The sequence below is a fragment of the Lemur catta genome, chromosome 15 (assembly GCF_020740605.2).
Source record: "Lemur catta isolate mLemCat1 chromosome 15, mLemCat1.pri, whole genome shotgun sequence".
In the NCBI taxonomy this organism is placed as follows: Eukaryota; Metazoa; Chordata; class Mammalia; order Primates; family Lemuridae; genus Lemur; species Lemur catta.
This window is the reverse complement of record NC_059142.1, coordinates 24,021,827-24,077,244: the sequence shown is the minus strand read 5'-3', so window position 1 is coordinate 24,077,244 and position 55,418 is coordinate 24,021,827. Positions and strand designations below refer to the sequence as shown.

General features: G+C 47.4%; 4 protein-coding genes across 4 annotated transcripts; all 4 read left to right on the top strand.

The window, feature by feature from the left end:
- Window positions 1-3,154: 3,154 nt before the first annotated feature.
- Window positions 3,155-5,966, top strand: CCL14 (C-C motif chemokine ligand 14). Its single transcript, XM_045525514.1, has 3 exons — window positions 3,155-3,351; window positions 5,189-5,303; window positions 5,741-5,966. The coding sequence occupies exons 1-3, from the start codon at window positions 3,264-3,266 to the stop codon at window positions 5,826-5,828; spliced, it is 291 nt and encodes a 96-aa protein (XP_045381470.1). The 5' UTR covers window positions 3,155-3,263; the 3' UTR covers window positions 5,829-5,966.
- A 1,949-nt stretch (window positions 5,967-7,915) lies between these two features.
- Window positions 7,916-11,465, top strand: CCL16 (C-C motif chemokine ligand 16). The gene is made up of 4 exons (XM_045526996.1): window positions 7,916-8,010; window positions 10,416-10,536; window positions 10,957-11,079; window positions 11,426-11,465. The coding sequence occupies exons 1-4, from the start codon at window positions 7,935-7,937 to the stop codon at window positions 11,463-11,465; spliced, it is 360 nt and encodes a 119-aa protein (XP_045382952.1). The 5' UTR covers window positions 7,916-7,934.
- Window positions 11,466-45,159: 33,694 nt separating this feature from the next.
- Window positions 45,160-45,360, top strand: LOC123620351 (signal recognition particle 9 kDa protein-like). The gene has a single exon (XM_045525513.1). It carries the CDS (start codon window positions 45,160-45,162, stop codon window positions 45,358-45,360), a length of 201 nt encoding a protein of 66 aa, XP_045381469.1.
- A 2,414-nt stretch (window positions 45,361-47,774) lies between these two features.
- CCL5 (C-C motif chemokine ligand 5) lies at window positions 47,775-55,098 on the top strand. Its single transcript, XM_045525512.1, has 3 exons — window positions 47,775-47,933; window positions 48,859-48,970; window positions 54,612-55,098. The coding sequence occupies exons 1-3, from the start codon at window positions 47,858-47,860 to the stop codon at window positions 54,697-54,699; spliced, it is 276 nt and encodes a 91-aa protein (XP_045381468.1). The 5' UTR covers window positions 47,775-47,857; the 3' UTR covers window positions 54,700-55,098.
- The last annotated feature ends 320 nt before the right edge of the window (window positions 55,099-55,418 follow it).

The window sequence follows — 55,418 nt, the reverse complement described above, 5'->3', positions numbered from 1 at the left end:
CGATTTTAAAAGATCTTCACCAAAATCAGCAAAGCATACAATAGCAAAGGGAAACACCCATATTTTTAGTCTTTCGCTTTGAGAACCAGAGACACTATTTAAAAAGTAATATAGTTCAACAGGGCCCTACCAGGGCTAGGGCAGAGGGGACGACCCACATGGTTGAGGCCAGCAGAGCTGGAGTCAAGGTTACAGCCAGTGTGACCAGAACTGTGACATCCAGAGGACGGAGCAAATTCAAGTAGATACATTGAGGTTAATGGGAGCCAGTTTCTCACCACCAGAGTAGGGAGGGAAACCTACAGAAAGGGGGAAGACTGAAATAACTCTGTGGTGTTGACTTGGAATTGGAAGTTGTGGTATAAACTTTTGGGTTTTCATATAGATAAAAAGATGATATAGAAATTGCTGGTAATATATGAAACAGATAAATATAAATAGATGTAAATTTAAATACGTACCTATATGCTTACATATATTTCCTAGTCTGTCCACTGAAAGCTCAGACATAAAAGCAATGCCATCCCCCCAGCAATGAGCACACCAAGCATTCAGATCATAGTTTCTCAAAACCATTTTTCACAAAAGGGAATCAGGACTCATTGGAGAAATGGCTAATTCCAGAGGCTGGGCCAGGGAAAGTACAGGATTAGCCTGGAACATCTTTTTGTGCCAACAAGTAAGAAAACAAGATTGAATAATAAGTCCTAAAATCTTCTAGAGAGAGGAAACACCAGATCGCCACAGATGAAAGTTCCAAAAGAAACATATTCTCAATGTAGAATTTTATATCTGGCAAAATATCAATCAAGTGTGAGGGCTGAATAATGACCTCAGACAAGCATGAACTCAGAAAGTTTATGTCCTATACATCCTTTCTGTATTTTGCAACTTTTTTAACCAATGTATATGTGTTGCTTTGAAAAACATTTTACATAATTTTTTTTTACATTGCATAATCACCAGTGAACCGGAGAACATTTAAGTTCTCTAATTATGTTGCTACCAAATTCCATTCATCCCACTGTATTGCAATTTCCTTTACTTTTTTCAGTCCCTGTTTAACCTCTGAGTCCTCTGAGGTCAGGGTCACCTTGATTCCCTCCCTCCAAGCCTGGCCCAGTACCTGGCATATGATATTGTGGCAAAGAAGTGATGTGATCACTACACATATTCCTTTTTCCTCCTAGGTACACAGATGATGTATATTTTCCATCCCTTTTTTATTAGGTTAGAGCTAGGTGAGTTGATGTTGCCCATGGAATGTGAGTGAAAGTGATTTATTGATTTCCAGAACTGGTTCATGAAGATCTTCCAATCCTCCTCTGTTTCTCCCCTTGGATATCAGCCGTGCAGGCCTGTGCTGAAAATAATGGCCTCACAAGATAGAAGCAGCCCTGGTTCCCGAAGCAGTAGAACAGCCCTGCCCAACACACACCATCACACCCCACCTGACCCACACGGAACCAGGACACGGGCAAGAAACAAACCTTCATTTAACCGATGCTCTGGGTTGTTTATCATAGCAGCTAGCATATACAGACTAATATTTCAATAGGTAGGAACTCAATAATTGCTGGAAAAATAAAGGAATTTCCTGTAAGTCTCCCCCAAACAAAGAAGTGAACATTATTTCTTTCCAACTCATATTCTTCCCAGAAACGACTTATTTTCTGAGATTGTTCCTAATGATAATTGTTATCATTTCATTTGAAAAGTTTAAATAATGTTGTTATTGATGACAATGAATACAGAAAATGTATGATTAATGGCTTGTCTCCACACCTAACCATGAGAATTCAGCCATTTCCTGTAAGATATACACATTTAGACCTGGCTTGATTTATTTATTCATCCTTCTCTGAAAACATATTTATGAATCACCTGCTACATGCTAGTCTGTGTGTTACTGGGCAGAGGGAAGTAACAGACGTTCCCTGCCGTGATGACTCCAGGTGAGGAGAGGATTGAATAGCCAGCTAAGCACAGTGGCAAGCAGAATGCAGGAAGTGCCCCCAAGAACAGCACGGTGAAGCTGCTAGACTGAGAATCTGCAGAGGTGGGCTTTGTCCTGCATCCAAATTACTATGTGAACATGAGCAAACTGCTGGCCTTTCTGACCCCCAGCTTCCACTCGGTAAATGGCCGGTTTAGAGGAATCCAGGGATGCATACACAACACGCAAGCTGCACCGCCGCCGGACTTCTTCCCCATGTGCCTGGACACAGCCTTGGGATAGTTTTCAACACAGAGCTCCAGTCCACCACTAATCGACGAAACCTGCTAGCCATCCCTGAACTAGGCATTTTCTAAGGTTCCCACCAAGCTTCTCTGTAGTGAAAGTCAGAAACCAGGAGAGGGTTCTCAAAGGGATCCACTACCTGAGCTCAGAAAGAGCTAAGACTAAAGGCTTTACGGAGAGCCCAAGCAAACCAGGACATTTTTAGACAGCTCAGAAGGTCTCCCTGTCTTCACAGCGTAGTGGTTAGGAACACAGACTTAACACTGTGGGTTAAGAACACTGCCTGAGTTTGAACCCACTTCCTCTTATCAATTGCCAAAGCTTGGGCTTTGCTTCTGAGCCTCAGTTTCCTCAACTGCTGCTATAAAGATTAAATGGGCTAATATTCATAAAGCATTTGGGACAGTGGCTGGCGTGTATAGCAACCATTACATAAATGAATTCTCTACTGAGAATCAGAGCACTTCTTCGCCCCAGGGGATGGCGAGGGGTGGGGATGAGGCTGGGAACGGCAGGTTCTGCTAATGAGTTTAAGCGAAGATTTCCCAGCCCTGATGCATGGGGGACTGCAGACCTCATCCCACTACCTCGAATGCCCTCCAATCTCCAGACGAACAGATCCTAAACCTCCAGGCCCCACTTGGCCTTGTTCTGAGGCCTGGAACTGGAATTGGGCCCAGGACACATCGGCCATGAGATGCTTTGGTAAGTCGGAGGCAGGGCCCCAGCCCTGTGCCTAAGAAAGGGCTTATGTCACAGGAGTTAAACTTGCTCCCCTGGGGATGGGAGGCCACGTCCTCCCTTAAACCCTGGGTCTCCGTGCTTCCTTCACGCCACCCTCAACAAACTTGCAGGACATGAAATCGCTGAGGCATCGCGGCTTTTCTACTTCCCTGCAAAATCTTAGTTCCCTTATTTTCAAAAACATTTGGCCTCAGTGATCATTTCTCAACCCTTCCTCACCCCAGGAGCCTCAGAAGACCCCACAGGCCAGATCTCCTCTGCAGCGGCTCCCCACAGGATGAAGGTCTCGGTGGCTGCCATCTCCTTCCTCCTTCTCCTCCTCCTCTGCATCACCCCCCCAGGGGCCGGAGCCAAATCCTCCTCACGTGAGTGCAGCACCTTGTCTTCCCTCCCATCCAGGCCCTGTGGGGACAGAGCGGGAGCAAGGTGGCCGGGGAGACGAGGAGGCAGGCTCGAGCAGCATCTCGGGGGTCTTCTCCAACTGGCTTCACCCCTAGCCTCCCCCTGGACTGGAGCCCCTTCCCCTCCAGGTCACGGAGTGAGGCCAGCCTGCCTCTCCACTCCCTCAATTCCTCTCCCACTGCTGTTAAGCAGAAGAGTAGCCCGCCCCACTGGGGGGGTATCGTCCGGGGGAGCTCGAGGAGCAGTGCTCAGAGCCCCTCAAGGCCATCTTGGCTATCGGCCTCCTGAGATGTGGGCCCTACTGCTCCCCACATCACCCGTGCCCTTTGCGTGCAGCACTGCTCGGGGCTGGGTTCGGGGGACACTAGGCCACCTCCCAGGGTCCCTCCCAGGCCACCTTTCCTCAGCTTCTTTCTCAGGACGACCTGCCTTTACAGAGAGCCAGAACTACTTCTCACCCTGCCGTCTACCTCGTTTCCTTTTCAGAATCTGGAGGGAAACATAGAAAGTTGTTGAAATAAAGTTAGTCTAAAGTTAACAGGTATCTGGGCAATTCCATTGGCCTCTCTGAAGTCACCTGTCAGTACCGGGGAATAAGGTGGGAGAGTCAGAGCCCCAACTGGGTCTCAGGGTCCCGGGATCCCTATTCTATTCCTCGGATAGTGAGGACGCTGCCCAGAATGTGCTGGACAACAGGACCGGGCCTTTTCCTCTCCACACAAGCGTCTGGTCACCCCCAGTGACTGCCGAGGCCATCGCCATGTGCACCCTTGTTTCTGCCCAGCCTGGTCACACAGTGTGCACACGCTTGGTTTCTCTACTCCGTGATCACAGCATGTGCTCGTTTGCACAGGGCCCTCAGCCTGCAATGCCTTTCCTGCTACCTCTGTGATTGCAATCGCTCCTCCTGTGAGAGCCATGAAATTTCACAATCAGAAAAAAGCTGAAATATCACCTAATCCAGTGATTTTCAAGATGTTTTAGACCATGAAACCTTTTCTTCAAGCAAAATTTCCCACAGAGGCCCAATAGTTAAAACTGAAAACAGAGTGGACTGGGGTACAGTCCCCAAGACACCATTTTCAAATGCAACAGCACCTCCAAGAGAGTCCCTGAAGCTCCCCCAAGACCCAGGGAGCTCAGTGTAAAAACCAAAGTCCAAAGGCCTCATTTATGGAGGAGAAAACTCAAAGGAAAAGCACAATGGTCACAGCAGGAAGAAAGCAAAGGCAAGACTGGGTTAGGATTTGGGCGTCCCGACCCTGCGGCCATCGTCCTTGGGGCTTGGTGAGGGCATCCTTCCCTCTCTGCAGGCCAAGTGTTCAATGAGGACACGGGCAGGATGGGGTCTAGGAGGGGCTGGCTCTGCATTCCCAAATGGTATGTCTCCTAATCCCCGTTGGGATTTCTCTCAAATCGTCCTTGCATTTGGAGTATCGTTCCAGAATAAGGCACACAGGTTGCGTGACGTTGGCCAGGTTACCAGCCCTCTCGGCAAGTCAGCCCCCAGAGGTGGAGTGAGCCCACCGAGAAGACCTGGGTTTGCTGCTCTTCTCTGGGGTTGAAAGTCATCAGCCAGTTTCTCCAGGAGGGCTGAAGGAAAGGAGGGCGGGTGACTTCTAATGAAGGAGGGAAAGAGGAGCCTGAGAGGTTCTCCGAGGTGGGAAGAGAGGATGGAGCTTCTCCAGAGCCCTCCGTCTGAGCTCTGCGGGGCCGTCTCCTCCTCCTTCCTTCCTACACCCCCGTGGGCTGCAGAAGCAGCCGACAGTCTCTCAGCATCTGCCCATGCTGTCCCCTCAGGAGGACCCTACCACCCCGCCGAGTGCTGCTTCACCTACATTACCCACGAGCTCCCGCGTTACCGCATTACGGATTATTATGAGACCAGCAGCCAGTGCTCCAAGCCTGGAATCGTGTAGGTGGTACCCACACACCACATGGGGGAGAGGGAGCCAGCAGGGCCTGGTGGGGGGCAGGGAGGATGTGGGGTGGGGACCCCCAGGGCACCTCCCAGGGTGCCTAGGCAGAGAGAGGCAGCCGAGGGGCAATCTGGGGCTTTCCTGCTGGAGCCTGCATGAGCCACGGGGAAGCTGTCCCCACGTGTGGGGAGGTGTCCAGGGCAGGGAGAAGAAGGCAAGAGGGCACTTCCCTGGGGGTACACAGAGACTAGATGGGCCTGTGGGTCACAGGGGCTGAACAGCATGTCTGAGAAAGGAGGCTGGCCCTGGGCTGTCTCTGGCAAAGGAAGGAGACACAGTCTGGGTCAGGCAGGGAATCGGGAAGGGAGGGAGGACGGGCTCTCTCAGCTGCCGGCCCCCTCGGTTTATGAACCTTCTCCCTCTTGCTCCACAGCTTCATCACCAAAAAGGGCCATTACATCTGTAGCAACCCCAGTGACGACTGGGTCCAGGACTACATCAGGGACATGGAGGAGAACTGAGTGACCCGGAGGTAGTGGAGAAGGCGCAGCTGAGAGATCTAAAGCGAAGAGGCCGAGGCCCCTCTCCTGCCCCCGGCTCGCAGCCCCAGCCACCCCCTGCACTGCCCTGCCTTGAATTAAAAACCGTCACGTCCTCCACTGCCCTTGTCCATTTCTACTGAATTTACTCCCTGGCTGTGGCCTGGGGACGCCAGTGGGCCCTGCCTGGGTGTGGCATCCTCAGCATCCACCTTTGCTGTGCAGAAGTTTTGCCAGAGCCTGGTGCAAAAAATGGGTCAGGCCTGTGACGGGGGGTAGTGAGAAGCAGAAGGTGAGAAAGAAACTCGGTGTGAAGGCCACTTCCTCCAAAAAACAACAACAGCAGATGCCATTTTCTTAGCGCTTTCCACATTCCACCACTCTGCTACCCAGTCTATATGCATTCTCTTACTCAAGCTTCACAATAAGTGTAAACGCTGAGAGTCATCACCTGATTCTACAGACACAACTTCATAAAGGCCTCTCCACAGCAGCCAAACTCCACAGCCCTGTTTTGTGCTGTCTCCAAGGCCTGTCCTCACTGCTGTCAGGGATAGGAATGACTCAGGGACACATTTTATCCAATCCCTCCCCCTCCCCCCCACTTACATACACCAGGTTGTACTGCATTGTTTTACTCATGTGCTCGCCTGCGTAGCCCCCGCAAGGCCTAGCAGAAAGCCAGGCCCATACCAGGTGCTCAGGAAACGGATGGACGGATGGATGGTTGGAGAGAGGGAGAAACAAAAGGAATGAGACAGGAATAGAGGGGAGGCCTGTGCTACAAGAACAGGCTCTCAAACCCACCTTCAGGGCTCCAGGAGGACCTCGGTGTGCTTGGAGTAAGAGCGTGCTCCAGCGTAGGGACTAGGCCACCCTCCCCGGGGCTCCCGCCTTCCACAGACGAGTGGCTTCCCCAGCACTGACTGCCTTGACCCCACCAGGACGAACCGCACCTTGTGGCCTCCCTGCCCACGGGCAGCCACGCCAGGCGCCTTAAGGATCTGCACGCTCCCCCTCCTGGCTGCCTCCCGCTCCTCTCGACTCCCGAAACATGTCCCTGTGCCTCTGGAGTTCGCAGTCCCTCAACGGCAAGATCCCCTGTACCTTCCATCCCTCCTCCTGAGCCAGACTGAGGAGAGGTGATGCTGTGGGGCAGGCGCGGCCGGAGCCCAGGCCACCCGGGAGGGCGAAGCTGGGAACCCCCGGACGTCCCGGCGGGTGGTCAGGCGCGCGGGGTCGGAGCGCCCTCTGCTGGTCGCGGCCGGCCAGGGTGGCAGGGTGCCTGCAGGCACCCAGGAAGGACCAGCCAGCTACACCTAAAAATCGGTCCAAAGTCCGAGGTCCAAGGAGATAAATAAAAACATTCAAAAATAAGCCAGACACTTCAGTAACAAATGGAGACCCAAGGATCAGACGCATTGTTTTTCAGAATATTAGTAGCCTAATCTGTGACATGAAAGAGTGCGAGTTCAATCGTGTGTCCTTGGACCGGGGATAGGGACCATCCTTCTCAGAGGCCGGTAAACCCCACCCTTGCCTCAGTCTGTGCTCCCTCTAATCCTGCCTGATGCTCACCCTCCCCAAGACGGATCACTTGGGGAAACGGACAGCTCAACCCGCCCACTCTCTTCCCCAGCACAGAGATGGTGGCAGGTAACCAATAAAATCACACACATCTGGTTTCCAGCACTGCCTATTCACCCTCCACCCATGTGACCTTGGACAATTTATTCAACCTTTCTAAGCCTCAGTGGCCCCAGTGGAGTAAGAGCTGCTACCTCACTATCGGGAGGATTAAGTAAGACAGGGCGTGCAAGGTGGCTGAGCCTGCACACAGCCACCACTCCTTCTCCTGCTCGTTCCTTTGCATGAATTCGGTCTCACTGAATTCAGCTCTGCACCAGGCCGTGTCCTCCACTGCCCTGCCTTTCAGCAAACACCGAGGCCCATTGCTTCTCCTCCTCCACCGGCTCTGAGGCGATCAGAGTCCAGAGAGCTGAGCAGTCGGAGAGCGGACGACCAGCTGCGAGGAGGAGGACATCTCTGCTCGGCTGTCCCCTGAAGCTGTACCACCCCACTGAGAGGATGAAGGTCTCTGTAGCTGCCTTCTTTCTCCTCATCGTCATCCCCACCACTACTGCTGCTTTTAACAGCCAGCCAAGTGAGTCCACTTGTCCCTGTAGGGCAGGAGTGAGAAAGGGGAACCGGGCAGCTGGCAGGGAGGTGACACCAAGAGTACTGTCAGGTCTCCGGCCCCATCAGCCCTGGGGGCTCCCCCACCTTCATGCACAGCTGCTGACCTCCAGTTCTCCCCTTTGTAAGTAGAGCTGGGCTTGGTCCAGATCCCCAGGGACAAGTTTCCCCAGGAGTCCCAAGGATGGGGACCAGGGATGATCACTTAGGAAGAGGAGCCAAGGAAGTAGCAGAAACTACAATAAGAAATGTATATGATGACGTGAGCACACAAGAAAAGCAGCAGATGCTCTGGGAGAATGAGTTGGGAGAGGCAGGTTGAAGCCACCACTGGGACCAAGCTCAGAAACGGGGAGTGTGAACCTAGACACCCCTTCCTCACAGTGGCTGGCGTGGATTGCTGGGACTGTCAGACAACCAGAATGAGTCCCAGTGGGATGGCCAAGAGCTCCCCTCTTCCATCCCCCAGCCTAAGAATAAAGACTACAGGAAAGAGGGAAGGGGTTGAAAGGGTTTGGAGATATGGGGACAGGGGGAGTTGGGACCTCTGGAGCAGAGGGTTTGTTTTTCCCACTCTGTATCCTCTGCCTCCACCATCACTTATGAGGACCTGTTGACAGGGGAGGGACAAAGACACTCAGCCTGTCCACATACCCACCTGAGGCTGCCCAGCCCCTCTTTTTCTCCCTTAAGGCTACGCTGGGCATGCAGTCTGCCCTGGCTGCCTATAGAAACACGGGGAGCAAGGGTCAAGTGCACCTGGTAATCTGCCCACACACTGTCAGGATGGCCCTGATCTGGGTAAACTCTGCTTTGAGAACCCAGGACACGAATGTCTCTCACAGAGGGGACTGTGTGTAGGGCCACTTATGGAGGAACTGTGTGCGTCTGGTGGGTGGAGGGGGCAACGATGCTTCTCCAGAAGTTCAGTCAGGCCACTCCAGGGGGTTGAGACTTCAGGGACGAGAAAATGGCCCACACAGAGCATGGGCCAGCCAGACGGTGCTCTCGAGATGTCCCAAGCTTTGCCACCAGCTGGAGGCGAGGGGTCAGGCTACAAAGGGATTTGTACTCTGCAGGTTCGGGGACTCGGGCGGTCTCTGGTCTGGCCTCCTGTGTAGTATCCCCGACTGGTGGGTAGTCAGGGGAGCTCGAGGGAAACACAGCGACAGTAACCATCCAGTCCAGCATCCTGCAAGCATCACAGGGAGGAGGGGGAAAGAGCCACTGCCAAGGCAAGAATTGTCATTATTACCACTTGCTTTTAATTATAATAAATATTATAAGCACTAATTGAGTCTTTCTGTGTGTCAGGCTCTGAGTTAAGGGCTTTCCAAGCATTTTCTGAACTAATTCTCACCATGATCCTAGGATATAAGTATCTTTTTACCCCCATTTAATGGATGAGGAAACTTAAACTTATATGGATGAAGAAAATTGCCCATAATTCAAACCAAACTTCAAATCAAGTCAGGATTCTGACCCAAGCTGCCTGACCCAGAGGCCTAAATCATATGCTTTTTCCTCCTGCCTTAACTTCTCTCCCTCATGGTTCCACCCTCTCTCTTCCTCTCTGGTCTCAGCCACCCCCCCACCCCCCTGTGCCTCTAGGATGGTCCAAATTCCACCCCAGCTCAGTCGCTGTGTGTCCAGGCCCTCCTCTCTCTCCAGTTCATTTCTCCCCACTCCTTCCTCCTCACCTTGCATCCCAGCCACCCCCAACTGCTCAGCGCTCCCTAAACACACTGAGCTTCCCCCTCTTCTGGCCTTCCTACATTTCTTTCTTCTAGATCCTATTCCTCCTTTGTCTAAATCCTGCACATTCTTTAAGAAGCAACTTGGGCACTCCTTGCTTTGGGACTTCTTCCTCAGCCACCAAGGATGGGTTAGGTGCCCTCACTCTCTTCCAACAGCACCTTGTGCCAAAGTCTATTCTATCCCCGACCACGTTCTACTGTACCGTTTGTTTAATCTTTCACTTTCCCTTTTCACCCTCACTACTCAAGGCTAGTGGCTGCATCCTCCTGTTTTTACTCCCCTAGAGCCTGGCATGTAACACAAACTCAAGACGTGCTTGTCAGATCAAGTCATGAGCAAACAAAAGTGAAGCGGCTCCGTCCTGGTTTATCAGCAAATAACCAAGTCATTTGTCCTGGTGACACTCAGTTCAGAGGCTGAAGGTTGTACATGGGTCTCCCCCAGAGGGGTTTATCTTTTTCACTTTCTCTATTACCCATCGAGCTATCATCAGTCCCTGCTAACAGATGGCTTTGCTATCAGAGCAGTGAAATGCAATTGGTGGGAGATGGAGGTGGGCAGCGGTGGTCTCCCCTCTGTGCCTTCCTGGCTCAGCCTGCAATGTGATTCCTGCAGAAATTCCTGAGGCGGTGAACCAACCGACCACCTGCTGCCTGAAGTATCATGAGAAAATATTGCCAAGGAAACTGGTGGTAGGATACCAGAAGGCCCTCATCTGTCACCTGCCAGCAATCATGTAAGCACTTCCCTATAGATACTGCTGTGGAGAGGGACAAGGACCCCCGGGGCAGGAATGGAATCACAGGACCAAGAGGTCTCCATGCTGGAAGCAGTGGAATCATGGCTAAGGGTCTGGGCTTTGGATCTCAGGGGCCTGGGTTTAATTCTTGATTTTTGCCACTTACAGCTGTGTGGTCCGATAGATGGTGGCCATTAAGAAACCCAAGCCAGAGGGTGTGGGCTGAGTGGGGAAGGGACTGAGAGAAGGGATGATGGGTCTTGAGGCCAGAAGGAGAGGTCTTCTGAGGGCAGCCAGCCAGGGGAGGCCCAGGGAAGTTGCAGGGAACATGAGACAAGCCCCGTGTGAGCTGGGGTGTGGTGCACTAGGGCCCCAACCAAGCCTGCAGCCCATGACAGTCTAATTCTGCCTCTGCAGCTTCATCACCAGAAAGAACCGAGACGTCTGCAGCAACCCCAGCAATGACTGGGTCCAAGAGTACATCAAGGATCCCAGCTTACCTTTGCTGCCCTCCAGAAACTCAGGGCTTAAAAGTAACACATCAGGCCAGGCGCGGTGGCTCACGCCTGTAATCCTAGCCCTCTGGGAGGCCGAGGCGGGTGGATCGCTCGAGGTCAGGAGTTCAAGACCAGCCTGAGTGAGACCCCGTCTCTACTAAAAAAATAGAAATAAATTATCTGGACAACTAAAAATATATATAGAAAAAATTAGCCGGGCATGGTGGCGCATGCCTGTAGTCCCAGCTACTCGGGAGGCTGAGGCAGTAGGATCGGTTAAGCCCAGGAGTTTGAGGTTGCTGTGAGCTAGGCTGATGCCACGGCACTCACTCTAGCCCGGGCAACAAAGTGAGACTCTGTCTCAAAAAAAAAAAAAAAAAAAGTAATACATCAAAGAAAGGCCAACCCCAGCTCCGAAGCTCTCCATGAGGACCGGGCCTTAGTAGGAGCCCCAGCTTATGGAAGGAAGGGACAAACCTATGCAGACGGGGGCAGCTTTATGCTCTGAAACTAGCACAGCCACAGTCAGAGAAACGGGCCAATGACTGAAATAAAGAAAATGCATTTTGAATATTTTTTCAATCCCAGGAAGAAATGCCAAAGTTAAGGGAGGTAGGCAGAGATACGTTCTTAATACACAGAAAAACTTCTCTCGCGTCCTTCTCCTGGCTCTGCTTTCAGCTCCTCAGCTCTCACCAACACCCCAGCCATTCTGAATAATTAGCCAGGTTCCAACCTGCCAGACCATCGCCGGCCTTTGGGTCTTGACCCATTAAGAGCCCCCAGGAACTCTTGACTTTTCTTATCCATCCTTATCCCTTTTTCTGGATGTATTTTTTCCTTCCATTATTCTTTTCTTTTATGATAAAACTTTTTCTTAGCAGGTCAGGGTGGGAATATTCACATGAATCATTTTTGTCCCTGTTGCCGAGGGTTTGCTAGATCCAGCTCGGATTCGGTCTTCCTCGGGGTGGCATGGGTACAGAGGGTGCCTGATCAAAAACGAAGAGGGACAAATCTCCACCTCCCATGCTAAGCTTTGCAGGGTAGGGAAAGGGCATTCGACGAGGTTGGGGGTAAACTCTTGGTCCAAAACTCAAGCACGCAATAACTTCCTGCCTTTTTTTCTGCTAGGGTAAAGGAAGCTTCATATCAGTTTTTTCGGAGGTTTCTCCTCATTCCTTGAGAATTTTGTCAAGTTTGGGGGCTAGAGGGTTTCCGTAGCACCAAGGCCAGACATATATATTCGATCTCTCCCTCCATCTCCAGCTCAGCAGCCAGCAGCTGACTCAGCTCCCTTGCGTTCAACGTTGCCCCAAAATGCTGTTGTGAAGACAAAACAAACATCAGGCGTTTGAGGCTAGATAGTAAGAGAAGAAGATAAATGTGGTGAAGTGATCATTCTGAACACTGTTCATTCAGTGAATTGGATTCTAGTAAACTGACCCACAACTGCCCCTGGAGGCCCTGTTGCTAACACACAAACCTGTCGCCCCGATCCTGCCCAGGACAATCTGCCCCTGCAGAGCGGCCTCCTGACCCAGCTGGCCAACCCGACTCTCGGAGAGATTTGAAATTTGGACCTGAGATACACAGACCGGTTGCTGCTAGAGGAGAAGCGAGTTTCTGGCAGCGTCCCAAGGGAAGAGGTCTATGAACTTCTGCCCTGAAGTCCCTGAACTGTCTCACATCCTGTCCCCACTCCAGGCTTGGGGCTAGTCTTTCAGTTCCATGACATGCCCCAGCGACTGTCCCATCATCCCACCTTTAAAAAAAATTCCTTGGAAAAACAAGCACCACATGCATTCACCATCAAATTGATACTAACTGATCAGCACTTAGGCACATGCGTGGAAGTAACATTCATCGGGTGCCGGGGAGGGGGGATGGGTAAATGCTTAACTAATGGGTGTGGAGTGCACTGTCTGGGGGATGGGCGCGCTTGTAGCTCTGGCTTGGGCAATGCAAAGGCAATATATGTAACCAAAATGTTTGTACCCCTATAATATTCTGAAATTTAAAAAATAAATAAATAAATTTTTAAAAAAATTCCTAAATGGCCATCGTGGCATTTCAGGACCTCAGCAATAACTTTTGTTGTGTTTAAGTCAGTTCTGGGTGTGCATGCACATGTGCACTAAATTAAACATAGCATTTATCATTTTAACTATTTTTAAGGGTACAATTCAGGACATTCATGTTGTTGTGCAACCCTCACCACTATTCCTCTCCAGACCTTTTTCATCATCCCAAACTGAGACTCTGTACCTGTTAAATACTAACTCCCCTCCCCAAGCCCCTGGTAACCGCCATTCTACTTTATCTCACTATGAATGTGACAGCCCTAGGTATTTCGTGCAAGTGGAATCACACAGTATTTGTCTTTTCGTGACTTCACTAAGCACAATGTCCTCAAGGTCCATCCATATTGTAGCATGTGTCAGAACTTCATTCCTTCTTAAGGCTGAATAATATATTCTTAATTACTGAATAATAAAGTATTCCATTGTACACATCTACCACATTTTGTTTACCCAGCCATCTGTCAGTGGACATGTGGGTATTCCCCTTTTCTTGCTAGCCAGTTAGCAGACCTTGGTTTCTGTTACTTTTACCAAAAGCACCTCAACTTGTGCAATGACCCATCAGTCACCACAATGGCCAGGCAGGGGCTCAGAGGCAGGTGAGGCTGGAGGCTCTGCCCCACATGCTTGCTGCCCTCACTCCTCCACAGGGGCCAGTGCTACCTGCTTTCGTTCCCCTCCCTAGACTGTGAGCTCCTGCTCCAAGATCCAGAAATTTCTCTCCGTCCTCCTTGCTATCAAAGCGCAGGGGTTACAGCTAAACATGATCAAACACCTTTCTCCAGGAGCTCACAGCCCGGGGATGACAGAATCACTAAGAAATACAATGTATTTCAGGCCTGAACGTTTGCTTGCGGAGGCCAGCGCAGACATGGGGTGGGGGTGGGGGCCGTGGCAGGGCCTAGGTTGACACAGGAGTCAGAACAACATCAGAGACAGCAGGAAGCTAGCACCAGGTCAAAGTCAGAGGATCAGAGTTCAAAGACCTAGAAGACAGGGCTGGAAACAGAAAGCAGAGGGCCAGGATTCTGGCAAGCTGGAATGGGAATGTCGTTATTGTCTTTTTTTTTTTTTGGTCCATCAAAGGCATTCAGGGCTGAGATGTCAGTCTGAAAACCTGACTAATTAAGAATGTATATACACAAAGTCAAATCCCCACCCCACCGCACTACATAACATAAAGGTTGCCAGAGAGTCTTGATGGTTCAGAACTGGAACATTTCTCAGGCACACGGTGCATGCAATTATTTTTAAAGAGGGATATTCTTAGTCTTTGCAAGGTGGGTAGATAGATGCGTGACTTTAAACACACAAATACAGGAAGGACCTCCTCATTCTGACACACAGGCGTTTCCAGCCAGGGACATCCTAAAGCAAGGACTTCACCCCCACAAACCTACTCCCAAACAGCTTATATGACTGAGAGTGGAATGGCGGAGTGCGTGAGGGGGCCAGTTAGGACAGGAAGGGAAGAAAGTGAGGAGCCAACTCTGGGTCGTACAAAGAGTATCCTACTGGGAGTCACAAAGGACCAGTCACATGTCTTCTCTACACAGCCATGAGGACTCGGACCAGATGGCCTGATGTCCTGAGGCTAGTTTTAGCAAGCCTGTTAGAAATGTTGTTAGGCCCTCTGAGACGGGTCATGTGAGCACAGATTTCCTTCCCAAGAGAGTGCATGTTGTTGAACGTGGGGAAGCAACCATGGAGAAATCGTCAGCAGCCTGAGCTGGCACTTGGGGACACAATTGAAGTGGTTTAAAAGCATTGTATCCAAGCTGGGTGCTCTGGTACACACCTGTAGTCCCAGCTACTTGGAAGGCTGTAAAAATGGAATCAAAGTCTCAGGGCCACCTCTGCCCCCAACTCCTAACGCAAAAGAGAAGATAAAGGCTTCCTGCACCTGTGAAGAACTGGCCCCACTCATCATTCACTAAGGAAATTCCTTACTGGCCTCCCATAAACAAGGACTTACAAATTGTAACTACGTCTAACACGTAAAACTAAAGCCTGTTGATTCCACACTAATAATTACAAGTTTATCTTTACAGGTAACAGAACTAAAGACAAGACAGAATCAGATATTCTTCCACCTACCTAACTACATCCACCTAATTGTCGCTCCCTTCACTCCCTTTTTCTCTTCTAACATTCTCCTTATTTTATGTCAAATGTAAATTTCCTGGCCTCACAGGAATGTAACAATTTTGCCTCATCAGTTCCCCCTCACCCCCACACACCCCCACATTTTCCTTTCTTTCTACATTCCTTTAAAAGACAAAGATTTCAACTTCCCCTTTGGAAAAAACAGCCACAGCTCGAGGCACTTCCTCAACTTTGGCATAATAAAGCTCTGTTGATTGAGATTTTTGCCCAAGTCATTTGCTTGGGTTGACAAGGCTGAGGCAGGAGAATTGCTTGAGCCCAGGAGCTGTAGGCTACAGGGCACAATGACTGCGCCTGTGAATAGCCACTGCACCCTAGCCAGGGCAACATGGCAAGACCCCATCACTTAAAAAAAAAAAAAAAAAAAGGCATCGTCTCCAAACTCAAATCTACATTCAAATCCAAACTCTGTCACTTACTCTGAGGTCTTGGGTAACTACTAAGCCTTCTGGGCCTTGGTTTCCTTCCTGTAAAATAGATCAATAATAGTACCTACCTCCCAGTGTTGACAGGATTAAAAGGCTTAGCAGATAAGTGCTCAATAGACAGGCCTTATTATTCCAATGTCCAGCTTTTTTTTAAGACCATAGAATGTAGGACAGGAAGGAGCTTTCCATCATTGTGAAGACAAGGGAATTAAAGCCCAGAGAAGGAAAGTGACTCGCCCCAGGTCACGCTGCAAATCATTGGCAGATCTGGCACTAGAACCAGGGGCTATATTTTCAACAGAAGAAACCTCTGATCTACACAAGCCTGAGGTTTGTATTAACATGAATATGCAGAAGACTGGGGTCATCTGACTAAGGGAGTAATAGACCATTCAAAGCCTGAGGCCTCCTTTTCTATGACCCAGGCTCCCTGGAGAGCCTCTGTCCAGGTATCTTCTGACTCCTGCCAAGAAGATTTTGAAGAAGCAACAGACAAATGCAGAAAGGGACCTGGTATTTGTCAGCCATGGCCTTAACCTCTCTGAGCCCAGTTTCCTCATGTGCAAAACGGAGCTGATACCTTACAGGGCTGCTGTGACAACTCCCAACCCCTGGCACAGGGTCTGGAACAAGCATCATAATGAAATGGAAACTACTCTTAACCTCTTAGCAGCGAAAGCAAGAATCCCTCTCATGGAGGAAACAACCCGTGTTAAGAAAATGCTTTGGTAACCCCAGCTAAGGCAGGAAACTCCCTCAGAACATGGTTACAGACTGAGGCCAAGACTTCGGAGGAAGCGGGGAAGTTGTGCCAAGAGACTGTGCAATGGACAGAAGGACTTTCCTCTTGCCCAGAGTCCTCAAAAGTTCCACCAGTTGTTTAGCTCCTGATGTGAGTGGTTTGGGAGAAAGTGATGAAGGGAATAACTCCACATCAAGATGAGCATAGATAAGACATAGCCAACACCCCCAGAATAAGGAATTAAAGATTGAAATTTGAGACCAGGCATGGTGGCTCACACCTGTAATCCTAGCACTTTGGAACGCCAAGGCAGGAGGATTGCTTGAGGCCAAGAGTTTGAGACTAGCCTGGGCAAGAGCAAGACCTCTGTCGCTACAAAAAAATTTAAAAAAATTAGCCAGGTGTGGTGGCACTCACCTATAGTCCCAGCTACTCAAGAGGCTGAGGCAGGAGGATTTCTTGAGCCGAGGAGTTGGAGGCTGCCGTGAGCTATGAAAATGCCACTGCACTCTAGCCCAGGCAACAGAGGAAGACCCTATCTCAAAAAAAATACGTAAATAAAACTAAAAGAAGATTGCAAATTGTGAAGTAAGCCCTTGGGGATTCACAGAAGTCTTGTGGAAGCTTTGGATTGTAGAATTGGGGAAATGAAAAGAATTGCAAACGGCTCTCAAGATCCAAGGACATGACTGAATGACCTCTTTCGATTGAGTCGTGACAAAGGCCTCACTGAAGAGGTGACATGCAACCTGGGAGCTAAATGTCTAGAGCATATCAGCCATGGAAGGACCAGGGGAAGAAAGAAGCTTCTAGGCAGAGGGCAGAGCCAGTGCAAAGGGCCTCAGGCAGGAACTACTTGGCATCACTGCAGCAGTTCGGCCAGAGCATGGAGGAGGAGGAGGAGGAGAAGGAGGAGGAGGAGGGGGAGGAGGAGGAGGAGGAGGGGGAGGAGGAGGAGGAGGGGGAGGAGGAGGAGGGGGAGGAGGGGGAGGAGGAGGAGGAGGAGGGGGAGGAGGAGGGGAGGAGGAGGAGGAGGAGGGGGAGGAGGGGGAGGAGGAGGAGGAGGGGGAGGAGGAGGAGGAGGAGGAGGGGGAGGAGGAGGAGGAGGGGGAGGAGGAGGAGGAGGGGGGAGGAGGAGGAGGAGGAGAGGGAGGGGGAGGAGGAGGGGGAGGGGGAGGAGGAGGAGGGGGAGGAGGGGGAGGAGGAGGAGGAGGGGGAGGAGGGGGAGGAGGGGGAGGAGGAGGAGGAGGAGGAGGAGGGGGAGGAGGGGGAGGAGGGGGAGGGGGAGGAGGAGGAGGAGGAGGAGGAGGAGGAGAAGGGGAATAGCATGAGTGTCGAGGAAGGAAAAAGCGGGTCAGGGCTTTGTAAGCCAGAGTAAGGAGTATGCAATTTATTCCGAGGGAGGTGAGAAGCCACTGGGGACTTTTAAAGCAGCCAAGTGAGATCATCTGGTTTACATGTTTTGGAAAAAAAAAAAATCAACACTGGCTACTGGAGGCAAGAGAGACCAGTTAGGAGACCCCCACAGCAGTACAGACTACAGATGCTGGTGGCTTGCTTGGACCAGGGAGGTAGTGGTGGAGGTAGAAGAAAGTGAGATAGACTAGGGAGAGGTTTGGGGGTTAGAACTGAAAAGACATACTGAGAAAGATCTGGGCTTGAGCAACTAGGTGAATATTGGTGCCATTTATAGAAAGGGGGAATTCTAGGGGAAGAGCAAGTTTGGGGGTGGAATCGGGAGTTCTGTTTGGGCCAGGATGATGTGAAGATGCTTATTAGGTGTCCATGTGGCCGTGCTGAAGAGGGAGTTGGCTGTGTGAGTCTGCAGTGCCTGGAAAAGGCCACACTGGAGATATAAAGCCATGGGACCAGATGGAGTCAGCCAGGAAGAGTGTGAAAGGGGTACCAGGCCCAGGGGCATTCAAACATTTAGCGGCAGAGCGGAGCAGGAACAGCACAAAAATGGAATGGATGAGTGGCTAGTGAGACAGCAAGAAGGTTAGGAGAAGGTGGTGACCTGGGAGCAAAAAGAAGACAGTAATTCAAGAAAGAGGGAATAGTCCAATGTGGTGAGTGCCGCCAAGAGATAAAGGAAGAATAGAGAAATGGCCATCGGTGACCTTGATGAGAGAAGTCTCAGTGGAAAATGGTGACAGAGTCCAACCAAAGGGGGTGAGAGAGAGAATGGGGGTTGTGGACGTGGGACCAGCACTGTAGGCAACTCTAGGAAACTTTTTGTGAACGGAAACAAAATTTAGGGCCAGAGCCAGAAATGGGTGTGGGTTCAAGGAGGATTTTTTTAAAGATGTGAGAATTTAGAGCATGTTTGTGTGCTGACATGCAAAGCATTCAACCTCTCTGAGCTTCAGTTTTCTTTGCTATAAAAGGGAGACCAAAACACCAACAATTGCAAGTTTTTAGGAGAATTACACCAACATATGTAACGTGCCTAGTACTGGGCCTGGCTCGCTTCAGAGATTTAGGACTGATGGACTCCCTTCCCGGAGGGACGCTGCTTGCTGGAAAAGGCAAGACAGAGTCAGATGACAGTTCTCAGTTCCCACAATTACAACAGAGAAGCAGCTGGTAGAGAAGGAATCATGTTATGAACAGCAGAATCAAGAAATCGTTTGAATCGAGAAGCACCGTTATTTCCACCCTGAGCACACACTCAGAACTTCCCCCTCTCTCCTCCCTTGCGTTCTGACCAAAAACGGAGTCTTCCCCTCCAGACTCTTTACGCGGGGTTTCTCGTCTGAACCACAGGACACATGACTTGAGTGATTATTTTCTCAGTTCTCCTAAGGATGATACAGAACCAGCACCATTCTAGATGCATAGGAGAGAAGTTAAACCATTACATCCCATGCTTGTCTTAAACCAGCTGAACCCAGTTCTATGAGGCTGCCTCAGAGGGCAGGGACAGCTTCTAATTTACCCTGCTCCCATCCGGGGCCCTCCGCACCTGGCAGGCCTCCCTAAATGTCTGTCCATGAAAGTCACACGAAGGCTTGGGGGCGGGGGTTGCAAGTCAATGGGATGGCTGACTGTCAGGGCATCAGGGCAGACGTGTCACCACAGAGATGGCATTTTAAACTGGGTCCTGGAGGAAGATAAGGATGTATATACAGTTGCTGGAAAGCAAATTCTAGTCTGACTTGATTTGGGAAAAATGAGTGGACAGCGCCACCCAGTGGTTACAAGTCGCAATGACCAGTCTCTGTGTGTTCTTAAAGTATTCGCAAATTTGATTGTGTCTACCTTGTGCATAAGCCCGGTTGCTGAAACCACACCTTCCCACCTTTCCCTGCCTTCTCCCCTTTTGAAGAGAGCTGAGCCGTTCAGTACACAGTAGGGACACAACAGTGAAGATCCTGCTCTCAAAGAGCTTACCTTTCAGTGGGGAGAGATGGAGACCACACACAAGTATACACAACAATAGGGTCTATCAAGCAGGGTAAAGTAGAGTAATAGTGAGGGTGAGCCGTGCACACGACAACATTGTAGTGTTCGATAGGACTCACCAGGAAAAACAGTTTTTAATAAGAATCTTATTACAGTTCTCATTAAACTTATCACCTCCATTCTGTTTCCAGCATGGTAAGCTGAGCGCCTAACACATCTAACAAACTGACCATTCTGCAAGTAAAGCTATAAACTCTGGAGAGAATTTTAAAAATACAACAAAGAACTTGGCAGACTGTACAAAAGCACACAGATTTTGGGGGGACATCCAGGATTGGAGCAAGCAACCGGCATGGAGTGAGTCCCCATTTTTGTGGCTTTGGCTTCAGGGCAACTTCAATTGCCGTGGAGGATGCTGGAGGGTGACTAAGCTCTAACAGAAGCCTTGTTGTCTTTCTGGCCAGATGAAAAAAGAGAAGGAGCCTGAGGCAATAGTGCCCACTGGGAAATGAGGGGGAAGCCCAGAAAGGAGAAAATCAGCAAAGGGGAATCCCAAATTCTTCATATAAACTTAGTCCAAGTTTCTGGCTGACTCCTGGATCGTTCATACGTGGGGGAAACCCAAAGCAGCTTGCAGCTAAAACCCAAAGAACTGAACTAAGTCCTGAGTCGCCATCTACTTCAGGCAAGAAAGTTTGCAGTTTGACTCTAAGTTAACAGCCTGCTCAAAATAAAAACAGCAAAACTCTTCAGACCAGTATAATAGAATCTAGTGTCTTGGCAACATAATATTCACAATGTCCAGGATACAATCCAAAATTATTCAACAGGAAAATGTGACAAAGTCTCAGGAGAGGAGGCAATAGATGCCAACCCTAAGATGAACCAGATTATGGCATTATTAGACAAGGACTTTAAGCAGCTATTGTAACTATATTTAGTGAGGTAAAGGAAAATATGTTTCTAATGAACACAAAGATGGGAAATCTCAGCAGAGAAACAGAATTTTAGAGCTAAAATTGCTCTCTAAAATAACATTAAAATATATCTGAAATTTATTAAATTCCCTGGACGAAATTAATAGCAGAATGGAGATGACAAAGAGTCAGTGATGTTGATGGTACATAAATATAAATTTACAATCTAAGTTAAGAAAAAAAAAGATTAGAAAAGAATGAATGGAACCTTAAGGGCCCATGGGATAATTTCAAGAGATCTAACATATTTCAAGAGAGAATGGAGTGGGAAAGAATATAAAGAAATAATTATAGAAAACTTCCCAAATTTGGTGAAAGGTATAAATTTATAAATTCAAGGTCAGCAAACTCCATGCAGGATATAGCCAGAGAAATCTGTGCTTGGGCACATCAAAGTCAAACAAAAGATAAAGGGAAATCTTGAAAGCAGGAGAGAAAAATGACATATTACATATAGGAAAACGACAATTTGAGTGACTAAAGACTTTTAATCAGAAACCATGGAGGTCAGAACACAGTAGAACAACATCTTTTTTCAAACTGCTAAAAGAAAACTGACCACCATAAGTGAAATAAAATATGCCTGATCCTCAGTCTTCTACACTGGAACCAGAGGTTTGGGAATGGGAACTCAGTAGCAAATGCCTTTTCCCGCTGCTTCTTCTGCTCCCTGCACCCTGGAGATGGACACTTTTATAGATGCCCACAGTTAAGACAACTTAGTTCAGCTAAACCATTCCAGAAGGCCAAGGAGAACTTAAATAGGCTGTACACTATTGAGGTTGGCCTAAAAAGACATCATTCTGTAAAGGAACTTCTAGGCTTTCAGTAACAAAGAGTCAAGAGAACTAGGCACATTCAAATTAAGACTCCCAAACAAAAAGGAAAAGCAAACATTGTACCCAGGCTCCAGGGTATGTGCCCAGAGGGAGAAAGTTGAAATATCTTCTTAGTCTAAGAACACTGGCTAGTGGGTTGGGTGATCTTTTGAATGTATGAATGGGTGATCTAATTTGACTGTCAACCAACTAGGCCCTAGGAGTATCTCTCCTCAGAGGGGTTTGGAAACTTTGAGGATCCCAGAAGAAAGTTGAAACAGCAATATGTGAGAACGTTTTTCTGTCTCTCCAAGGATATCCTCTAAGATCAGTGAGACCATCCTTAGCCTGGCAGGGACAGCAAGTGACGACTGCAACCGCCAAAAGCCAAAGGGCATAATGGCAACGGCACAGGAAAACCAAGTCATCCAGCACCCTTCGCAGAGGGAGGGGAGGAGATATGCATGCCCAGACTGTCTTGGCTGGGAGTCTGAAAGTCAACAATGACTATTATCTACAGCCATGATTGATCTCTCTATTCCCAGGCACGGTACCCAATGAGCAGTTATCCATGCAGAACACCAGTGTTACTTTGAAAAAAAAATTGACAACATTTGAAAGCCTTTTAAGGTTCCATAGCACAATTCATGAAAGCAAAATTGGGTGGCTTGTTAGTACCAAAAACTCATCTTCACATCTGAAGTTTACCCCAAACCCTACTGTGCCCAAGGGGTTGGGGCAGCAGATCTGGCTCCAATGCACGGCCCATCCTGAAAACCCTTTTAGGAAACCTAAAGGCCTAGCCACCTACCACTTCACCCAGGCTCAAATATCAAAGATCACACCATTGGACAAGTAGACTTATACATAGAAGTCAAAAACCATGGCACCAGCAAGGGTAGAAGCCAAACAAACATATGATGCTCTTGCATACAATATCTCTTATGAGAAGACAGTGTGGCATAGTGCAATGATCATAGATTTTGCAGTGAAATATATCTCAATTCAAACCCCAGCTCCAATACCTCCATTACTAGGTGTATCAGTTAGTTATTGCTGCATAACGAACAACCACAAAAATCTCAGTGGCATACAGAAGCAAGTACTTACTTAGCTGGCTAAAGGTTGGATCACCTAAATTGAACTTGGCTAAGGCAGCTCAGCTCTGCTATTTGTGTCTGATAAAGCCCATATGATAAAGACCACCTGACACGTACCTCTCGTCCATCAAAGTTAGGTCTATCCAACTTGTTGCAAGAAAGGATGGCATACAACAGCAGAGGTGGGGCATCATGGTAAGAAGGAACGGAAAGGGATTCTTGTAAGGATCTTCTGCTGAATGATTCTGAGGAGGGGCTAGGAAAAGCTGGGATTAGCTTGGCAGTTATCTTCACTCAAGGAATGGGAAAAATGTATCAAGGCTGGGAAAGTCGTTGGCAAGAAAGCAGTTATCATTCCAAAGAAAGGGATTGTTACATGTTTTAAGCTGCAGTGTGACACTAGGGAAATAATGTTTTCTGTCAGCTTTGCAACTTGCCTTACCTGTGTCTGTTATCACAGTCTTATTAGCAACAGGCTGATTTTCACTTTGTCAGTTCTGAGCTGACACTGTGTCTCGCATCTTCCTGGAACTAGATGATGTCCTTGTCATGGTGATGGCAGAGGCATGAGAGACACAATCTCAACCACAGAACCTGAGCGAACAGGATGTGCTAAGTTCCTCTCCCCAACCCCCATTTATTACCATTAGCTAATACCCCTTTTTGGTCCAATTATACATCTACATGACTGTCTATTCTTCATCAGATCTAGGCATAAAAACACGGCGTTTCCCCTGGGTCTTTGGGTCTTCACTTCTGAAGGCTCCCGTGTCGTGTAACACTTTGATTAAATAAATTTGTTATGCTTTAGTCTTGTCAATCCGTCTTTTGTTAAAGGGTGTCGGCCATGAACCCTGCAGTGAGTGAGGAAAAGATACTACTACTTATCCCCTACAATACCACACTCCCTTCAGAGCTCATGCTTTTCTCTCCCCTCCACAGTGTCACAGTGAAGTCACAGGCTGGTGTGGCTGGGGTTTGGGTTGAAAAGGTAGTCTGGGACCAGATTGTCAAGGCCTTTGAAAGCCATCCAGAGGGGTCTGAGTTTTATTTTTTATGAAATAAGGAGTTCTAAGGGCTTTGGAGTCAGAAAAATCTTGTTACAAATTGTAGGGGAGAAAAGGTAACATGTTATTCTCACCCACTGCAAGTTTCATGGCTGAGACCCCTATAACACAAGACAGATTAACAAGTGAAAAGCAAATGAATTTATTTAATATAAGTTTTATGTGACATCAGAGCCTTCAGAAATGAAAACACAAAGACCCAGGAAAAACTGTATTTTTATGTATAGTCATGCAGAAGTATTAATAAGATTGGAGGACAAAAGGATAAGATATAATGGCAATAAATGGGGGTGAGGGGTGCCTTAACAAGGCCTGTTTGCACAGATTGTTCTCAGCCTCCAGGTATAGGGCAGGACCCCTCTGGAATGAGGTTCTTATGATCTAGTTTTAGGGAGGGTATGTCAGAATTCTTTTACAGCCTGCTGCAGGGGAGAAAAGCAGGAGGTCAGAGAGTGACTTTCTGCCTCTGTGGTTCTCTCAATTTCCTTCCTCTCAAAATACTCAGCATGCCAGGGTGCCATATTTTGGGGTAGCATGTTCCATATCCTGCCAAAATCATGTTCCAGGAATCAATTGCTGTATAGAAAATCACCCCACAACTTCATAGCTTAAAACAACAACTATTTATTATCTCTCATAGTTTTTGTGGGTCAGGAATTCAGGAAAGGGTTGGCTGGGACGTTCTGGTTTGGGTCTCTCATGTGGTTACAGTCAAATATTCATTCTCTCTGTCTCTCTCTCTTTCCACATGGTCTCTCCAACATGGCAGCCTCAGGGTAGCTACTCTCCAGAGTGAGTGTCTCAAAAAGAACATCAAGAGTCTGTGTAACCTTTTCTAATCTAGCCTTGATAGCCACTCCACATCTATCTGTTGAGAATGTAGCAAAAGTCCAAGAACAAAGAACACACTCTCCACCACTTGATGTGAGAACCATCATAGAATTGTGGACGTGTTTTAAAACCACCACTTCTCGTTAACTCATCTATAGAATATGAAGAACAATATCTATCTTAAGAGGATTGATGTAACGTTTAAATAAGATAAAGTACACTTAGCACACAGTGTATTATCCTAACTCCAGTTCTGCGTAGCTTCAGACAATTTGATTAACCTCTCTGTGCCTCATCATCCTCATCTATAAAGCAGAGCTAGTAATTGTACCCCCACCATAGGGCTGTCATGGAGATTGAATGAGATGCTCCATTTAAAGCACTTAGCATAGCACCTGCAAAGTGGTAAATTAAAGCTCAATAAATTTCAATGATTTTTTTTACTAACCATTATTTATTAGAGTTATTAAGAGTCTTCACAGACTGCCCCAAAGAAGAAAAGGAAGAGAAAAAGAAGGAAAAATAATGATGGGAATTACAGAGAGCTGATGATTCTCAATCAATGAGGCAGGTAGATATGAGGAAGGTCGTAGAACTAGTTCTCCCCACCCCACCCTACCTGTCTCCTGCCCCGCAGCATGAGATAGGCACAGAACCAGGCCTTGCTTCAGGGTCCCAAGGGGGAGTGCTGTTGGGCTGCCAAGGGGTGCTGTCTAGGGACTGGTGAAGCTGAGTCATGGCTCAGGCAAGTAGTGAGCCCCGGGGCCAAGCTGAGCATAGCCCCACGGAATTTCAGACAGGAGATACCCGAGGCCAGGCAGACCAGCCATACCAAGCACATCTACCTGGAGTGGAGCAGGCGACACCCAGGTGGGGCTCAAAGTTTGGGGTCCAGGGGCAGACATCCACTATAATCGATTGACCAGGTTTCACGAAGCCGTAGTGGATAATACCAGCACTGCACCACCAGACACATTAGCTTTTTTTGATGAATGTTTGGTTTGGACTGTGTTTTGGCACCTCACCTTTGTCCAACCATTGTGCCGAACACTTGTGATTGTCGAAAAGAATCCGTTTTTCATCACATGTAACAACACAGTGTAAAAATGGTTCACCTTTATGTCGTGACAGCAAAGAAAGGCAAGCTTCGAGACGATTTCTCTTCTGATGCTTGTTTAATTCATGTGGAACCCATCTATCCAGCTTCTTTACCTTACCGATTTGTTTCACATGGTCCAATGTTGTTGGAATAGTAACGTCAAACCTTGCTGCTAACTCATGCGTTAAGTTGAGATGGATTCGCTTCCACTACAGCTTTCGGCTCATCATTATCCACCTTGGTCTCAGGTCACCCATGTGGCTTATTTTCAATGTTAAAATCACCAGAATGGAACTTCTCAAATCATCAACGTACTGTGCATTCCTTAGCCACATCCTTCCCAAACATGTCGTTGATATTTCAAGCTGTTCATGCAGCTTTGGTTCCACAACAGAACTCATATTTGAAAATAACGTGAATTTTTTGACTTATCCATAGTTCTACAAAAATTCTCTTAAAAAAAGTGAAAGATAATCACAAGCCAATACATGCATTTGAAAGACTGAGGATGCATCTTCACAATAAAAATAAAACTAGAAGTGTCAAAGCGAAATGTCAGAGATATCAACTGTCAAACTTAGTACTTAAGGAGATCAGATGTTTCATACTGAATAACCCTTCACAGTGAACATAAGCTGTTTTGTGTCTGCCCACCACGTGGTTCTAATGTGATTGTCTGTCTTCTGAACCCTTGCTGCGCCTGACCATAGAGACTGGCCCAAGAGGTAGACTGAAGGCCTACACAGGCCCTGAGATTGACAATGAACACTGGAAGGAAGAAGCTCACTCTTTCCTGGGGTTGGCTGAGCTAGAATGGTGAAAGTCTTAAACAACCTGTGGCTTTGTCTCTCTCTTCTACCTCTGCATGAAGGAAGTTTATCTTCAGGAAAAGAAAATTGGGTGACATACAGAAGGAACAGAGATAAAAAGTGAAGTGTAAGAAACCTCTAATGATGACATTGTTTGAGCCTCTGGATCAAGCCAGACCTGAAGCCTGGAACTTCTTGCACTTTCCAGTTACACAAGTCATTAAATTTCCTTTTTTGATTAAGCTTATTTGAATTAGATTTCTGCCACTTTCGACCAAAAATTAATAAGCCCTTCCACTGATGCCTAGGTGGCGGTAGCAACATCTTCTCTCCCTCCCTCCCTCTGTCTGTCTGTCTGTCTGTTTGTCTGTCTCTCTCTCTCTCTCTCTCTTCAATCAGGGCAGCAGTTCCATACAAACTCCACCCTCCCCAAGTACAGCAGAGATCACATTGCTAGGGCTCCTCCTTAGTAAACCAGTTTTTTTCCCTGACCCTTGTCAAGTGTCCCCAAAGAAGAAGGCAGGGCCAATGCCACCTCAGGAAGAAGGAAGAGATGACTCAGAGACGAGAAGAGAAACTGGAAATCCTGGTCCTTTCACCCCCAAGGAAGTGAACAGAAAAGGAGAGAGTGGGAGTTCGGGGCACACAAGCAGGTGGCAATGTGTCATGAAGTTCTTCCTTCAGGCCGAAGAGGAGGAAGGGAACCTGAAATCAGAGAGGCTTGTGTTCAGCTTTAGTAATTAGGGTGTGGATACAATGCTATGCTACATGGCAATGAAAAAGAACACACCACAACCCACAGGAAAAAATGACTTTTGATAAAAAAGACACCTGCACTCGAATGTTTATAGCAGCACAATTCACAATTGCAAAGGTGTGGAAACAACCCAAGTGCCCATCAATACATGAGTGGATTAATAAAATGTGATATATGTATACCATATATACTCAGCCATTAAAAAAAAATAGTGAACTACTACTTCTTATATTAACCTGAATGGAATTGGAGACCATTCTTCTAAGTGAAGTATCACAAGAATGGAAAAACAAACACCACATGCACTCACCATCAAATTGGAACTAATTGTTCAACACTTTTATGCACATATGGAAAGAAGACTCATCAGAAGTCAAGCAGGTGGGAGGGTGAGGAGGGGTGTGTGACGGGTGTGAAGGGGAACTAGGGGTGGAGAACTAAGGGACGGCAAGGCAGGGATGGCAACTTTAGGAAAAGGGGGGCTGATGTAACCAGCTCTGATCGTCCTGCTACAGTCTGCTGCTCCCTAGCCCAATTTGTAATGGTAAAGTGAGTCTCGGGGAGGAAGTGGAGAAATCCCCCTGGGCCTAAAAGGGAATTACCCCCTTAGGGACAAACACAGGTTACCAAATACATCCACATGTAAATGCAGGACAAACTGTTCACAGGAGTTACTGTGGGAAAGGGAGCGCTCTTGGAAGGTGGCTCTTGCGTTTTATTCTCTGGTTGGATATTTTGAGATGTTTTCCTATTTTTATCTCCTCTTCCCTTCCCTCATTCAAACAGATAGTCTGCACCAAGCACCTCCTCCACCCGTCTCAGGGGAGAGATGGCAGGGCAGAGACCAAAACTATGGGTCTCTTTGGCCTGCGTGTTCTAACAGCCTAAGCCTGCAGAAAGAATAAAAGAGGATGTATATTTAATTATTAAGAAGGATAGATTTCTTCCAAGCCAAAAAGAGCCTCCCAGTTGGGGCTGGACAGAGACGGGTGCCACATGCACATCCCAGCAGCACTGCTAGGCGACAGGTAAACCCCAAAGAGGACAGGTTATAGGGACCATCCAGGCAGGTGGGTCACAGCATCCCTGAGGAAGGTTTCTGTGTCCCCAAGTGTGATCCCAAACTATCAAAAAGCCACCAGACCCACTCCAGGAAGGATGGCTCCGCAGTAACCTATGGAGACAGATAATCATAAACCCCAAATACCTTGACACACCCCAGAAAGGCTGAGGTTAAAGTTTCCCACCAGGCCAGTAAAACAGCAGAATGAAACTATACACCAAATTAAGTTATAGGAGTAAAGTCTTATTTCCTATAAACTTGAGTTTGCAGACTTGGATTCCTGTTACAACTCTTTGTACTTGTCCATCATTTGAATCTCTTATAATGATTTGAATCTTTTTCATCTGAACCTTGTATATGTTTGTGTTTCCCTTGCATAATTTTCATTACATTTTTGTTATACTGTGTCCCTGCAGGAGACCCATGAGGGAGGCAGGCATCGCTGTGGATACCCCCTCTATGGCTTTCCTGTGACTCTTGTCTGACCATAGACTTCTTTGATCCAATCCTAAGGCTGAAACGCAATGGGACTGCTACCTTTCTCCCTCCTGGGCTCGGAGAGCAGCCTGTGGCTGCTGGCTGCAGGACTAGAGGGGTGTCCACTTGCCTCCTGTCTTGCCTTGCCTCAAAACAGAGTCCCTGCCAGTTTCTTGGGGGCCTTTTCTCTCTGTTCAAGCTCTGGAAATCCCCCACTAAGTGACAAACCCTGAACTTACTGAATCTTGTCTACTCACAGGTCACAGTGGCGGAGAACTGTCCTCTCAATCCTGCTGGAAGCCCTATTATGGAAATTCTGAGTCATGAAAGTTCCTCCACTTCCTCTTTCCTAGCCAGAGTTCTCTCTGTCACTTTCTAAGGAACATCTAAGGAAACATTTCTGCTTTCATGCCCAGCCCAGCAACCCTGTCACAGCACAGCTCACAGGAGCAAGAGGCGGGGCAGCTGGAAATGAAAAAGGACCTCACACTCACTGGGCATCTTTGATATGTCAGGAACTTTACATATGGCACTTTGCTTACTTCTAATATCTACCTGATTATAGCCATATGACATGAGAAAAGCATGGTTCAGACTGAGCAACCCAGTAAGCGATCAAGCCAGGATTCAAATCTAGGTCTATCCGATTCCAGGACCCCATAATGGGACCTGTCAGTGCCTGATCCAGTCCTCCCCAAGGTCCCTGTGGGCCACCTTCCCAGAGTCTACATTCCCAGCTCAGTTCCAGGGGTTACTGGCTGGGAATGAGCCTATGCCCACTGCCCAGTCTGTTTCCCAGTTTCCAAAGAGCCAGCAGAGGAGTGAAACTTACTGGTCCAACTTATCTTTTTAATCCAGACCACACAACTCCTGGCCAGCCTATAGAACGCCCTTGGGGCTGGGAGCCACACCACATTGACTCTGCTGAGGAAGCCGAAAGACTGCAGGCTTTGTAAATGGGAACAAATTTCCTTGGAAGGGCATGTTAATGAGTCAGGCAGTGGTCAACACATCCACTACAGGGCAGGAGGGGAGAGAGAGGAATCGGTTTGTACCTCCTCTGACTCATGAGAGATAGAGGCCCTGCTCAGAGTCTATTCAAAGCCATTACCCAATAGGGGTAAACTGAAAACCACTCCTCCTATTACTGTTAGTTTCATAAGTAAACTCAAGGAACTGAGAAGCTACAAAATTATTCTTCCCAACCTGCAAGCCACTACCTAAAATTCCATCATTCATTCATTCATTCAATAAGTTTTTAAGGCACACCAAGTATGTACCATGCACTGGTTAAGTATTAAGGCTGGAGCACAGAAGAAAAGTTCTGCATTCATACAGCTTAGTCTAGTGAGGGAGATATTAAAGAAAATAAATATAGAAAATATAAAATAAAATAATAAAGAAAAATAAACAACATAATTTCAGCTAGTGATAAGTGCTATAAAGAAAAATAGAGTCGATGGCCAGAGAGTTGGGCTTTGCTTCGTATTTTAGCGACGGCAGCCAGAGAAGGTGATATTGGAGCAGAGACTAGAATGTAGTAATGGAACAAGTTATGTAAAGGCCTGAGAGGTGAATGCTCCAGAGGGAGACTGCAGCACGTGCAAAGGCCCGGAGGAGGGAGGAAATCAGCTTTAGGTGTTTGAATGGCCAAAAGGCCAGGGGAGTGACTAAAGTAGAAAGTAGTAGGAGATACAGCCAGAAGAGTCAGATAAAATTTGTCAGTCCCAGTGCTATTGATAGTTTGGGCCAAATGATTCTTTGTCGTGGGGAGCTGCCCTATGCATTTAGCAGCCCCCCTGACCTTTACCCCCTAGAGCCATTAGCAGCCCCCTTCCTCTAGTTGTGGCAACAAAAATGTCTCCAGACATTGCCAGATCATGCCTGGCTGAAAACCACTGGGTTGTGTAGGGCCTCGTAGCAGTTCGGGTTTCTGAGTATAACAAGAAGGCACTGGAGAGTTTAAATAGAGGAAGAACATGACGTGATTCACTTGTTTAGATTCCCCCCCATTTACTCTGTGGGAGTGGATTTGAGGGGTGAGCTAGAGGCAGGAGTAGAATACAGGAGACCAGGCAGGAGCCTACTAGGCTAGTGTGGGGAGAGACGCTGGTAGCCAGGGCTGGATGTAGCTGTGGAGGTGACAAGAAGTCCTCAAACTCGAAACCTGTGTTGGAGGCAGAATTGTCAGGAGTCACTGACATACTTGATGTGGGATGTTGTAGCAGATGTATTCAGGGCTCTGCCCACGTCCCCTCTGTTGCGAGCACCTGCAACTCTGCCCGAGGGCCTTCCCTGGCTGCAGCTTGGCCCACACCTGCAATGAGGGGATACTGAGGAGTCATACCTAAAAACAAGCCCTCAGCTGATGACAGACAAGGCTGGTGGACAAGCAGTTCCTCAGATGGGACAACTCTAAGATGTGCTCTACACAGAAGTAGAAGTCCCCAGTGGGGTCGAGCCCGAGTTGTCCCATCACAGTGGTAATCTGCTCACTGTGCAGTGGCTTCCTTCCCTTTTTGTCTCACTTCCATTTCCCTACTGGAGCTTCCTGGGATCACCTCCCAATACACAACTCGTACTCAAATCCTTATCTCGGGGTCTGCTTCTGGGGGAGCCCAACTTAAGAAAGGTGTAAAGGACAGAAAAGTCAAGAACAACTCCTAGCTTGTTGGTCTGACCAATTGAGCTACATCATTTGAGCTTAAACAGCTACATTTATTGAGCACCTGCCAAGCACCATGCTGGACCGTTACATATAGTTATGCCAATTAATGATCATTCCACATTGTGCAGTGTATAGGATCATCCCCATATGACCAATAGGAAAACAGGCTCAGAAAATTTAAGCAGTTGCCCAGGGTCCGACAGCTAGTAAGTGGTGGAGCTGGTTTTCAAAGAGCAGGAGATGAGGGAGATAAACAGACTACACTGCTTTGGCTCAGCTGCCCAAAATGTGGGGTTATGGTGATCCCAGCTTCCATGTTCCAGCCCCTTCCTCCCAAATGGAAAGTTCCCAACTCCTCACAGTAGAGACCCTTAATGGTACTAACATCCACCTTGTCACTGATAGAGGAGGTGGAGGAAATGAGAAAGGAAAAAAGAGAGACCAAAAGCACAGAGGACGGGAAAGAAGGCTCCCAATGTGTCAGATATCATCAAATTCTTTATGTCACCCCACTTAACCCTCCCAAGAAGGCTCGAGGGAAGCATTAGCTAATATTATCCTCCCTTTAACAGGAGGAAAGGGACAAATTCTACAGACAGTAAAGAGAAAATCCAGCCAACCTTACAGCCAGTCTATCTGGGTCCAGCCCACCTCACTGGGACTCAGCCTCAGCCTCTATGCTTTCCAATTCTTTTTTCCTCTTTTTTTAACAAAACAATTTCATGTCCTAGTTTCTGAGCATTTCCTGGCTGATCCCTGGGAGGAACTTAAGCCTCATTAAGAGGTCAAAGCAATCAAAAAACAGCTCCAGGACATCAAAGTGAGGCTCTGAGCTGTCAGAGGTTCTCTCCCATTAGTGTTCAAAGCACTAACAGGGCTTGAAGAGAGAAAGCGGGTGGTCAGAGTGTCTGCAGCAATGACTAGAAAGCAGCCAGTGTGTCTGCAATACGAGTGGGAAGTTTTACTGCTGGAGGAACGTGTGTGTGTGTGGCATGTACGACCACGGGGTGATTCTTCAGCATTAATCACGTGGCAGTGTCAAAAATGTCCACATTACAACTTGGATGTACAAAACACTGTTGTTCTTATTTTCAGTGTCTGATCTCACATTGGTGCATCCATTCCCACCAGTGGTGGAAGAAACACTTAAACAATGACAATCGAGGAAGACTGGCCTCTCTGAAATGAAGCAGTCTCTATCCAGGTGAATACTCATGAACAATGTGACGTTCGAACTCTTTGTCAGGGCTGTTTCTTACCCCCCAAGGGGCATCAGGATGCAGGGCCTCGTGGCCAGGGCCGTGGTCGGGCATGGGGAGTGGCTCTCCTCCTGCTGACTGCAGCTGATGCTTTGCTGAGATGCGGCTCGTCTCACCTTGCCTCGGAACCCTCCTGATGCTGAGGTGCTACAGCTGCTGGACGCTGTGGTCTGTTCTCCTGGTGCGGCCAGAACCCACAGTCACTCACTTGCGGGCTCGGCCCCACCTGGATCTCATTGATCTTAGTCTTGGCATGTCCTCTGTCCTTTTTTAACTGCCCATGTGACAGCCTCTGCTATGTGGTTATCTGGAACCTCACCAGAGTATCCAAAAATCATTCCCTTCTCCATCTCAGATACTGCAAGGAGTCAACACTCTCACCCCATCTATATACCCAGGGAGAACTGAAGGCTTGTGTTGTATCATGGCAGCTCTTCCTCCAATTGTCAGCTGCCACAGAATTCTCTATTTCTTTATGTGCTGCTTCACCCCACAAGAGTCAGGGACTTCATTTTTTTCATTCCCCCCAAAAACCCATCCAATGCTGTAAGGCTATTGGATGTAACAGATGTGTTCTGGAGATCTGAGCGTAGATAGGTACTGAATGTAGCACAGGATAATTCAAGTAAGAACCTGAAATTGGACACTAGCCATAAAAACCCCTGCCTTAAAAATCCACTGGCCATTCCCTGACAGAAGAAATTAATCTCTCCCTGGCCCACTGTGCTCTGGGACCCCCACACATCTCCCCTTTTCCCTCACCACCCCATACTCCTGCCCCATCTTTCACACTGACCACGAGCAACTTCCAATCCCCTTGCTTTGTTGCACAGGACAATTTAGCTCTCTCTAGGCAATATGAGGTAGGGGTGGGATGGGATGGAGGGGTCTCCCTTTTTATAATCAAATATGCTCATTAAGGCATTTCCCCCTAAACCAAGAGTAAATCCCTCCCTAAGAAGAATTCTGCCCTCGTTTTAGACCAGCCAACTCAACGTTAGCCAGCTCTACTAAAACATTGTAATGCCTCGAAACATTTTTGTAATGGGGTATTTTTCTGAATCTTCACAGTGAGCGGTAGGAAGCATTATTGCACAAATTGCACAAACAAACCAATCAAGGCCAAGCAAAGTTGAAGAGCATAGCTGCTGAGTGGATCGATAGCCAAGCAAGAACTCAGAGCCAGGTCCGCCTTACTCTAAACGCCCAGGCTGCCCCACTGCCATCCTGTGTCTGCAGCTGGGAGGTGAACCCCCTGTTCAGGACCAATCCCCATGTGGCAGGAAAGGTCAGTGTCCTGCAGGGTCCTCTGTGGAGGGGACAGGCCAGGAGATAATAGCCCTTGATGCGAGGGAAGCTTGTTCCCAAGGTCCCTGCTGGTTTGACACCCCATCCTCATAGAGCAACTTCCAGGACTCCTGCTCCTTCCCCAGTCAGCCTCTTCCCTGCCTGACAAGAAAGCCCCCACTGCAAACACCAAAGCTGAGTCTGCCCTGGAAACAGTCACCTTGGGGCTGAGCACACTGTCTCCAGACCTCAGAGCTACACAGAGGCAGCTGCGAGCTTGAGGCTTTCCCAGACCGTTCTGGTCAACGTGCATTGCTGGTAGGTGGGCACTGTGCCTTTTTACCTCTGCTGGGCAAGAGGCCAAACCCAGAGAGGGCCGCCAGTGTTTGCTCAACTGGGTCTAATTGCAACCACTACTGTTTCCTCCTTCCTTCATGGTAAAGGGCTCCAGCAGGCTGGGCTGACCTTGGTGGCTGTGAGCACAACTGCTCCCATTTACGGAGCACTGGCTACGTGCCAGGCATTGTATACAATGACCTCATCTCGCCTTTCCGGTCACCTGAGTTCAGTGGAAAGTTAGCCCATTTTACAGATGAGGAAATAGTCTAGCGAGAGAGCTTGACAGCTTCTTGAACTTTTACAGCATAAGCACCAGAGGTTGAAATCTGAATCAAAGTTTGCGCAACTCCAAATGCTGTTCCCACTATGTAACACCTGGGTGTCAGGGAAGATAGCGATCTGCCCCTCCTTCCCAGTGGTGACATGGCACTCTTCTTCTTTTGTGGGAAGGCATGTATGGTTGTGTTTTTGGTGTCAAAATATGATTCTAAGAAGCCCACTTCCCGATGCGGTGCAGGGTGGGGTGAAGGCTTGGGTGAGAGGCTGGGGCAGGGACGAGCCACGGGGGACGTCACGCTGCCTCGGAGACTCTCTGCTCAGAGGGCCCGGATCTCTCACTGGTCTGAGGGGTAAAAGAGGCTCCAAGACTAGGACCCAAGCTCCATGGGAATTCTCCCTCCAACACCTGGGCACCCCCTACCAGATGACTTTTTATAGAAAGATCACAAATGCACATGATACAAAATTCTAAAGATACAAAGTGGTATACAAGGAAAAGGAAGTCTCCCTCCTCCCCTGTCTCCCAGGCCTCCCTCTCATTACCCTTCTAACAGGAAAGTAACTGTGGCCAGTTTCTCAGGCAGCCTTCAAAAGCATTTCCAAGCATTTACATGCATAGATGTCTCTCTTACACACACATACACACTGCAGCATACTGCAGAAGCCATTCTATCCCTCTTGCTTCTTTCGCTGAGTGTATCTTAGAGATCATTTCATATCTGCACGTAGGGAACTGCCTCATTCTTTGGAGTAGCTGCCTGGCATTCCAATATGTGGAAGAGCCATATTATCTCATAAGTTCCTTATTGACGAACTTCAATCTTCCTTATTACAAACCATGAATATCTTGTACAGCTCAAGTTGTACATGTGTGAATATATCTGTAAGATAAATTCCTAGAAGTAGGATTACTAATGTTTGTTAAATACAGTACATGCTTTTAAAATTGTAATAGATTGTGCCCAACTCCATAGAGGTTGTAGCAATGTATAGCCCATCAAAAATGAAAGGCAGCCAAGGGAGAGCTTTATATATGAGGAAAAAAACCTTTAGCTGGAAGAGACTGTCTGACGGGCAGACAGACAGGCTTGTGCCTGGCCCAGCAATTCATCCTAGTACAAGTGAAGAAGATGGGCCAGCAGCACCAACAGGCTGTTCCCTACAGGCAAACCCATTTGACAGATGGAAAAACTGAGGGTCAGAGAGTTAATATGCCTCACTCAGGGCCATGGCCTGGAACCCTGTAAGTGCAGGGCTAATTCCTCCAGACAACACATGCTTCACCTTCTGACCTAAAGCTGTGGTCTCCTGTGTTGACTTGGCCACAGTTTGGAGAACCCAGCTCCTTCCTACTGTGAGCTGAAAATAGTTGGGCCTCCCATGTAGTTCAGAGCTTCCTCTGATCATTTCATTTCCACGTATAAGAAACCAGAACCACACACACACTCAGCCAGCTGCTATTTCCAGCCTACCTGGGGCCCACAGAGCCTTGACCATCCGCTTCTCTGCGGCGGGTAGCAGTGATTACCCTGGACATTCATCCACCAGCCTGAGGAACTGAAACCCTCAACAGATCCTCTCCATGGTTACCGCTGGGTGGTAGGCAGTGAGGGTGTGAAGAAGTCACAGTAGCACATGGGCCCTGGGTGTTATCATCAGCCACTCTGCAAACAGAAGTAGCCATGGCGAAAAGAGTTCTCTTTCTTTGTGCTTAGAAAGTGCCTTCACATCCATTAACCCACCTCACCTCCACAGCAGTTCTCTGAGTTAGACTAGGCAGGGATTCTTACATTCATTCTTCCCATTGTATAGATCAGGAAAAGGAGGTAGGACTTGCCCACTGCTAGAGAGAAGCAAAGACCAGAGGCAGACCCAGGTTTTCTGGTGCCTCATCCTGGCCATATTCTGTTCTACCACATGTTAAGTAATCTCAGGGCAATATGAGATGTTCACAAAAACCATCTCTTACATGCCCACATCCAAAATGAGTCACTATGTCCTTAGCAATGTTGTTTTGAACCCTCCAGTACATGGACATATATGAATTTCTTCCCCCGTATCCTCATCTTCCTTTTAGGTCTGCAGATGAGTGTTTTGTGAGGAGAGTCTTGGGGTGTTTCTGATTGCTGGCCTTGCACTGTATCTAAGTGCCTGGCCTGGCTCTGGAACATGGCAGGCACTCAAGAAAGGTATGTTGTTGGTTGGCTGGAAGAATGGATGAACAGATGGATGAGTAGATGGATGGATAGAGGAGTGGGTGACTGGTGGGCGGAGTCTTAGTTCGTTTGTTTGCTTTTGTTTTTCTGCTAGGATCCATTCCCCCTTCCAAATATCACCTTGACATCCTTTTATGGAATTACCTCTCCCTGCCAGCGTATACAGTCTCAGTGCTACAGCAAACCAAGTGCTGTATCTTTTCCCAGCCAAGAAGCAAGCAAATGACACAAGCTTGGCTGGCCACACTCTCTCTCCTAGGACTGTGACTCTTTTGTAGAGTGAGAGAGGATAGGAAAATTAACTGGAGTACATTTATTTTAACAATGGTACCCTGATGAGACTGTCCAGTAGTTCCTGCTTAGCAAACACCCGAAGTTTTTTGGTTTCTCACTTGTCCTTGTTCCAAGCCAGTCTCTTCAATGTCCTACCCATTCTATGAGCTACTCAACATCTCCCCCAAGACATTACCTTCCTAAGTTAGTGTGATATTTTACTTATTTATTTATTTATATATCTCCATGGTTCCTGGCTCATAATTCCCATAGCTCTTGTTATAGTCTTACAGTCTTTTGTTATAATGTTGGGGCACTTTAGGCCTCAGGAATCAGAATCAATCTCTCTCTCTCTCTCTTTCTCTCTCTCTCTCTCTCTCTCTTTCTCTCTCTCTTATGTTCTCCTACCCTCCTTTCACCTGCCCAAGGGAGGACTCTAATCTGACTGTGGGTCGTAAGACTCTCATTCCGGAGAGGGTCCTTCCTGGAGGAAGGAATGCCAGAGAGGCCAAGAAAAATCTGACCAGACAGGCCTTACTGGGTGACTTGCTCAGTCTGTGGGTATCAGATCACACCCTTTCTGCCCAACCACATCTTGACATGTTTGTCCATGTTTCAGTCATGCCTATCCAATGAGACTTCTCCATAAAAGGCCCAAGACGAGGTTCAGAGAGCTTCCAGACAGCTCAATGTGTGGAGGCTGACAACAAGGTGGACAAGAACTCACCCACGTGCTGGGAGGGTGGTACAACCCAAATTCACCAAGACAAAAGCTCATCCAGACATCGCCCTGTGTATCTCTTCATCTGGCTGTTTATTTCTACCCTTTAAAATATTTTTTAAGCAAATTGAACTTGTTTCCCTGAGTTCTGTGAGCTGCTCTAGCAAATTAATCAAACCCAAAGAGGGGGTCATGGTAGCACCAACTGGACGCTGGTCAGTCAGACATTCTGGAGGCCCAAACTTGCAACTGGGGGAAGGATGGAGCTGTCTTGTGAGAACAAGCCCTCAACCTGTGGTTTCTGAGACTATTTCCAGACAGATAGCGTCAACATCAAATTAACTGGAGGAAACCCAGCAGATGTTTGCTACAGAATTGATTGCTTGCTTGGTGTGTGGGGAGAAACCCCCACACATTTGGTCACACGAGGGCAGGAGAACATCAGAGAGAGAGAGAGAGAGTTGATGGTGTTGATTGTGTGAGAGCAGAGGAAAAACCTAGGTTGAGTGTTGTTTTCACCATACTCCCAGTTACAAAAGTTTTCTCTACTTACGAAGAAAGAATTTTAACAGACACAAGATGGAGAGGTGAATGAGTAGACAAAGGAATGAATGGGTGGAGGACTGGAAAGAGTGAAGGAAGGAGGCATGAGCTAAGCAATGAGATGAGTCCCAGGCGTTAGAAGGATGAGAGGGAATTCCTATAGGAGGAGTAGTGTGAGCTGATTTCAGGGGCGACAGGACACCTACTCCCAAATCTCCCTCTAGCAGACTAGAAATATTTACCTTTGTATCTTTTAACTGAGAAGGAAAAGTCCTCAGATAATATTGTCAGACTTCCATTTCACAGATGAGGAAACTGAGGCCCACAAAGGGCGAGTGGTTTGCCACAACCTAACAATTAGGTCTGGAATTGAACTGGGACTAGAATTCAGGTCTCCTAATTCCCAATCCCTTGCTCTTTTCACCACCCAAAACTGATTCTAGAAGGAATGACTAAGGTGCAGAATTTCCGAACCCTAAGTTGAGGAAAGTCCCCAAGGGGACTTCCTCACACAAGCTAGAGGTGCTCAAGAAGGCAAATGCCTAGGAATGTTCCAGCCTGAGTGCTCCGCGTGGCTTCCCCTCCCCATCCCTGAAAGTGGAAGCAATGGACAAGAAGCCAATGGGCTTCCTGGGACTAGCTCAAAAAGGGGGGCAGAATCCAGACCACAACCACAGAATCCTGTAAAATTCTGAAACTTTTGTCACTTCCTTTATCAGCCTGTCTGTGAAACTCTTTAGAAACACGTCTGTGCGCCGGCCTGCAGAGACAGCCAGGAAGGGAGGAGGGAGGACTATGTCTCACTTATGGCCAAGCTCTGCGAGACAGAAATCTGGTGAGGGACAGAACATGGGGCCAGTGTCCGAAGTCTGCTGCACAGAGGGTGGGACAGCTCAGGGCGGGTCTGAGTCACCCCCATTTTCTATGTGTTTCTTCCTAACAAGTGACATAATGCCTAAAGTGTCAGCATGGTGCCTGACAGTTAATGGAAAATCACCACCAGCTCCCCCCACCCCCCCACCCCACCCCACCTCCTAGCTCTCAGCCCAGATGAGCAGAACACCTCTGTTGGGAGGGAGAAGACAGCATGGAAGGGAAATCCTGGAGCCTGGACATTTGGAGAAAGGAAGGGAAGGAATTGTTTCCTAAGCATCTACTTGGTGCCAGACATTGTGCTGGGCAGTTTGCTGATTACCTTCATTTAACCCTCGGAAGTATCCTAGGAGTTAGTTATTCTTAGCCCCATTTCCAGAAAGAAAACCAAGGTGTAGAATCGTTAATAATTTGTTCGAAGACATGCACAGAGTATGTGCTGTCTGATTCCAACCCCAAGACTGCCCTGCTTCCCTAGGCTTTCTTGCTGGGGCTGGGGACAGGGGCTGGTGTGCTCCAGCGGCAAGAGCTGCTGAAGAGCAGGGGATGGGGAATCTCGTGACGGGGCATGCACAGAGAGAGGGGAAGGAGAAGCCACCAAGAAACACGCAGAGAAAAACAAAAAAACAGACTCCAAAGTATCAAGAGGAGTAGAGGCTGAAGTCTTCTGTCACCCAGCAATTCTGGAGGAACCGACGCTTTCCTGTGGCCTCATTTCCACGGCCACCCCTCCCCCAGGGTAGCTTGCGGTGGGCTCCTCCAGTAACCAGAGGCCAGTGAGCACAGTTCTGATCATCGAACGCGCCACATGTGGTCTCCAGCTGCAATAAACGAGTGAGCGTGCACAGCCGCTGTCCTGTGTGGGGAGGGCGAGAAGAGTGGGGGAGGCTGAGCTGCAACCCTCCGGCTGACTGTGGTCGGAACTATGAGAGCAGTTGTCACAGTTAGTACCCCTGACATCGTGCAATGTGTGTTAGGTGACACGGAAGGGAAGGAGGGAAAGGGGCAGCCTAGAATAACACAGAAAGAGCAAACCAGAGCTGATGTCATGGAAAGAGTCCTGGATGGGGTTCGAATCCTGCCTCCACCTGGGCGAGTGCCCTGGGCCTGCCGGGAGGCCTCAGCCGGCACCCGCTGCCTCGGCAGATCCTCCAGCCAGCACCAGAGGAGCACCTGCCCCAAGCAGGGTCCTACAGAAACAAAGAGTGAGACAACAGCTCGCTGTCTCCGGTGGGAAATATTTAGACTAGTGAACAACCTCAGAGGAGGGAAAGGATCAGGAAACAAAAGCAACTCTCCAATTTGCAGTGAGGCCTACCAGGAGGAAATTACTTTCCCTCAGGCTTCTGTTGGGGGCCCAGATTCCTACAGGATGGGTGGACTTTTACTGCTTTAGGCATTTTTTAAAGAGCGGCCAGAACAGCCAGAACTGCTCCCCACACAGTCCCGGGGGAACTCCATGTCTGATCAAAGCTTTGGAATCCAGGGAAACGAGGTTTCACTTTCTCTGCCTGTGTTTGGTTTCCTAACGTCACACTTGCAGACTGGGCTGGCAACAGCTTAGCTTAGGAAGAGGGAATGAAAGAGAAGGAACCAGGACTGGGCCAGGAAGGGAGGGGAGGAGAGGGACTGCGCTAGACTGGGGGGGGATGTGTGCCTGGTTTTATGGATGACGCCAGGAGTTAGGGCCGGAGGGATGAGGGTTGATTAGAACCAGAGCTGTGGACTTGAAAGGCCCATCAATCAGTCTGCAGGGTCTGTGAACCCCTTGCCTTCTCTGAGCAACTTGCTCAAGGTTATCATTAATAAATAATAGCAGGCCAAACACAGAAAGAAAAACACCGCATGATCTCACTTATATGTGGAATCTAAAAAAAGCCAAATACATGGAAGTAAAGAGTAGAACTGTGGTTAGCAGTGGTGGGGATGTGGGGGAAAGGGGAAGATATTGGTCAAGGGCACAGGGTTGCAGTTATGTACAGCACGGTAGGTTCCAAGACCTCCAGGGGATGCCTGAAACCCCAGACAGTACTGAACCCTATAGACACTATGTTTTCTTCTCTACATACATGTCTATGATAAAGTTGAATTTATAAATTAGGCACAGTAGATGAATAATAACTAATAACAAAATAGAACAATTATAAAAATATACTATAATAAAAGTTATGTTTTTATTTCTGGAATTTTCCATGTAATATTTTCTGACCGTGGTTGGCCAAGGGTAACTGAAACTGCAGAAAGTGAAATCGCAGATAAGGGGGGCCAGCATATTATTTGTGTACTAGAAATTTGCCAAGAGAAGAGGTGTCAGGTGCTCCCACCACACACAAATGAAAAAGTGGTAACAATTTGAGGAATCGGATATATTAATTAGTTTGACTGTAACAGTCATTTCACCATGTATCTGTATATCAAAACGTCATGTTGTACACCTTATGGACCTTAAATGTCCACAACTTTTATTACAAATAAATGCATAAGAGAGCTGGATTTTGGACCTAGACATCGGACTCTAGGGAGCCCACATACTTAATCTAGATGCTATAAGAAGTTATTAATATCAAGCCTAAACCAGCATTGATTTGGTATTATGTCCAGGACATTTGTTGGGAAGCAGGGGGAGAATACACAAAACAAATAGAAAAGAAAAAGCACAGGACACTGTCACTGTGTTCATGGCGTTAAGACAGGACCAGTGAAACGATGATTCACAATAAAGGGGTGTAAATGTGCTTGTTTATTGTCCCTGTCTCTCCTCTCCCTCCCTCACCCCTCACCCCTCACCCAAACAAGCTCCAGAGGGCAGGACTTGGCCTGCCTTGCTTGCCCTGGTGTCAGCAAGTGTCTAGAACAGTGCCTGGGTCACAGCACTTCTCAGTAACCATTTCAAGAGTGAATACAGAACTATTGAGCAGTGGTGGGCCACGCACACTGAAGGGACAGGGAGGGCAGAGACGGCCCCGTGACGTTTGTACCTCACCTTACAGTCTCCTAAGCACATCCATGGTCACTACTTCCCTTGATCCTCGCACGAGTGCAGTGGATCAGACAGGCAGCAGTTCCTAGTTTTCAGGAACACAAAGAGCTGAGTGAATAATAATGATAGCTGCCATTCACCGAACACCTACCCTGTACCAGGAACCACACTGTTTACACAGGCTCTCTAATTTGCTCATGGAATCAGCACATCAGAGCCAGAGAGTAACTTACAGAGAACCCATCAAGTCTGAACACTGATTTTGTACAGGAGGAGACGAGTGGAAGAAATGGAATGAAAATTATATTCTTCTCCCTCTTCTCCCCACAATCCACTGGAACCACCAAAAGGGAAGAAAAACACTCCTGACATTCCCATTGCTAGTCCCGCTCAGCATCCCCACCGTCCTACCCACCCACACCCCTGTCCTCACTGCTGTTTATCCACAGACACACGGACACACTTACGCACAGCAGAAAAGTTTGCCGGGGTTTAAAGGGGAGGAGCCTGCAGGCCTGGTCTGCGGGTTTCCTCACCTCTGTCCTCAGCTACTGTCCCAACTCAGCATGTCTGGTATCCAGGAAAATACTTTCCTTTCTTCCTTAAAGAGGGAAACTGAAATCGAGGAAAGAAAACAGAAATGGAGCTCATAGGGAAAAACTGGGCCTTACCAAGAGTTTCAGGATTTCTTTTTTTCTTTTCTTTTTTTTTTTTTGGTCACTTGTGTACCAATCACACAGAAGAGTTTTGGGATTTCTGTAGAAGTTTGGTAGAAAGTCCATGAACACAAATAGACATGGGTTCAATGTTGAATTCTACCACTGTAGGCTGGGACCTTAAGCCAGTCACTTTACCTGTCTAATCCTCAACAGATCCATCTGTTTAGAGAAGGACTTTATGTAATAAATAAATAAAGATTTGTTGTATTAAAGTTCACTAATACATATTAACTGGGGGTCTAGTTTAGATTGCTGAAAAGCATAAAGTATAAAACATCCTTACAGGGATTGCCATCTTCATACTCTCAATGATAACATGATAGGCCAGGCCTGGGGGCTCACACCTGTAATCCTAGCACTTTGGGAAGCCAAGGCAGGAGGATCACTTGAGGCCAGGAGCTTGAGACCAGCCTGGGTTACATGGTAAGACCCCATCTCTACAAAAAATAAGAAAAATTAGCCCAGCATGGTGACACATGCCTATAGTCCCAGCTACTCAAGAGGCTGAGGCAGGAGGATCGCTTGAGCCCAGAAGTTCAAGGCTACAGTGAGGTATAATTGTGCCACTGCACTCCAGTCTGGGCGACAGAGCAAGACTCTGTCTCTAAAAAGAAAAAAAGATAACGTGATAATAATAGCTGATGTTATTAAGTACCTAACATGTGTCAGGCATTATAATGATGAGAAAACTGAGACCAGAGAGATTAAGTAACTTGCCCAAGGCCACCTGGCCAATGACTAGGAGAAACTGCTGGGTCCCTGCTCTTAAAACCACCTTTTCCACAGCCTCCCACATGCTGGTAATTTAAGCTAGACCGAAGGGGGCTGTGTGAAGGAAACAATTAAAATAGGCAGAACATTTTTGTGTGGATGGACACGTTTCTGAAGTGCTTGCAATTTGTTTCTTTAAATGAGATGGCCATGCTTTCCAAAAGTATGTTCCCATTGTTAATTGATTAATGAGTTGTAAGGAGGGAATGGGAGGATTGTTGTCCAGAGCTTAGACCAGCACCTGGCACCTGGAAGAGCCGTGGTAACTGTTAACTGCCTTACTGACATGGGTCCCTGAGAAGAGCCTGGGCATGGCTGTCAGAAACACTGGGGGCTCAATCCCACTTACCAGCTGTGTGACCCTGAGGATGTTGATTACCCCTTCTGAGGCTCAGTTTTCTCTCCCATAAAGTGAGAATAACAACCACTCTGCCTCAAAGTCATCGTGAGGAAGAAATGTGACAAGGTCTTCTTCCCATTCTGGGTGACTTAGTCACCCTCAGCCACCAAGTTACATATGTGACAGTTGCTAACAGAAAACGTTCTCAGTATAGGGTTACAATTTTTTTTAAGTTTGTTTGCTTTTGTCACTGTCAATAAACACCTTTCTCTTGGAGAATTCGGAAGCCAATTTCAGCCTAGCCCAGGCCAAATGGTCACTAATTCTGAACTAGCCAGATAGGAACTGATGAAGATTTACTGCATCCAAGTCTTTGGAATGGAGTAAGGACCCCGGCTCTAATGCAGGAGTTCCCCGTGGGTTCAGTTTCAAGGATGTCCCCAACCATGCACCCTTTCATGTTGGAAAGTATTTTGTGGACAGAGCACTGAAGTGGGAGCCAGGGCCACAGGATTCTGATCCAAACGCTGTCATTTGCTGTGTGTTCTTAGCAAGTCACTCTTACTCACCAGGCCTTGGTTTCCTCCTCTGCAACTGAAGAACATGGAAAACATGATCCTTAAAGTCCTTTGAAGCTTTCATATTCTGTAACTTTTGTGACCAAGTAGACCTCAGAAATGAGATGGGATCCCAGCATTTACTGAGTTTCCTCATCCATAAAATGAGGATAAGAATAGTAAATGAGCTGACGCACGCAAAGCCCGTAGAATAGCGGCTGGCACAGATAAGCCCTCAGTAAATGGTAGCTAATAATGGGAGTGTACGCTGCAAGAGATCTGTGCCCCCCACACTTCTCAACAAGCCTGTAGCCAAATATCCTACTTTATCAACAAGGAAATAGAACTCAAAGACATTAGAGACACCAAGCAGGGACTGTTATATCGGTCAGTGGCCGCAGCAGGTAGGTCGGTAGGTAGGTGGGTGGGCCTGGTCCCGGGATCTTACCTCTCTGCTGTTCCACCCTGGGCCACGATGCCGCAGTACCAGACCTGGGAGAAGCTCTACCTTGCCAACCCAATGAAGGTGCGTGTGATTCTCAAATATAGGCACTTGGATGGGAGTTTGTGTATTAAAGTAACAGATGATTTAGTTTGTTTGATGTATAGAATAGACCAAGCTCAAGATGTAAAGAAGATTGAGAAATTCCACGGTCAACTAATGCGACTTAGGTAGCCAAGGAATCCTGCAGTGTTGCCATGGGAGCAGATTAAACGGTTTGAAATGAGGATTCTCCTTGTCATGTTGTTAGGAAATAAGTATCTTTTGAATTTGAGAAAATGTTGGGACAGAAAATACTTTACGTAACTAAGTGAGTGGAGTATTCAAAAGCCAAGAAATCATTTTTGTATTTTCTTTTTGATGTTTACTTTAGAGAGCTAGGAATGTAAATGCTTTCAGTGAGAAAGCCTTTATTTATTTTTGGAAATAAAGAATGGCATCTATCTTGGAAACCTTTTGTGGATTATTTGATGTTGGGTAAAATATATAATTCTCAGATAAATTTTGTATCAGTAATTTGAAAATGAGGTATCAAGAAAAGCCAGTTCTTCCATCAATTTAGTTGATCTGTCTTTAAAAGAAAATAAAATGTAATGATTTTTAATATATTGATATATTTCTTTTGGAGCATAAAATTCATGATGTTGATGACCAATAAATATAAAATATGGTAACTGGAATTGACTATACACCACAACATACTGATTATGTATAGTAGCATAGTCTTCTTATATCTAAAAAGTAATTACGAGCCGGGCGCGGTGGCTCACGCCTGTAATCCTAGCACTCTGGGAGGCCGAGGCGGGCGGATCGTTTGAGCTCAGGAGTTCGAGACCAGCCTGAGCAAGAGCGAGACCCTGTCTCTACTAAAAATAGAAAGAAATTATCTGGCCAACTAAAATATATATAGAAAAAAAATTAGCCGGGCATGGTGGCACATGCTTGTAGTCCCAGCTACCTGGGAGGCTGAGGCAGTAGGATTGCTTAAGCCCAGGAGTTTGAGGTTGCTGTGAGCTAGGTGGATGCCATGGCACTCACTCTAGCCCGGGCAACAAAGCGAGACTCTGTCTCAAAAAATAAAAAAAAAATAAAAATAAATAAAAATAAAAAGTAATTATGAATAATAAGTATGCTTTACCTTAACCTTTCTAGATTTAAGCTGTAATTTTTAGTGTAAGAGGTTTGTAATATCATCAGCTTGTTGAGCAATGACTAGCTTTGCAAAATCTGGTTTTCAGTGATCAGAAACAACAGCCATTATTTGAATGCATGAATGGAATGATGAACACTATAATGGACTGAAACCACCATATTACAGAACTATTTACTACATATTTCTCATCTGTAGTTTCACAGAAGGGCTAAGATTATTCAAACCATAAAATCTTTGGAGAACTCTGTGACACCCCTGCCCATTTTCTCTCTTAACCAAGGTGTTACGTGTGACTGTCACAACTGGTGTATTTTCCAGTAAGCCAGAAGTGTGATATTATTTGGTATCTATCTTATACTTGTAAGCTGAATTTTACCACCTAAATCTAATGTTCACATTCCTCAAGAATGAAATGAAGACATTACCTTAAAATAACTTTTGAAGAAATTTGTCATGTTCAGCAACATGTTAGCATAGTAAATTCTATGAACCCTATGAATTTTGGCATGTTTCAGAGATGTCAGTAAATAAAATATTACCTAAAAAAAAAAGACATCAAGCAATTTTCCCAAAGATCGCTTAGCAAGTAAATGGGGGTGACCCTGTGGCTGTGAGGAAAGCAGGAAGCCCCCCCAAGAGGAATCACTCCAACTTGTATCTGATAAAAAGGTCCCCAGTGCCCAGCTCAGATCCACCGCCCCAGTTACAGGGTGGGTGTTCTCACCTCTTTTGGGGATTACGTGTCCAAAGGACCCTCCTGGATAAAACACCTGGTAAATAACATCCCTCCATGAATGAGAGAAGGGAGATAAAATCTGTAATGAATGACCAGGAAATTTGAAGGCAATCAAATAAAGACCCAGTGGCTTCTGATCCTGTCCTAACTGCCCCTCCTCCTTGTCCCCAAGGAAGCAGCTTCTGCTTTCTGGGGAGGCCGCCTGCCCTGGAAGGTGAAGCTGGTGCTGCCAGCAGAGGAAGCAGCTTTCCTCCCCCGATGCTTAGGCAAAGGGGGAACCTGGAAACATGGCTGGCTCATGCCTGTCACACCCAGGGTTCCTAAGAAACTTCTAAACACTTAATTAAAACCCTCCTGAGACCGTCACATTCTCTCATTTCATAAATGGAAAAAATGGGGCTTGTCAGAGGATAAGAAAAGCTAATTAAATACCTACTAAGGATCAGGCATTGTGCTGATTGTTTTATGTATATACCATCTTATTTAGTCCTCACTCTAGATGGGAGGGCAGTGAGGGGGGCGGGGGGAGAGAGAGAGAAAAAGAGAGAGGGAGAGACTCAAATTTCCGGAGGCTATTTCAGTTTTCTTTTCCGTTTTGTGCAATTTCACTTATGATATCAGCCAAAGCTTGACAGCTGTTTTGGAAACTCCCCCTGAGTGGGAGGGGGGGGCTCTCTCTACAGGCCGATCCCCTATAAAGGGCCGACCCTCGCTGCAGAGGATTCCTGCAGAGGAGCCCGAGACAGCACGTGGATCTCCCACAGCCTTTGCCCACCGGTACCATGAAGGTCTCTGCGGCTGCCCTTGCTGTCGTCCTCACGGCTGCCACCCTGTGTGCGCCTGCATCTGCCTCCCCATGTAAGTCCACGTCCTGCCCCCACAGCCCATGCAGTCGGACCCTCTGCCCCCACAGCCCATGCAGTCGGACCCTCTGCCCAGAATGCCCACTCCCTCCCAGTGACTGGCCCGAACCTTGCCCTCTTTCCAGACTGTGCACTGTCTGAACCCCATTATTTACATTCGGATGCATGGTTTACCCAGATGTCCTGTTGTCCCTGACAGATCTGTAAGCTACTTGATGGCAGGGACCCCCTGATTAGCTTTTCTGTGTCTGCAGGTCTACACCCTCCAGCCCCTCACTGAGCGTGGTCTGATGCTGGGGACATTAGTCATCATGGGTAGCTCAAGCTGACCTTGAAATATGACTACTCATGCCTGTCACACGCAGGGTTTCTAAGAAACTTCTAAACACTTAACTAAAACCCTCCTGAGACCGTCATAGTCTCTCATTTCACAAGTGGGGAAAATGGGGCTTGTCGGAGGATAAGAAAAGCTAATTAAATACCTACTAAGGATCAGGCTTTGTGCTGATTGTTTTACATATACCATCTTATTTAGTACTCACACCTGTTCTTTGAGTCCTTGACTTACAGGTGGGAAAACAGAGGCCCAGAGAGGTTAAGGAACTTGCCCAAGGGAACACAGCTTGGAAATGAGGAAATTGGTATTCAAACCCAGCTCTATCTGGCTGGGAAGATAAACATTACTGCTCTGCTGGGAAGTGGATTAGATGAGGGCTTGGGGAGACCTTCTCAGTCCTCTGATGGAATCCCCACTCCACCACTGTGTATCTCTGGCCAAGTGACTTTGCCTCTCTGAACTTCAGTTTCTGCTAAGTAAGATAATAGTCCTTTCAAAATAAATCATATAAAGTGCCCAGCACAATGGCCAGTGTATATTAGCAATGAATAAAAGGGTCTCCTTTCTTCTTTCCTTCTCCTAGATGCCTCGGACACCACACCCTGCTGCTTTGCCTACATCTCCCGCCCCCTGCCCCGCAGCCACCTCAAGGAGTATTTCTACACCAGTGGCAAGTGCTCCAACCCAGCAGTCGTGTGAGTCCCAGCCCCATGGAGCCCTCCGGGGGGTGAGAAAGGGATGCCTCTTGCTTCCAGGGCCAGTCTTCCCAGGGGCCCTCTGAGAGGGTGCCTTACCCACTCCCACCCATCATCCAGCTGCTCAAACAGACATGGCTCCTCTGTCTCTAGCCTCAGAGTCCCCAACTATAATGTAAAAGGACTAGACAAGGTGTTCTTGGAGGATCCTGCCCACTCTAATGGACTAGGTTCCTAGGACTTCAATCTTTACTGTCATGTCTTTTATTTGAACGTGGTCTGGAATGCCCCTGCATGGAGATCAACTGAGTCATCCCTTTGCAGTTAAGAATCTTAGAGTGGCCCATATTCCATGTCCAATCAAATCCACCTAAATCTCAGAGGAACTAGGGAGGACAGGACAGGGGTCAGGGGCCTAATTGCAGTCAAGTAGAAAAACAAACAAAAAAACTACCCAGGCCAGGCACAATGGCTCCCGCCTGTAATCCTCAGCACCTTGGAGGCCAAGGCAGGAGGATCACTTGAGGCTAGGAGTTCAAGACCAGCCTGAGGAACAGCGAGACCCCATCTCTATAAAAAAATAGAAAAATTAGCCAAGTGCGGTAGCACATGCCTGTAGTCCCAGCTATTTGGGAGGTGGAGGCAGGAGGATCACTTGAGCTCAGGAGTTAGATGCTGCAGTGAGCTATAATGATACCACTAAACTCTAGCCCAGGCAACAGAGTGAGACCCTGTCTCAAAAAAAAAGAAAAGAAAAGAAAAACCATCCCTTAGAGAAGAAACGATGAAATGAGATTGAGCTTTAAATATGCAAGCTAATATATTTGAAAAAATATAATAATTGCTACTACATAGGAAGTGCTGGCTGGGCATGATAGCTCACACCTATAATCCCAGCACTTTGGGAGGCCAAGGAGGGAGGGTAGAGGATAGCTTGAGGCCAGGAGTTTGAGGCCAGCCTGAGCAACATAGCAAGACCTCATCTCTACAAAAAATTTAAAAAGTCAGCCAGGCGTGGTAGTACACGCCTGTAGTCCCCCTACTCTGGGGGCTGAGGTAGGAGGATCACTTGACTCCAGGAGTTGGAGGCTGCAGTGAGCTATGACTGTGCCACTGTACTCCAGCCTGGGCAACAGATTGAGATCCTGCCTCTTAACAAGGGAAGTACCTACTGTGTGTCAAATGTCTTATGTGCATTATCTCTAAATTTCACATAACAGCCCTGACAGGTGTACATAATTCTCTTCATGTTTCAGGTAACAAAACTAAGACTCAGAGAGGTCTTTTGACTTACTCAAGGCTACACAGTAAGTGAGGGACGGAGCCTATCTCTGGAGCCTCCTCTTCCTACTGAAGCAAAGTCATTAGTGATAGTTCCTTAAGAAATTTAAGACGATAGAGACTTTTTTAAAAAATGGTGCAATCATGAAGTTTCCTATATAAGGGTGAAGTTTTTTAATCCAAAAAATTTCATGGCACTGGCACAGTTATAGGTATTCAAAGATGGACTTTGGGTCTGGTGAATCTCTCAAAGTACAGTGGTAATATTTAGCACTACTAATTTTATCTGAAAACAAGTATTTTTCAAAATTAAAAAACTCCTTCCCAGAGCACATATTATGGGCAGGCAGAGATGAATAAAACCACTATCTCAGCCGGTCCCTGTGGGGCTCACAACCTAATAAGAAGGGTAAAAAGGCAGGAGGGGGGGAACACATTCAGCTCCAGGGTTTAGGAGAGGGGATTTAGAGAAGGTTTGCTGCAGAAGGTGCTGCTTGAGGAGAGACTTGGCCTGGCAGAGAAAAGCCTGTGGGAAGGGGTGTATATCAGGCAGAGGGAGCAGCCCCAGGATTCTACTTTGGTTTATGTAGAGTCTGCATGTAGGCAGCGTCAGGACAACACAGCAACAGTGTTAGAGCTGTCGGGTGTAAAATGAGCTGGAACAGGGAAAGCCTGGAAAACAGGTGTCCAGGGAAGAGGCTGTTGTTGTCATTGTCCGTGTGAGTAGTGTTGGAGGATGATCAGTGCCTGAAGAAAAGGAGAGACAGGAGTCAGAAACTTTTCTTTCTTTCTTTTTTTTTTTGGAGACAGAGTCTGACTCTGTCTCCCTGGCTAGACTACAGTGGCATCATCGTATCTCATGAAAGCCTCAGACTCCTGGGCTCAAATGGTCCTCCTGCCTTCACTTCCTGAGCAGCTAGGACTACAGGCGAGCATTACCGCACCCAGCTAATTTTTCTATTTTTTGGAGAGATGGGGGGGGCGTCTATGCTCTTGCTCAGGGTGGTCTTGAACCCCCTATCTCAAGCAATCCTCCTGCCTCAGCCTCCCAGAGTGCTGAGATTACAGGCGTGAGCCACCGCGCCCAGCCCGGGAGTGAGAAACCTTTGGAAGTGGAATTAGCAAGCCCTAACAGGTGATTTGAGACCAGGAGCAAGGAAGAGAGAGGGGTAGAGGATGACGCTGAGGTTCAACCCAGATGGCTGGAGAAGTGTGGAACCACCTTAAGTCTCGAGGAAGAGCTGTTCACAGAAGAAAGAGCCAAGGTGCCAGCAAGACAGCCCTGTGGAAATGGCCACCAGGGAGTGTGAAAGGAAGGGCTGGTAGCTGAGGAAAGGGGCTAGAGATGTGACATTCTCTTGTAGAAGGAAGGGGTCTTCCAATAAAAAAGAGGCAATGAAGCCGAGTCTTGGTGAGCACTGGCTCTAGAGTCTGTCTGCCTTGGTTAGAACCCCAGCTATGCCACGCTTTGGCCCCTCACTGAACTTCTCTGTACCCCAATTTCCTCATCTGCAAAATGGGGTAATAGAAGTACTTTCCTCACTGGGTCATAATAATCCTTAATGAAAACAATAAAATTCTTAGAATATTCCCTGGCACACAGTAGGTACACAATTAAGTGTTAACTTACCATTATCATCACCTAAGTGTACTATTATATACACAAAAGTCATAGGTGAAACTTAAGGAATGAATGCAATTCATTCATTCACTTACTCATTTAATAAACATACATTAAGCATCTACTGTGTACCAGGCCTAGGGCCAGAGACCCGGAAAACAAGATAGAGAAAAGGGCCTCAACTTGGAGAACACTTGCTCTTAAGGAGCAGGTGAAAGAGGGAAGCCAGGCAAGGAGAGGGTGCAAAAAACGTGGGCAAGGAGGGAAGACTTGGCACGGCGGGGCTGTTCTTTGGTATCACAGGCTGCCGGAAGGAGGAGGAAATGGAGACCTGAGCAACCTCCGTTTCCTCCATACTTGAGGAAACCTCAGATATTGGTTTCCTGGCCTTTTGACTTCGTGGCCACAGGCTGAGGGTGCCGAGGAGAGGGGACTGCAAGTCTGGCAGGATTTCCTGTACGACTCCTGGTTGAACAAGGGCAGGGTCTGCGTCTGAGGCTCCCACATCACCCCAAATACAAAAACAAACACTAGGAGACAGGAGAGCCCAGAATACGCCTTCAGGCCCTTTTCTCATCTCCCTGCACACCAGGGCTGGAGAAAGAGAGAGTACGTCACTCTGAGCAAGGCGCAGGAAGGACGGAGCCGTTCCCTGAGAGCAAATCCATGACAGCGCCCAGAGAGCAACCAGGAAATCCTCATTCTCACCAGACAACCTGAGCCTTCACTTTGTCCGAAAACATTTGGGCTCGAGAATGTATAGGATACACTTAAAAAGTGATTAAGATGATACATTTTTTTTTTGAATTTGTTTCATAAATTGCTCACACACAGAGGATGGTAAATTTTATGTTATGTGCATTTTACCACAATTTAAAAAAAATTTTTTTTTAAATGCTGTTAAGCACGGAATCAGGAGAACCACACAAACTTAGTGACTTTGACAGATACACTGATACATGCTTATAGAAAAGATGAAAATATTAAACCAAAGAATGAATGAGTGATAAGATATTTAGGCCGGGTGTGGTGGCTCACACCTGTAATCCTAGCACTCTGGGAGGCCGAGGCGGGTGGATTGCTCAAGGTCAGGAGTTCGACACCAGCCTGAGCAAGAGCAAGACCCCGTCTCTACTAAAAAAATAGAAAGAAATTAGCTGGACAACTAAAAGCATATAGAAAAAATTAACTGGGCATGGTGGTACATGCCTGTAGTCCCAGCTACTTGGGAGGCTGAGGCAGGAGGATTGCTTGAGCCCAGGAGCTTGAGGTTGCTGTGAGCTAGGCTGATGCCACAGCACTCTAGCCTGGGCAACAGAGTGAGGTTCTGTCTCAAAAAAAAAAAAAAAAAAAAGATAATATATTTAAATGAGGTAGGTACATAGCAAATCAGAATGTATTTGAACATAATACTTCAACATAGGGAATATATTTATATTTTTAAAAAGATGATAGTAATTACAAAAGCAAAGGCTGAATCATAAATTTCCTGTGTTATTTGAGACATAATTCCTGTTATGACACATAATAATGTAGCATACCGTATGGCTCAATAAGAGTTAAAAAATAAATTTCTGGACAGCTGTCCAACAATAAATAGTTAATTTTCTTCCCACAAGAACCTCTGAAATATTTTATCTGGTGTTCTAACTTAAGCAATAGCAATGCTCAAATTTAAAAAAAAAAAAATTGTGCAGGAAAATACTCTAACGGAGAAGTCAAAATGAGAAAGGGCCAAGGACGCAGGGCTGACCCAGAAGTAGCGTGTTACTTGACAACACTGCTAGCAAGGCCCCAGGCGGCCCAGCAGACAGGCCCCACCTTTTATACTTCCAGCTCATACCATCAACACCTGTAGAGAGAAGGCTCTAACTCGCACAGACCTCCCCATTGTGGCTGAGCATTGGTAGAAGTGCTCTGACATTACCAATATCTCAGGGTCCTCAACCTCTCTGAGCCACAGTGTCCTGTACCGGGACCTCTGGTTTCATGTTGCTCTGAGCCACCCTGAAGCAGAGAGGTCTCACGGCATTCTAACAACAACAACGCATTAATGGTATTTTTCAAAACTTCACACCCATTATCATTTGAGCATCAGAACAATTGTGCAAAGTAGGATTATTCCTATCCACATTTTAGAGGTTAGCAAATAGACTCGGAGGCCCTAAATGATTTTCACACAGTGATCCAACTAATAAGCGGTGAAATCAAGACTCAAGTTCATGTCCTTCTTTCACCCACCCACCCATGTATAAGTTGTATTCATGTATTCGTTTGTTGAGTGTCTGTTCTGTGCCAGGCACTGTGTTGTCTAAAGTCAAATCATATGTTCTTTTAAGTATTTCTTGTCTCCCGCTTAGTCATGACTCTGTTCTTGGGGGACACTTTATTCTCTCTGCATCTTGAGCATCCAGCACGGGGCCTGGAACAGAGGAGGTGCTGAGAAAGGCTAGTGGTTGGCTGGCTCAACCTTGAGCTCCAAGGCTCCAAATCCCCTTAGCTTTTGTGTTTGTATGAGAGTTAAATTGCACACAAATTTGCTTCTGGTTTGGAGCCCTTTGATCCAACAGTACAGGAAATGTCGTCTCCTTCAAGGCCACAAATAAAATCTTACGAAGCCCCGAAAATGCTCTACCCCATTTCCATCATCATTTTCCTTTATGTCTAATCCACCTCACCCTCCAAGTTGACTGTCCCAGTGCCGACAAGCTCTCACCCTCTTCCTCTTCTCTCCCACAGCTTTATCACCCGAAAGAACCGCCAGGTGTGTGCCAACCCAGAGAAGAAATGGGTTCGAGAGTACATCAACTCTTTGGAGATGAGCTAGGATGAAGGGTACCTTGAACACGACCTTCCACAAACTCCCCTGTTGCTGCTTGCTCCTGTCCTAACCAGCCTGGGAGGCTTCCTCCCAACCCCCTGCCTCCAGCCCCTCCTTGGAGGGCACAGATTCCACCACACGGCAGCACTAATAAAAGCCTCCACCACCTAAAGCCTGGACAAGCTACTGAGGCTCTGCCTTGTCAAAAGGAGGTCTCTAGGCTCTGAGCTTCAGGCTCCTTGGCTTGGCCATGGCTCTCCGACCAGGAAGGAAGTCAGTGTGCCTCCAGAGGCAGAGAAGGAAGGAAGACTGAGCTCCTGAGCTCCCATCTCAGCTCCCTCACAAGGGCTGACAGGCAAATATGAAAGATCAGCTTTCCATTAAAATTCTCATTGCAGTTACAAAGCTGGCTCTTGGTTTGACTTCCTCCTCGGGAACCCTCCTTCCCATGAGCATTAAGCATGCAGGGGTCCAGGGGCTTGCACACATCTGCTGTCCAGCCTAGATTTGGGGGCCATGGCCCTGCCCGGTGAGCAGGGCTGAGAGCAAAAGCTCTCTGAGAAGGAGGCAGAGGCTGGCAGAGCAGTTAAAGTAACTAAGTGACTCATCCACTCTGGGAGGGTGTGCGGGACAACCGTCACCACATCCCCACCCCCAAGTCCCCAAGAGTTTATCTCACTCCCTGCCACAGTGCCTCCCTGTTTCCTCAGTCTTGGGTTGGCCTT

Bases quoted from the DNA above. Each gene is read 5' to 3' on its own strand.
- CCL14 (XM_045525514.1), top strand. From the start codon at position 3,264: ATGAAGGTCTCGGTGGCTGCCATCTCCTTCCTCCTTCTCCTCCTCCTC. The intron at 3,352-5,188 runs GTGAGTGCAGCA...CTGTCCCCTCAG, and splicing joins CGGAGCCAAATCCTCCTCAC to GAGGACCCTACCACCCCGCC. The intron at 5,304-5,740 runs GTAGGTGGTACC...CTTGCTCCACAG, and splicing joins TGCTCCAAGCCTGGAATCGT to CTTCATCACCAAAAAGGGCC.
- CCL16 (XM_045526996.1), top strand. From the start codon at position 7,935: ATGAAGGTCTCTGTAGCTGCCTTCTTTCTCCTCATCGTCATCCCCACC. The intron at 8,011-10,415 runs GTGAGTCCACTT...TGATTCCTGCAG, and splicing joins TGCTTTTAACAGCCAGCCAA to AAATTCCTGAGGCGGTGAAC. The intron at 11,080-11,425 runs ATCAGGCCAGGC...AAAAAGTAATAC, and splicing joins TCAGGGCTTAAAAGTAACAC to ATCAAAGAAAGGCCAACCCC.
- LOC123620351 (XM_045525513.1), top strand. From the start codon at position 45,160: ATGCCGCAGTACCAGACCTGGGAGAAGCTCTACCTTGCCAACCCAATG.
- CCL5 (XM_045525512.1), top strand. From the start codon at position 47,858: ATGAAGGTCTCTGCGGCTGCCCTTGCTGTCGTCCTCACGGCTGCCACC. The intron at 47,934-48,858 runs GTAAGTCCACGT...TCCTTCTCCTAG, and splicing joins GCCTGCATCTGCCTCCCCAT to ATGCCTCGGACACCACACCC. The intron at 48,971-54,611 runs GTGAGTCCCAGC...TCTCTCCCACAG, and splicing joins TGCTCCAACCCAGCAGTCGT to CTTTATCACCCGAAAGAACC.